General features: G+C 34.9%; 1 protein-coding gene across 1 annotated transcript; it reads right to left on the reverse strand.

Annotated features, from left to right (window-relative positions):
• Positions 1–7,609: 7,609 nt before the first annotated feature.
• LOC124973150 (ankyrin repeat, SAM and basic leucine zipper domain-containing protein 1-like) lies at positions 7,610–30,467 on the reverse strand. The gene is made up of 9 exons (XM_047537269.1): positions 30,327–30,467; positions 28,588–28,673; positions 27,763–27,797; positions 26,848–26,923; positions 25,674–25,730; positions 24,102–24,211; positions 19,916–20,021; positions 19,008–19,119; positions 7,610–7,764 (listed from the first exon to the last, which is right to left on the reverse strand). The coding sequence occupies exons 1-9, from the start codon at positions 30,400–30,402 to the stop codon at positions 7,610–7,612; spliced, it is 813 nt and encodes a 270-aa protein (XP_047393225.1). The 5' UTR covers positions 30,403–30,467.
• Between the last annotated feature and the right edge of the window lie 41,622 nt (positions 30,468–72,089).

A 72,089-nucleotide genomic window follows, 5' to 3' on the forward strand; every position in this document is an offset into this window, starting at 1 on the left:
CTCTGTAATAGATTGCTTTTTCTTTTGTTCTGTTTTGAACTGGGGCTTTATCTCAGCTGCATTTTACCACTGAGCTACATCACAGTCCTTTTTGGATTTTATTTTAAGAGGGTCTTGCTAAATTTCTGGAACTGTCTCTGAACTTGTGATCCTTCTGACTCATGCTCCTGAGTTGCTGGGATTATAGGCATGCACCACCATGCCCTGCTGATCTGTAATAGATAAGATAAATTTAAAAATTGGGGTTTTAATTCTTGCTTTAAGAAAATTATGTTGTCCTATAAAAATATTTATTTGTACTAGTATCCAAAGAAATTAGAGCTAGATGATCCACTGACCAAACAAATATGGCCTTGTAATTTTTATGTGATAAAAAAGAGAAAAAAGGGATTTTTTTCAAAATTTAAGATTGGAATTAAAAAATTTGCTCCTATTCCTTATCACAACTACTTCCAGTTCTTTGAAATTGTTATCCTCCTTTTAATTTTACTGCCTCTTTACAAAACTTAGGCAGAACTTCCTGAAATTATGCACTTTTTAAGCTTAGGACAACATACTATCTCCTGGACCTCTGAGGGTATCTTACTGTCAATTACTACAAATTTTGTTGAATCTGGTTACATACTATTTTCATTTACTTGTCTCTTAGATGGGAAAAAACAGAAACAAAAAGCAAAAGCCTTTTTATCTACAACGTAATTCTTTGGATTTGAAATCTGCAGCCCTTCTGCTACCATTTTCCATCAAAATTTCTTTCTCTCCCCCTATTTCCTCCCTTTCTCTCTGGATATCAAGTCACTTTAGGACACTGATTTGTAGGTAAGAAGCTTGTTTACTAGGCAGAAAGTCGAAGTAAAGAGACATGGATAGTCTTGGGCAAGTTTTGCACAGGCAACAGTAAAATCTGAAGTATTTTCCTTGCCCTTCAACTGTCAGCTGTCACTGATGGAAAGAGCTCTCCCTCTGAGTCAAATAGACTAATAGCGCTAGATTCCTGGACTTTGGCCTCCCTTTTCTATGTTCTATGCTATCATCTTCTGTTAATTAATTTTCACCTAGAGATAAGTAATGGAATTTTGAACTTGTAAATTTTCCATTTACTCTGATATATTAGGTTTAAATTTAATTGTTACAATTATTTACTTTCTAATACAACTAATTTATGCCTTGAGGCCCCTATCTATACTTACCATCTTCATTTTCTTATTTTCCACTCATTCTTCAACCCACAGCACAGAAATTGTTATTGCCCTGGTTTGCATGTTGCAGGATTCAGTAGTTATTTTGTGATATTTTTTCTTATTGAACTTTTCAGCAGCAATATCACAATTATCTACCATCAATGACTGCACCAGTAAATCAATGAATCAATAAATTAATGCTATTTGGAGACCACATGCTACTAACTGACAGAATTAAAAATTCTTAAAGTTCATTCTCAAATTTGCTGAGTTCAGAGAAAGCAATTTCTATGGGTAGCTAATTTGCATTCTTTACTTTTATGTTGTTTAGAATTGCACTCTCAGAAAGTCATTGATCTTACTTGTGTCTACCCCTGCACACCCATGTATCTACACTGACTAGAACCAAGAAGGCTTTCATTGCTAAGGTGATAGTTTGAAAATAGATTCTGTTTTCATTTGGATCTGATTTATTTTCTGGATATTCTAACCATTCACTTTTATGATTTTCATACTGATTTTGTTTATTTTTTATGTTTTAGTATCTTAAGCCACTATAATTTATTTAACTATGGTCTGATGCAAGGCTTCTCAAACCATTTTATCTCCATCCTTGACACATGGCTAGTGTGTTAGCAATAGTTATCTTTTGTGGTATTCACTAAATACCTCACCTTATTGTATTACAGACATTTGGTTTGTTGCTCTTCTCATTTTGATTTTAGGCACAGTCATTTGACTTCCATTGGCTAATGAGATAAAGGGGAGTGGCTGATGTCATTATTGGATAGATGCTTTAGGAGTCAAATTTCCTTCTACTTCTGCAGTGTTTGCATAGAACTAATTACTATAATTGACCTAACTACAGACTAAAGTGCTCTGAATGAACTTAGAAAGAAATCAAACTACTCTTACTGTTCATCAGCTCCTCTCCTTGCTCCTTCAAAGAGCTCCAGGGTCTTTGTACAATTTTCCATTCTTTATTCCTTCATAGTTGAAATAGAAAAACTCCTAGAAAGACACAAATCACTGAAACTGATTTAAGAAGAACTCAAGCATTGAAAAGACATAAAAAGTAAAGACAATGTTCAGTAACCATAAACATCAAAAAGGAAAGCCCAAACCCAGATGTCTCACTGGCAAAGTCTTCCAAATATTTAAACAGGAACTAATTTCCATTTTTCATACTTTCCCAAAAAACAGGAAGGAATGTGTTTCAATGAATTCTATGAGGTATTTCCCAGGTATCAATGCTAGATAAAGACATCATGAAAGCTACAGACCAATATTTTTATGAATACCAATGGAAAAATCCTCAACAAAATAGTTATGCATTGCTTAATGATAGGGAAAATTTCCAAGAGATGCACTGTTGGGCAATTTTGTCACTGTACAAACAGAGTATATTTACACAAACTAAGACTGTCAAGGCATTATGAGGCAGTATATTCTTATGGGAGCATCGTCATGCATGCAGTCAGTTATTGACTGGGATGCTGGTATGAGATGCTTGACAGTACTTGCAAATCATATCCATAAATATTATCCAGATGCATATCCAGAAATCATATCCAGAAATAATATCCAGATGGATTAAACACATGACAAGTGAAGTTTATTCCAGGAATCCAAGACCAGTAATACACCATATCAATAGAAAACAGAACAAAATTAAATGGCGTGAACAGATATAGAACAGCATATGGCAAAATTCAATACTCATTCCTGTTAAAAAGACTCAAAAGTGTAGAAAAAGAGGGAACATCCTCAATCTTATTAAACACATTTATGAAAAATTCACAAATAGCATCATACTTGATGGTAAAAGATTGAATGCTTTCCCTCTATGATCAGGTACAAGATAAGAATGTCTGATCTTGCTACTTCTATGTAGTATTGTACTGGAGGTTCTAGGTCAGGACCATTGGATAAGAAAATACAATGAGAGTCATGAAGTTTGGAAAATAAGAAGTAAATTTTCTACTTACACAGAATATGAGCTTGCATATGAAAAATTCTAAGACACAGGCTAAAACTATTTAAAAGAATAAACTCAACAGTGTCAAAGAAATCAATATATATATGAAAAAGAGATTGTAAAAGAGACTAGTAATCAACAAACTGAAAATGAAATTAAAAATTAACACATAAAGTTATGCTTGGGAATACACCTAACAAAAGAAGAGCAAACTGTATACTCTGAAAACTATAGAACATTGTGTGAAAATATAAAGAACAACTAAAAGACATGAGATCACATATTGATTTCATTGATGTGAGATGTACAGATTAGGCAAACCTGTACAGAAAAAAGGTGGACTAGTGGCTCCCCAGGGCTAGGTGGCATGGTGCGATAGATTTGTGGGTAAGAGCTAAGTGGTGAGGTGCTTCTTTTTGTAGTAAAAATATGTCCTAAAATTGGTTTTCATTATAGGTAGAAAACAAATATATCAAGAGTCACAAATTTTGTCTTCTAATTAGGGTGAAAAATCTCAGGAAAGTTATTTAGAAAAAATTAATTAACAAAATAAAATAACTCATGTCAGAATGGCAATTATCAAGAGTATATGTAGCAATACATGTTCACAAGGATATGGAAAAAAAGATTTATTCACACATTGCTAGTAGTACTGCAAATTGGTGCAACAAATATGAAAAACAGTGTGGAGATTCCTTAGAAAACTTAGAATGGAACCAACATTTGAACCAGTTATTCCAGTACTCAGTTTATACCCAAAGGACTTAAAATCAGAATATATCAGTGATGCAGTCACATCAATGTTTATAGCAGCTCAATTCACAATAGTCAAGTTATGGAAGTAACCCTGGTGCTCATTAACAGATGAATTGATAAAGGAAATGTGTTATATAGACACAAAATGGAATATTACTCAGCCATAAAGAAGAATGAAATTATGGTATCTGCCAGTACATGGAAGGAACTGGAGAATATCATGTTAAATGAAATAAAACAATCCCAAAAAATCCCCAAAGGCTTAAATGTTCTCTCTGCTTTGTGGATGCTAACCCACAACAAGGAAAAATGAGGAGGGGAAGAATAGAAGTACACTGGATTAGACAAAGTGGAACAAAGGGAAGGGAGCACAGAGGGGAATAGAAAAGACAGTAGAATTAATCAGACATAACTTTCTTATCCTTGTATATGAATACAAGACCACAATAACTCCACAACATGTACAACCACAAGAATAGAATCCTAAATAGAATAAGTTATACTCCATGTATGTACAGTATGTCAAAATACACTCTACTGTCATGTATATCTAAAGAGAATCAAACATATATTTATAATTGGTTTTATAGAATTTGCTATTTTTCAATATTAAAATCTATAAATTCTTATAATGCATTCTTTATTCATATTTTATAACTTGCATTTGCTATGTAAGAAAAATGTTATGAGCTTGCTCATATCAATTCTCTTCTAATTGTATATTTAGAATTCTAAGCAAACTACCTAGAGAAATTACCCTTGCTAATAGAACTTAAATTGTTTTACATTCCTCTTTAAAACATATTTTGTATTTTCCTTTCAATAATATCTTTATTTTAGAGAAAGATCAAACTCTTCCATACACATGTATGACTATACCATAATAAATTTCAAATTTACATACATCCATATTACAATAATTAAAAAAATAATAATAGGGAAAAGATAAGTAAAGATTAAGGAAAGGAAGGGGGAGGAGTGGGAAAGGGGAAGTAACCTGGAGAAAATTATATTATATGCTTGTATGATTGTGTAGAAATGAACCTCAATATTGCATCTATAATAAAATGATAAAAAAAGAAAAATAAGACCTAGATTTCAAAACTTGTTTTCAAATTTAAGTTGTTGTGCAGGTATTTTAATCTTTATTTTTTTTATATCCTACTTTATTTTTTCCTTTTATTGGTGCATTATAGTTGCACCTATTAGTTGGAATTATTTTAACATGGTCATATATGCAGGAATTACATTTACTCCACTTAAGTCCCAAATGGCCCCTTTTTCCCTCCCTCCTCCCTATTCCTATTTTTCTATTTTACAGATCTCCATAAATCATTTTGATAACACACCCAGTTTTTAAAAAAGCCCTTTGTCTTGGAATTTTAGATATTGTATGTATTGCTGAATTTTTATGCAAACTGCAAAGTAACTCCTAGCAAAACTGAGATGTAGAATATTTCTGGCATTCTTGCTTTGTATCCTAGTTAATATCTATCTTAAAGACATCTCTATTTTGATGTGCATGGCAATTTTATCCTTCTGGTGATTTAAGCCAAAAAAGTTATCTTAGGCTATTGGTGTTTAGTTGTAAGTAAATACTTTTGGTTCTTTAAAAGCCTGTGTTGGGCACAGCTGATTCCACTGTTTGTCTTGCTAACTCATTGTAGCAGACTCCTAGAGAGTCCCACAGCTTCCACAATAGCCTAGCCTATTTTAAAGTAGCAGTCTGAGAGATGCTTTTAAAATATGCATCAGATCTGTTCTCTATTCAAAATGTGCCAGTGATTTCTAAGTTTACTTAATTTAAAGCTAAGAGACTCTTCTTGTTTCTGAGTTAGTATTTGCTTTAGTCACTCACTGATTGTAGCCCTTTGGGGTTCCTTGCAATTTCTGGAGCACTTCAGCATAGTAGTGATATTTTTGCCTGTTTGTGTTCTTGAATGGATTCATACAGATGTCTGCATGGTTTGCTCTGTAAACTTTTTATTTGTCAATGTTCCTTTATTTCAATTTATTTAATTACAGACTTACTTATACATGGGGCTGAGAATCAAACCCAATGCCTCACATGTCAGGCAAGTGCCCCACCACTGAGCTACAACCCCAGCCCTTACTCTGTAATCTTTTTATTTCTCACAAAAGACCTGGAGTTTGTGAGGTCATTCCTCACTACTCTCTAACAAACTACCTTCATCCTGCACTTTCCTATTTCACCTTGTATAATTTTTATAAAAAGAATTTATGGTATCTTATGCTTTGTAGTTTATTTCCATTGAAATGTAAGTTCTACATTAAGGGCAGGGATCATTGATTTCCTAAAGTGGGGGACACATGGGAAGTGGTCAGTAAGTATTTGAATGAATGAATGAATGAATGAATGAATGCTGGAAAGAGCATGGTATTTAAATTTAAACAGTAAATAATGAACAAACTTCCACCTGGTATTTTTAGTGATGTGAATTTCAACAATTTACTTCAACAGTGTCTCTAAGACTCAATTTCTATAAAATAGAATTGATTCCTCATGACATTATTCTATGATGTAAAAAAAAATGTTTATGAAGGGCTTATCACAGACATTCAGATATTGACTGGTCCATATATCCCTTTCCCAAGAAAACCACTGATATTTTTTTACAGTATGATCAGTTTATATTTGAACAGTACACATTCCACATTTTCAAAGTTATGGAAAAAAGTTTAAAAACATCATGAGGGGCAGGGGATATAGCTTAGTTGGTAGAGTACTTGCCTCAGAAGCACAAGGCCCTGGGTTCAATCCCCAGCAAAACAACAACAACAAAAATACATTTTTAATTTTTTCAAAAATTCTTTCACTTTGCTTGATGTTTACTTCTCAAGAAATTTTAGATGACTGCATATGCTTTAAGCATTCAAGATTTAAATAAAATTTTGCCTGCTAAATTTGGACTGTTATTCACTTCTTTTTTTAAATCTGAATATCATTATTTTGATTATGATAAAATAAATCTTATTTTAGATGTGAGAAAATACATGTCAAATTCCACTTTCAGAATATCTCTCAGAATGTTATACCTATGTTTGGTCATATTTCAGAAATACTTTACATGAAAAATATTAATGTACTTTGTGCTTTTCATACTCTTCTGATTTTATGCTTTTGTACTTTACATTTGGAATATTTTTCCTATGTACTTAATCTACAATTAAAAAATTTTACATCCTCCCTTCGTCCTTTGCATTTTCTGAAATGTTTTCAAAATCAATAATATTCTAAATATATAACTTAAAAAATGCAGCAAGAAAGTCCTTATTTTGTAGTAACAGAAGGGGATAAATAAGGACTAAAGTAAAGCTATTGATTTATGAACTCTTTACAAAATCTCTAAGATTATCTATGACAATTGAACACAATTTAAAACAAAAGAATATTAAATAAAACTTTTTTGATTGTGATTTACTTGTGTGTTCAAACTAAATGTTTATGTATAATTTACTGCTTGATCAAAATTAACAGAATATAATAAACTGTATTTCCAACACAAATTGATAAATCACTTTCTAAAGAAAACTTCTCTCCTTTATATTATCATAATTCTTCTATGTAGTATAGGCAAAGAATAAGTGATATTTTACCACAAATGGTATTAAAAGCAATATGGGGATAATTTGAATAAGATCTGCATAAATAATTTTAAAACAAATATTGGAGTTATATTCTCTGAAATATTAGCTTGCAAGTGAAAAGAATCAGCCCAAATCCACAAATTGTAATAGTTTTCCTCTTCAAAATTCTACTCTTTCTTGTAGATACTTCTTCCATTAATGGTATACAAGTTGGATCTTTTGCCCTTTCATTTTGCAGCTAATATTTAGAATGGAAAAAAGAATTAATATACAAAAAAATGAAAATAAGACCTCTTTTAAAAATCTGAAAAATACATCCATATTAATTCACTTGATATAGAGGGAGGCAACTCAAGATTCTAATAAAGATTTAAAGTGAACACATCTTGCAATACAGTTCTTCACCATTATCCCATTAATGTAAATTATTAGTTTTACATTAAAAATAAATACTTTCATAGATTATCACATTTTAAACTGGTGTTTTTATGTCTTGAGATAAAGTTTCTTTAATTATAACTTAAATTTTGTATTTTACCTGTAAGGAATAACAACCGATACTTATTTCTTTTCATATTAAATATCAACTAATGTCTTAAAAAAGAGTGAACCATTCTTGTAACAAATCTACAATATACAAAACTGAACAAAAATTGGAAGAAAAGATGCTTATGATAGAAATGAAATACTTTATTTAAATATAATTGCAGAAACACATGTCAATAAAAACTGAAGTGGTCCTTTAACAAATAATGTGTGAAAGAAGCATCATTCAGTGTGGGGATGGGGAAATAAGGAGACAGGGATGGAGGCAGAGATAAATGAGGGTAGGAAGGAGAGAGAAGGAAAGAAGAAATAGCTACTGTGTGGGTAAACAGGAAGAGAATAAGCAAAAACCAAAAGATCATGGAAACAAAAAGAATCAGGTGGATTTATAGAGTAATATTTATTAGAAACAACCTGTGTGGGAGTGGTGATATAAATACTTTCAAATCACCAGAAGTAATAACTTCTAAATTCTGCAGTGTAAATATTTAACTTAAAAAGCCTGCAAAATTAATTTTAAACTGATAGCAGAAAAACAAACTGCAATGCCAATCTCATTAAGACTGTAATCTTGGTGTAACTTCTAAAAGGTTTCACTCAGCAAGATTCCCTTTTGACACTGATGCTCCATTTACTGAATCCTGAGACATTCCTTTTTTAAACAATTAATTATAATGATCCTTTCTGACAGGAGCTGTCACTATGCTGGTTTGAAATGTGGTGTTGATATCTAGCCTTGACTTCCCCACCATTTCTGTTACCTACACAGTTTTATCTGTGATAACTCATGTTTCTTTTTTTCTTTAAATCATCTTCAGTTATTATTGGTAAACTTTGAAACATTATAAATTTAACAAGCATAATAATATATTCCAAACCTGGAAGCCATAACAATTCCTAAGTAAATCCCATTATGATAATTACTACTTGAAAACTAATCAAAAGAAAAAAATTCAAAAGTTTGCTCAAAAATTAAGATTTTCCCACCCAAAGAACTGAACCTAATATTATTATAAACTAATAAATGTGTTCTCAACACTAGTCCTTATACAGAAATCTATAAATTCTTGATACACAAGGCCACTGAAAAAGAAGGTCTTCTACATAGCTAAATAAAGATAAAAATTCTCTTGCCAGGTGCAGTGGTTCACACCTATACTTCTAGCAGCTTCGAGGCTGAGGCAAGAGGATTGAGAGTTCAAAGCCAGCCTCAGCAATGGTGAGGCTCTAAGCAATTAGAGGCCCTGTCTCTAAATAAAATTAAAAATAGGACTGGGGATGTTGTTCAGTGCTCCAGTACCCCTGAGTTCAATCTCTGGCACAAAAAAAAAAAAAAAAAGAAAAAGAAAAGATGATATTTCTCTTTACAGATACACATTATCAAAATAAATATTATGATACCTGATTGCATTATCTATGTTTTAAAGTCAATAAGTCTCTAAAGCAATGCTTCTTAATTTTCTCATTTCAGAAAACTCTGGTTCTCTCCCAATTTTATCTCAAAGGCTCCATGTTTCCCCACTTCTCCACCCCATCTTTGTAACTTTGAACTGGAGAAACCAAATTAATAACCAACCTTGAGGAAAGTATGTCTTAGGGAATTCCCTACATTTAAAGCTGATGCTTTTGGCAGAGGTTATGGCTCAGTGGCAGAGTACTCACTTGGCACACATGAGGCCCTGGGTTTGATCCACAGCACCACATAAAATAAATAAATAAAATAATGGTATTGTGTCCATCTACAACTAAGAGGATAATTTTAAAAAGCTGATGCTTTGTAGGAAATTTCTATACAAAAACCATTCCAAATTTTCCTTCGATCACCCTGAAAAATATCACATTAAGTTAAAATAAATTCTTCTAGATAAATTAGAGATAAATGGAGTCATAATTTTTGCCGTCAGTCAGTTCAGTCTCTATCTAGCTTTTTCAGAAGAGGAGCCTGGCATACAGCAGGCAGTCCTATGTCAGGTGAATGAATAAAGTCAGAATACAACTTCTAAGATGCCTCTTTCACTGACAAGGAGTTACTTTCTCAAAGAATTATAAAATTTATTGCTCATTTCCCCATTTACAATATAATTTCCCCACGATTACTTTGTAGAATTTGCTTCACTACTTTTTTATTCTCACTTTAAAGACTCCTTCTGATTAAATAATATGTTATAGTCTGACAAATTACCAGGGACAAGTATAAAATTTATTTTGAGCAAAATACCTTATTTGATAAAATATTAGTGAACACATTGAATGAATTACAGGTTGAAGGTGTAAATTTTAATATATAACCTAACTTTCACCTAATATACATTGCAAAATCTTTTTTTCAGATTTATTTATTTATTTATTTATTTATTTTTATTGTAAACAAATGGGATACATGCTGTTTCTCTGTTTGTACATGGCATAAAGGCTTACCATTTGTGTAATCATAAATTTACATAGGGTAATGTTGTTTGATTCATTCTGTTATTTTTCCCTTCCCCCCCACCCCTCCCACCCCTCTTTTCCTTCTATACAGTCCTTCCTTCCTCCATTCTTGCCCCCTTCCTTAACCCTAACTCTAACCCCTCCCTCCCACCATTATGTGTCATTATCCATTTATCAGACGAGATCAATCGTCCTTTGGTTTTTTGAGATTGGCTTATCTCACTTAGCATGATATTCTCCAATTTCATCCATTTGCCTACAAATGCCATAATTTTATCATTCTTTATGGCTGAGTAAAATTCCATTGTATATATATACCACAGTTTCTTTATCCATTCATCAATTGAAGGACATCTAGGTTGGTTCCACAATCTGGCTATTGTGAATTGAGCAGCTATGAACATTGATGTGGCTGTATCTCTCTAGTATGCTGCTTTTAAGTCCTTTGGGTATAGGCCAAGGAGTGGGATAGCTGGGTCAAATGGTGGTTTCATTCCAAGTTTTCTAAGGAATCTCCACACTGCTTTTCAAAGTGGCTGCACTAATTGGCAGCCCCAAGAGCAATGTATGAGTGTACCTTTCTCCCCACATCCTCGACAACATCTGTTGTTGCTTGTATTCTTCATAATTGCCATTGTAATTGGGGTGAGATGGAATCTTAGGGTGGTTTTGATTTGCATTTCTCTTATTACTAGAGATGTTGAACATTTTTCCTATGTTTGTTGATTCCTTGTAGATCTTCTTCTGTGAAGTGTCTATTCATTTCCTTAGCCCATTTGTCGATTGGATTATTTGCATTCATGGTGTAGAGTTTTTTGAGTTCTTTATAGATTCTGGATATTAGTGCTCTATCAGAAGTATGATTGGCAAAGATTTACTCCCACTCTGTAGGCTCTTTCTTCGCATTGCTGATAGTTTCCTTTGCTGAGAGAAAGCTTTTTAGTTTGAATCTATCCCAGTTATTGATTCTTGCTTTTATTTCTTGTGCCATTGGAGTCCTGTTGAGGAAGTCTGGTCCTAAGCCGACATGTTGAAGATCTGGACCTACTATTTCTTCTATAAGATGCAGGGTCTCTGGTCTGATTTCGATGTCCTTAATCCATTTTGAGTTTAGTTTCGTGCATGGTGGGAGATATGGGTTTAGTTTCATTCTGTTGCATATGGATTTCCAATTCTCCCAGCACCATTTGTTGAAGAGGCTATCTTTTCTCCATTGCATATTTTTGGTCCCTTTTTCTAGTATGAGAAAATTGTATTTATTTGGGTTTGTGTCCGTGTCCTCTATTCTGTACCATTGATCTAACTTTCTATTTTGGTACCAATACCAAGCCATTTTTGTTACTATTGCTTTGTAGTAGAGTTGAAGATCTGGTATTGCAATACCCCCTGCTTCACTCTTTCTGCTAAGGATTGCTTTAGCTATTCTTGGTTTTTTATTCTTCCAGATGAATTTCATAATTTCTTTGCTCTATTTCTGTAAGGTACATCATTGGGATTTTAATTGGAATTGCATTGAATCTGTATAACACTTTTGGTGGTATGGCCATTTTGACCATATTAATATTTCCTATCCAAGAACATGGGAGATGTTTCCATCTTCTAAGGTTTTCTTTAATTTCTTTCCTTAGTGTTCTGTAGTTCTCAATTTAGAGTTCTTTCACCTCTTTTGTTAGATTGATTCCCAAGTATTTTACTTTTTTCAATGCTATTGTAAATGGGGTAGTTTTCCTAATTATTCTTTTTGAAGATTCATCATTTATGTATAAGAATGCATTAGATTTATGTGCATTGTACTTATATCCTGCTACTTTACTGAATTCACTTATGAGTTCTAAAAGTTTTCTGGTGGAATTTCCTGGTTCCTCTATGTATTCAACCATATCATCAGCAAATAGGGATAGTTTGAGTTCTTCTTTTCCTATTCGTATCCCTTTAATTTCTTTGGTCTGTGTAATTGCTCTGGCTAGAATTTCAAGGACGATATTGAATAGAAGTGGTGAAAGAGGGCATCCCTGGCTTGTTCCAGTTTTTAGGGGGAATACTTTCAGTTTTTCACCATTTAGAATGATATTGACCATGGGCTTAGTGTAGATGGCCTTTACAATGTTAAGGAATGTTCCCACTACCCCAGTTTTTTCTAGTGTCTTGAGCATGAAGGGATGTTGTATTTTATTGAATGCTTTTTCTGCATCTATCAAAATAATCATGTGATTCTTCACTTTAAGTCTGTTGATATGGTGAATTACATGTATTGATTTCCTGATGTTGAACCAAATTTGCATACCTGGGATGAAACCCACTTGATCATGGTGTACTATCTTTTTAAAATGTTTTTGTATGTGATTTGCTAAAATTTTGATGAGAATTTTTGGTTGATATTCATTAAGGATATTGGTCTGAAATTTTCTTTCTTTGATGTGTCTCTGTCTGGTTTAGGTATCAGGGTAATATTGGCTTCATAGAATGAGTTTTGGAGGGTTCCCTCCTCTTCTATTTTATGGAATACTTTGTGAAGTATTGGAATGAGCTCTTCTTTAAAGGTTTTGTTGAACATGGTTTAGAACCCATCTGGTCCTGGACTTTTCTTTGTTGGTAGGCTTTTGATGACTTCTTCTATTTCATTACTTGAAATTGGTCTATTTTAATTGTGTATGTCCTCCTTGTTCAGTTTAGGCAATTCATAAGTCTCTAGAAACCTGTTGATGTCTTTGAAATTTTCTATTTTGTTGGAGTATAGATTTTCAAAATAGCTTCTAAGTATGTTTTGTATTTCATTCATGTCTGTTGTGATATTTCCTTGTTCATTCCAAATTTTAGTGATTTGGGTTTTCTCTCATCTTCTCTTTGTTAGTGTGGCTAAAGGTTTATCAATTTTGTTTATTTTTTCGAAGAACCAACTATTTATTTTGTCAATTTTTTGTATTGCTTCTTTTGTTTCAATTTTGTTGATTTCAGCTCTGAGTTTAACTATTTCCTGTCTTCTACTACTTTTGGTGTTGGTCTGTTCTTCTTTTTCTAGGGCTTTGAACTGTAGTGTTAGGTCATTGATTTGTTGAGTTTTACTTCTTTTATTAAATGTGCTCGATGAAATAAATTTTTCTCTAGGTACTGCTTTGATAGTGTCCCAAAGATTTTGATATGATGTGTCTTTGTTCTCATTTACCTCTAGGAATTTTTTTATTTCCTTCCTAATATCTTCTGTTATCCATTCATCATATAATAGTATATTGTTTAATCTCCAGGTTTTGGAATAGTTTCTGTTTTTTACTCTTTCATTTATCTCTAACTTCAATCCTTTATGATCTGATAGAATACAAGGAAGTGTCTCTATCTTCTTGTACTTGCTAACATTAGATTTGTGGCATAATATACGGTCTATTTTAGAGAAGGATCTATGTGCTGCTGAGAAGAAAGTGCATTCGCTCTTGGTTGGATGGTATATTCTATGAATGTCTGTTAAGTCTAAATTATTGATTGTGTTATTGAGATCTTTGGTTTCTTTGTTCAATTTTTGTTTGGAAGATCTGTCCATTGGTGAGAAAGGCATGTTAAAATCACCTGGTATTATTGTGTTATGGTCTATTTGCTTTCTGAAATTGAGAAGGATTTGTTTGACATACATGGATGAGCCAGTGTTTGGGGCATAGATGTTTATGATTGTTATATCTTGCTGATTTATGCTTCCCTTAAGCATTATGAAATGTACTTCTTTATCCCTTCTGACTAACTTTGGCTTGAAGTCCACAGTTTCTGAAATGAGGATGGATACTCCAGCTTTTTTGCTGAGTCCATGTGCATGGTATGTTTTTCCCCATCCTTTCACCTTTAGTCTATGGGTATCTCTTTCTATGAGGTGAGTCTCTTGCAAGCAACATATTGTTGGATCTTTCTTTTTAATCCAATCTGCCAGTCTATGTCTTTTGATTGATGAATTAAGGCCATTAACATTCAGGGTTATTATTGAGGTATGATTTGTATTCCCAGTCATTTGGTTCATTTATTTTATTTATTTATTTCATTTTTGACACAACTTGGTTCCTCCTTTATTTGACAATTCCTTTAGGATAATTCCTCCCTTTGCTGATTTGCTTCTTTGTTTTTCATCTCTTCCTCATGGAATATTTTGCTGAGAATGTTCTGTAATGCTGGCTTTCTTTTTGTAAATTCTTTTAGCTTTTGTTTATCATGGAAGGATTTTATTTCTACATCAAATTTGAAGGTAAGTTTTGCTGGATATAAGATTCTTGGTTGGCATCCATTTTCTTTCAATGTTTGAAAAATGTTGTTCCAGGACCTTCTAGCTTTTAGGGCCTGGATTGAAAAATCTGCTGATATCCATATTGGTTTCCCCCTGAATGTATTCGGTTCTTTTCTCTCACAGTCTTTAAAATTCTGTCTTTTTTTGTCTGTTAGGTATTTTCATTATAATGTGCCTTGGTGTGGGTCTGTTGTAATTTTGTGTATTTGGAGTACTATAAGCCTCTTGAACTTGATTTTCCATTTCATTTTTCAGATTTGGGAAATTTTCTGATATTATTTCATTGAATAGATTGTTCATTCCTTTGGTTTGCTTCTCAAAGCCTTCCTCAATTCCAATAATTCTTAAATTTGACCTTTTCATGATATCCCATAGTTCCTGGAGATTCTGTTCATGATTTCTTACTATCTTCTCTGTTTGTTCAGCTTTGTTTTCAAGATTAAATATTTTCTCTTCAATATCTGAGGTTCTGTCTTCCAGGTGTTCTATCATATTGGTTATGCTTTCTATGGAGTTCTTAATTTGGTTTATTGTTTCCTTCATTTCAAGAATTTCTGTTTGTTTTTTTTTTCAATATCTTAACTCTTTATTGAAATGGTCTTTTTCTTCCTGTATTTGCTCTTTTAACTGTCAATTGGTGCAAGCATTCAATGCTTGAATTTGCTCTTTCATCTCATTGTTTGCTTCTCTGATCATTTTAATTATGTACTTTCTGAACTCCCTTTCTGTCATTTCTTCTGCCATGCTGTTTCGGGGTTTCTGGGACCCCCAGCCTTGGGCACGGTCAAGATGGCGCCTGGTGCTGAGCCAAAAGCGGCCAGCCATACAGTAAACAACCAGAGAATTCCAATGATTGGCTAGTTAACGATGTGATTAGAGCATGCCCCCCTCGTTTACCTATTCTATACCTGCAGCTGTCCGCGCGTTTACATCGTGTGCTCTCCCCTGATTGGTTGAAGTGTATATAAGCTTGGTGGGTGGGGGAGTAAGTGGCTGCTGAAGCGGAAGCTGGGAGTAAGAAGAAGCTGGGAGAAGAAGAAGCTGAGGGAAGAAGCTGGGGGAAGAAGCTGGGAGTAGGAGCAGAAGCTGAGAGCAGAAGCTGAGGGCAGAAGCTGAGAGCAGAAGCTGAGGGCAGAAGCTGAGAGTAGAGTCGCAGAAGAAGCTGAGAGCAAAGTAGCAGAAGAAGCTGAGAGTAAAGTAGCAGAAGAAGCAGAGAAGAAGAAGCTGAGAGAGGGGGGTAGAAGGGAGGAAGAAGAGTGCAGGCAGGCGTGAGCCGAGCGGGAGAAGCGGAACGACCGGAGCAGGCGAGAGTTAAGCGGAGAGAAAGAGTGCAAGAGAAAGAAAAGAGAGAAGAACCTGAGAGTAGGAGTAGAAGCTGGGAGTAGAGGCGTGCAAGCGGGTGTGAGCCGAGCGGGAGAAACAAAGCGGCCGGAGCAGGCGAGAGCCGAGCGGGAGAAGAGTGAAGTGCAGGAGGGGGAAAGAGAGCGAGAGAAAGGGATAGATAAGAAGGAAAGAAAGGAAGACTGTACGCAATGAACTTTCAAAGCTTCAGACGTTTGTCATGTCTCTCTCTGTGGGCAGAGGGAGCGCGATAATGCTGTCATTGGATTTTATTGATGTAATATCTAGATTTGTTTGGGGCATTTTCTTCCCTTGTTTTCTCATATTGTTCAGATATCAGTGGACCACTAAGATATTGCAGATTTTCTCTATTAACTTATAATGTCCCTGAAGATTTCTAGTATATACCCTAGTATCCTTCAGTAGCCTGAAGTCTTGGAGGAAGTTGATAATGCGGTTCTCCATAAGGAAGCTGCCTCTCTAGGGGTGGTGACCTTCAGATGGGGTATATTCCCTGATAGTGGGCAGAGGTGCCTCCACTTGTTGACCAATAGTCATCTAAAGGGGAACTAGGCTGCAGGCTGAGGTAAGGCCTTTTTGGGCCTGTGTCTCTGGTTTTACTGTCCTTGTGGGAAAACCTCACCCAGTCAGGAATACTCACCTGGTGTGGAGGTCTCGTTGGTCAGTTCCCCTCCTAGAGGTTCCCCTCAACCTACAACTACCACCTGAGCTGGTCTGCCTTCCTCTGCAATGTTCCCAGGGACCTGGACCTACCTCCTGGGCCTGGGAGCCTCACCCTTCACAGAAGAGTCTCCTTGGCCTGCCCCTCCTCCCAGATTTTGCCCACAGTCCTGGAAACTTTGCTCCTCCCCTAAGCATATCTCTGTGCGACTCTTCCACCAAGAAGCCACCTATGTCCTGGGACCCTGCTCTGCACCTAATCGCCTGGCTATGCAGCCCGTCCTCTGAGTCACCACCCGGAGCCCCGTACAATCCCTCTGAGTCCCAGATACCCATCACACGCCTTTTCTTCCAGACAGCGGCCTGGTGTTTTGACACGATCACTACGAGTCCAAGCAACTCACTTTGCGTCTCCTCCTCCTGCCAACCACCTGTAGCCCTAGACAGTCACTTCAAGTCCAAGTGACCCACCTTATTCCTCCTCCTCCTTGGGGTAGCCCCCCGGGTGTTCAGGAGTGGTCAATCCGAGACCAACGGACCCACCACGCTCCTCCTCTGGGCAGGCTCCCGGTGTTCAGGAGTGGTCACTTTGAGTCCAAACAACTCACCACTCACCTCCTCCTCTGAGCACCACCTGGAGCTCTGATGCAGTCACTCCTAGTCCAAGTGACCTGTCATGCTCCTCCTCTTCCTCCGGGTATTCAGAATTGGTCACTCTGAGTCTAAACAGCTCGCCATGCAGCTCCTCCTCTGGCAACTGCCTGTAGCTCTGATGCAGTCACTCCTAGTCCTAGCAAGCCGCCATGCTCCTCCTCTTCCTCTGGGCAGCCCCCTGTTGTTCAGGAGTGGTTGCTCTGAGTCCATACAGCTTGCCACACATCTCCTCCTCTAGGCAGCCGCCCAGAGCCCCAGTGGTTGCTCCGAGTCATAGCACTGTGCTGAGTGGCCTCCTCTACGATGCTCCCAGTTGTTCAAGTTCACTGCTCCAGCAGGGGGAGGGGTGTCTCACCGGGCAACTCTACTTCACAAATTTCCCTGTGTTCCTGGACTACCGTCCCATCCAGGACACCTCCCCAATGGGAGAGACTCACCCGACAGCTTTGAGTTCGTCCCAAGTCTCTCAATATCTCCTCTTTTGAATCCTGAGTCCTGGAGTAACATGAAATGCAGCCACCCTCTAGTCCGCCTTCTTGAATCCTAGGTCAGCTCGATTCCAAAGTTCCCACTTTTGCCACATTGCAAAATCTTTATAGAAATAAATATTTTTTTCATTAAATACACATGAAGAACTCAGAAGTGAGTTCCATAGATGCCTTTAAATGTTTTCCTCTTCTCTCTTTTCCTTCAACAAAGGTTCCTATTTCAGCAGTTTAGATCTTGGTATAGCCAATTTTCTTTAAATCACCTGTCCACAAAACCAAATATACACTTCTATATGAATACAAAAGCAGAAACAAAAATCACCACACTCTTTAAAAAACACAAGTTAAATTACAAATTTATATAGAGTCTGGTCAATAGAAGGAATACTTCATCCATAATTGTATTAACAGGTATATTTCATTTTGGCCTTTTACAACTACATAGCTGCACATAAATAATTTATAAATAGAAATTTCTATCTTTAACAGTCTAATAATTTGACCTTCATTAATTTTTTAACTGGCTGAACATCATTTTCTCTGTTTTTGGTGCAGAGGATTGAACCAAGAGCCTTGTGCATCCATATGGACTCTACAGTCCTAAGCTACCTACCTGATACCTGGCTGTGCACATTAAAACAAATAAGTATACCATAAATTATCAAATTATTTTCCCAGTATATGACACTTATGTTACAAACAATTTTGGAATAAATTACTACTGAAGACAGAAATGTTTTTATAGTCCTTGACACATCTTGCTAGAATGTTTTTGAAAGATGTGCCACCAGTTTCACTGAGAATATTAGCCTGGTGAACTCTAACTAGAAAGAATATCACTGGGGTAACCCCTTTTTCCTTGCTGAACAAAAACATGAAAGGTGCGTGCTTCTGTAGTATGCATTCCTTAATGACCACAAAAGTTTGTTGGTTGTGTGAATTCCTTCCTTTGGAAACTGTCCTTTTACACTTGTCTCCATGTTCCACTCACTGCTCTCATTAGAACTGCTCCACTATTTATCATCTTTTGTTGTGAAACATTTTGCATAATTACCCTCCCCCCTTTTAATTTTAAATATATATCTTCTGAATTAAGTCTTTTAGTTTGCAAACTTCTTCACTCAGATCTTCAACATTACTAACAAGTTCTTCACAAACTGAAGTAAAATTCTTGGAAGAAGTCCATTCCAGGACTATCTGCTAATAGTTTCAAAAGTCACATTTTAATTAATGGAAATAACTTTCTTCAACTTTATATACATAATGGTCACACAAAATTTCTAAACACTAAATTATATAATTGAGAAGTTGTTTTTTTTTAGGATAAATCCTGACATAAAAATAAGTCAGTAATTTTATATATATAGTAATTTTATACAAATAATTCAGTAATTTTGTATATAGAATCAGCTTGCTAAATGTATTTCCTAAATATAGGGACAGATAAAATGGAATTAATATAATATTTGAATAAATGATTCCCACATTAATATTACATAAGATCATAGGAAAACAAATCCATTTAAAAATTTTTATTCAAACAAACAGTTAAAAAAACTGGGAATAACTAACAAATAAGTTTGTTTTTTTAGGTCACTTATTTTCTCACTAAAACTTTCTTCACTAAAACAACTTTATATTGGTAATAGTTTTTAATAACACTCAACACACTGTTTTGTTTCAACTTTCATTTGGGTTTCCTGTCACTTTATATTTTAAACAATTAAATCCCCTTTAAAAACAAATGGGAAGTTCATTATAGGTATTGGTTTAATTTTGGTCTTATTCATTTTTCTTTGCTTGTGGGTGAGAACACAGTATTTTTAACTAATTAGTATGCAAAGGAATAATATTAAATTAATTTACTTAATTTGATAATACATTGAACAACTGATATTTTACCAGATCAGTATTTTTTACTGAAATATCATAAACTTATTGGGTGTGTTCTTTAGCATTCAGATTTTTTCATTTAATGATTTTAATAGAATACCTTATGAGGATTTACAGGTAATTTAGTAATGATATTCTGAGCAGCTGTTATTAAATGGCCACACTGTTTATTTAATTTCAGAAGAAAATTGAGGTACTCATCAGCACTAAAGAAATGAAGCAAATAAATAGAAATCACTTAAGAGCAATTTACTTCCTTCTACTGGGCTAGATACAAAATCTAGTTATAAAATTAATAGATCCTTTAAAAATATTTATACATTAGGTAATATGAATTAGGTACTGAATTAGACCTTGAACTATATCAATTAAAGAATGTGAAAAATAAGTTTTAAATCTTAAGGATCTCATATTTCAAGATGAATGTGAAGACACAACTATAACATTGTTACCTGAAGGAACATGAAAAAGAAAGATAAAAGAACCAATATTTGAATATCTCCTATATGAACAGACCACTAGTTATTTTTACATATATTATTTTTTCCAATCCTCACCAACAAATAATGTTAATACTAGTTTGTAAATGAGATTTATAACTGAGTTATTGAAGCATTTTAAACAAAAAAATATAAAATCAGGCTTTTGAAGAAGAAAGTTTATTAGGAGAGTGACGTGGCTTAGAGTAACACAAAAACAAAAGTAGAGAGAATCACTGGGAGACTAATAGAAAAATGCATCGAAGAGATGATGAAGCTTAAACTAAGGATCTGACAGTATCATTGGAAGAAGGAGGTTGAGGGGTAGTTTAAGAAATTTCTAGGATAAAAAACTGAAAATTCTCATGATAGATTGCATGCAAAATAATAGGAAGAATCTAGAATGATTCTCAGTTATTTACTTTCCATTAAAGTTGGCACCAAGCAGAGAACTGAATTTGAGGATGGGTGGTGAGGAGAATAGGGGATGGAGAGAAAACACTATGGCATAATAATTAAGAGCACAGACTCTTGCATCAAGACTCAAGCGGAGTTTGGAATCAACTTCCACACTTACTGGCTTTATGATCCTGCACAAGCCTAAACTTGAGCCAAATGTTTCTATATCTCTAGAATGGTGACAAAAGGACTTTCAGAAGGACTGCAGGAGGCAATATGAAGCATTTTGTCTTCCAAACAGCTGGCATTCAAGCAGACTTAATTATGATAATGACTGCAATTAGTATGAGAGGCAGGTGGCAAACACTAGTAAGCAGCAGATAATGCAGGTCTTACAAGGATATTTATTCTGATGTCTACAGACTCTTGAGTTTACATACAATTCAGAGGTTCAGTGAGTTCCAAGGGAAAAAAAGTACATTTTTTTTCACTAACCATTAACTGTAATTCAGCCTTTTTTGTGAACATAATAACAAATCACAAGAGTAATTAGAGGGTCTGGGGAGATAGATCAGTCGGTAGAGTGCTTGCGTTGCAAGTACAATTCTCTGAGTTTGATCCCCAGCACTGCAAAAAAAAGAGTTATTTTCCCTTAAAAATGAGAAGACAAGAATGCCCATTACTCACCTCTCTTAGTCAACAAAATATTGAAAGTTCTGAGCACTGTAATAAAGCAAGAAAAAGAAATAAAAGGCACAAAGATTGGAAAGAAAGAAATTATCAGATTTCTCTGCATACCACACTATTTCTATAGAAAATCTCAAAGAACCTAATGAAAAAAAAACAACTCCTAGATCTAGTAAGTGAGTTCAGCAAAGCTGAAATACTCACAGAGGATAGAAAAGAATTGCAAGTGGAAACAAATAAAAACTCAATACCACTAACAATGTTCTAAAGATAATGAAAGGCTTCAATTCTGTGTATAGTTAGATTTATGCAATAAAAATTACAAAATGCTGATTAAAAGAAAACCTTGAATTTGGATGTTCATGAATTTACTAGACTTAACATAGTCAAGATGTCAATTTTGCAAAGGATTAGTGCTATTATTCTAAAAAGTCAGAAAAAAATTTGCAGACATAGAATTGCTTAATTTAAATTATATATGAAAGAAAAATGTTCCAGGATAGCCAAGACAATTTTAGGAAAGAATAAAATGATAGGAATAATTTTTCCTAATGCTAAGTCTGTCCAGGTACATTGAGAATAATCATGACGGTATGAAAAATTGAACATCACTAATTGGAAAATCTGAAATTTCAATCAAATTTCTCAGCACTTTGGATGTTTGGATTAGGGATGCTCAACAGGTAGCATCTATGGAAATTTCCAAAATCCAAAAACGCTTCAAAAAATCTGTACTAATTCTGATCCCAAGCATTTCAGATAAGGGTAGATAGTCAATGTGTATTTACAGAGGGACAGACATCTGAAGAAACTGGAATAGAGAACCCAGAAGGCTCTACATAAATATGTCCAATTAAGTTTTTTAAAATAATGAAAACCAATTCTGCAGAAGGAATAACCTTTTTAACAAACAGTGCTGGAACAATTGGACATCCAGGGCCACCAAATACACTTCAGCATGTACCATACAGTCACAAAAATGAACTAAAAATGTACCATGGACTTGAAAAAATTTAGAATCTAATTTTTTATACTTCACACTAGAAGTAGGGTCTATAAGAGGGAAATGCTACCCCTGAAGATTAAAATTTTTGCTCTATGCAAGATCCCACTAAGATGAAAATAGAAATTACAGACTTAAAAAAACATTAGCACAAATCCAAAAAAAGACTTGAATTTAGACAAATTCCCAATATCAATGCTATAAAACAATACATACAAAATTAAATGGACAAGAGACAGAGACATTTCACCAGAAATGATGTACAGATAGCAAATAAGACATGAAAAGATATTCAACACCTTTATCCTTTAGGTAAATGCAAATAAAATCACAATGATCCATCACTACACACCTATAGAAATGTCTAAAAATATTTAGTGCTTACACCAAATGCTGATGAGTATGCAGAGAAACTAGATCACTAATATATAGTTGGGTAAACATAAGATAATACTGACATTTTGGAAAAAGGGGAACTAGTTAATAAAAACAAAACAACATAAGTGTAGCTCCCATGCAACCTTTAAAATGCTCTCCTGAATATTTTACCAAGAGAAATGAAAGCTTACTTTAGAAAAGAATCTTATTCACAGCAGTTTAATTTGGTATAATCAGATTTTAAAATCTACTTAAATATCCCTCAATCAGTAAATCATTAAAATATGGTTAAAACATACCATGGAATACTATTCATCCACAAAAAAGAATAAAGTATTTTACTGACAAATGCAACAACATTGATTGAACTTAGCAATGATTGCAAAAAGTCAATTTCTAAAAGACATTTACTGCATAATTCTATTCATATAATATTCATGAAATAATATTATAAAGATGAAGAACAAATTATTGTTTGCTAGGTGTTAAAATGGGGAAAGGGATGAGTATGGCAATAATATGGTTGGATGAGGAAGCTGGTAGTACAGGAATATTGTAAGTATTGACAGTGGTTACATAAAACTATATATGATATAATTACATACTTAAATATACACACACTAATAAATGCATGCATAACTGGTAAGAATGAAATAAGCTCTGCAGATTGTCAGGTTTGGATATTATACTACAGTTATGTAAGATATGAACACTGGATCAAACTGTGTGAAGGATGCATGGGACCTCCCTTTTTTTCTCTGAAATATGTGAATCTACAATTCTTTTAAAATAAAAAGTTAAAAAATATTCACTTCTCTATAATTTATTAATAAAATCAAATAGACTTTGGATTATTAGTAATCAGTGCTTAACAACTTTATATTATTGGAAATGAAATTTCTATCTTTATAATATAATATCTCACATAAAATGGCTAAAAATATATCCAAGATCATGTGAGAAATGCTTTCTTATTAATAGAAAATATTAGTACTGTAATTTTTTTCTGTTTGACATGTACAATAATTTAAACAGTGTAAGAACTATACTAGGAAAAGCATAGTATATCTTATATAGTCTGATTTAACATGATGCAATAAAAAATAAAACATTAATGTTTCAGCATGAGTTAAGACAGTGCACTGGTTTGCTTCTTAGTAAAATAACTATAAAAATTGACTTTACAAAGGGTATCCTATTTTTGAACAAAGAATATTTCAAAATCTCTTTCCTTGAGAAAATAATATAATAAAATCAAATGACAGACATTATCAATATTAAATTAAACAAGAATAGTTGATTATACATAATATTAAAGTAAATTGACAAGTTAACTTTACCTGACTTCCAACTTTGCCACTTCAGATAACTCTCCAAAATGTATCTCTTCTACCTCCAGTTCTTTAACAGCAGCCAGAATTTTCTGCTGATCATTATTGTTAATCCCAAACTAAGTAGAAATAATTTTAAGATGTAGTTAAGATAATTATACTAGAATAATTTAATCTTCAAAATCATTAAAAGGTTTTCTGCTGAAATCTGCATCTTGAAAAACAGACATATTAGAAAATAATTTACTAAAATATATGGTTTGCTTATAAATGTGACTGATAAAGCTATCTACACTATTAAAATATTTTTGCAATATATAATAGTTGTGATAGACACTCAAACCCAATTACTAGATTTTAAGACATAATAGTCAAAACAACAGAGTACAAGTTGATATAGTATGCTTACTTTGATTTCTGTAATAATCAAAATTAGTGATTCTAATAATAATTTCAGGTTTCAATGAAAATTAGTGATTATAATAATTTCAGTTTCTAATGTGTTCAGATAGCAAAGTTCATTGCTTTTTACACAATCTATTTATCAAAATTTCTCTAATATTTCTCACACTACTTTTTAATTGTTAGTAATCTTAATGTCAAATTTGTGACTTTTCATTTGTTCTTTTTAGATATACATGAAAGTAGACAATATTTTGACATATTGTATATACATGGAACATAACATGTGGTGGGTGATGCCCGGGGTCACACCACAAAGACCAAGCTAAGACCAAGCTAAAGTGGCAGCTGGCACAGCACCAGTGGGCATGTAGTTTGTCTCTCACTGTAAACAGGAAGATGAGCACACTGGCTATCCCTGTCAGACCATGCCTAAGCTACCAATCGTAATATTCCAAGACTTACTTCCCCTTGGCAACAAGTTTCCGACTGGTTTATTAACTGTATATAAGTGAGTGTTCTTCCTGTAATAAAAGTCTTTCCATCCAAGGAAGTAGAGTTGTGCATGTTTCACTTTGTGTCCCGCTGCTTGGGGACATTTGGTGGCCCCTAAGGGGATGGGGAATGTACGGGAAAAGAGACCCTTGGGATTGTTGCTGCAGGCGGTAACAAATATCCGCAGGATTGTTGCTGCAGGTGGCAACATAACTTATCCTAATTAGGATCCCATTCTTGTGGTTGTATATAATTTGGATTCCACTGGTTGTGTATTCATATGTGAACAAAATAATATCTTGGCAGTTTTGAGAAAATAACAATAGTGGTACTATTTGGAAGACACATACTTATATCCACATACATTTAAAAGAGCACTTCTTTTTTCTAAGAAGTCTGTTTTGCAAATCTATTTCACATTTGGAAATGAAGTACTGGCTTTAACTGAGATATCATGACCACCTTAAAAAAAAAAAAAAACTCAACTTCATGTCTTTAAATGCTTTTAAAGTAACTTTATACTATAATCAGATTTTTGAATGAATTTTTCATAATCATATTTAATCAAGAACTTAATAAAATATCAATCAGTTTGTAACCCTAGGATTACTGAAATAGAAAATAAAAGAAGGTCCAATTTAAAAAAAAAATAGTATAACTAGAGTTTTTGAAAATGATACTAACCTTTGCAAATTCATCTTTTTTCATGGTCAAAAGGTGTCTTAAAGTTATATCCCTTTCCTGTAGAAAATGTTAAAAAAAAAACTCTATTACCTTTCAATATAAATAGTGTAAAGGGAAGTAGTTAAGTGTACATAAGATAATGAACTGCTGCACTCTTAAACAACTTCCAACTTTCCAGAGTTGGATAGATAGAGCACTCTAGTACTGGGTAGATAATATATACTCACCTCAAAAAGTATAAATATAATTAGTTTTCCAGATTCAAATAACATGATGACTTTCAAACTACAATTTTCCTTACATGGCATGAAAACATTTCTATAAAATTGGATAGAAATTACATTTATGCTGAAGATTACTCCAAATAGAAAAATAGTTTCAAAATTTTGAAATAGTTTCAAAATTGTACTACAAAACCCAACTCTAGTCGGGCATGGTGGCATATGCCTCTAAACCCAGCAGCTCAGGAGACTGAGGCAGGAAGAGTTCAAAGCCAACCTCAGCAAAAGTGAGGTAATAAGCAACTCAGTGAGACCCTGTCTCTAAATAAAATACAAAATAGGGTCAGGGATATGGCTCAGTGGCTGAGTGTCCCTGAGTTTAATCCCTGATGCCCCCCCAAAAAAACCCAACTCTAAAACACCTGAACAAAATGTCCATAATCCTAAGGGGGGTCTGTTTTAAGTACTAATTTATTGTTTCAGTATTCTTATAATTTTCGTCTACTCAAATCCAAAATGTTTGCTTAAAGTACCTAGGTAAATCTTGGCATATGGGTATAATTTAATATTCAAGACAACCTTACAATACCTATTATTGTCTTTAAGGGGAAAAAATGTTTAAGTAACATATTTTGGTCAAAAATCAGAGGAAGAATCTTATGTTATGTTTGTTTGGTTTAAAATCATGCTTCTAGTATTATATACAAGAAGATCAGCAAGTGCAAAAACAAATGGCTTTATTTACAGAGGCATTGGACTGTTGGCAAAAGTTGTTAAATTCAACAAGTTTATACTTTATGTAAATATAATAATTCAATCTGGGGATATTTATTACAATTTTCAGATGGGATGTATTACAAATTATACAGAAAAGTACAGCATTCATTCATAGGCATCTTTATGAATTAATTTAATGTTATGTTAACCAACAAATAAAAATATATAAATCTCACCTTTAGTACATCTGTTATATGTTCCAGTCCAAGACCATGTAAAAATATTTCCAGATCTCCAAATGCTGTGTATGAACTATACATATTTATAGCAATGTCAATTTCAGAAGAGACTATCGATGTACAAATAATAAACATATACTTATATTTCAAGAAAAAAATTAGAATAGTAAGAATGAATTCATATAGAATTTATTTCTAAATGTACACTCCAGTTTTGATGCTGTATCAAGGATTGAGCAAGTGTTAATTATTTTTTCATCCACCTGGGTTGGAACAGAAGCTAGGGCTTTGTAAATGCTAAGCAAAGCAAACCACTGAGCAGTCCTCTCAACTCAAAGCAGGCTTTCCTAAGCAATCATATCACAGGAAATGAATGATGGCAAAGTGTAGCTCATCGTTCCTAAGAATGAAAATACTCATTAACATATATAACTTGTAAAATATCTGCATGTAAAATTTTCTTTAATTGTGATAAGTAAGAATTAACAAACAACTTTATATGGGGTAGAGAATGGTTTATAATTGTATACTGAACAATAGTGCTCAGGAAAAATACTTTTAGTTTTCACTTAAACAATGAGAAATGTGCTTAAAATACTCAGAAAGCAAGGGATAATACAGTTTGAATAGTAATTCAGATGCTGACTCTCTTCAAATATATTTTACTGGTATTTTACCAAGTTCACATTTAAAGTCAAAGTTGTTATGATTAATATTGGTACACATAAATAACACCCTCTAAAATTATGGAGACCAATGCACATAAAACCCAGATATTTCTAAGTGATATTTAAAAATGTTTGTCGAATTATAAAATATCATATATCTTAAACACATCATATTTGGAATAAGTAGTAAAAGCATGCATTTTTAACTTATTTACAGGAATTCTTTTGAACTAAAATTTGTTACCCAAATATGTGATCTTTTTCTTTATCAGAATCCATCTCACCCCAATTAGAATGGCAATTATCAAGAATACGAGCAACAATAGGTGTTGGCGAGGATGTGGGGAGAAAGGTACACTCATACATTCCTGGTGGGATTGCAAGTTAGTGCAGCCACTCTGGAAAGCAGTGTGGAGATTCCTTAGAAAACATGGAATGGAACCACTATTTGACCCAGCTATCCCACTCCTTGGCCTATACCCAAAGGACTTAAAATCAGCATACTACAGAGATACAGCCACATCAATGTTCATTGCTGCTCAATTCACCATAGCCAGATTGTTGAACCAACCTAGATGTCCTTCAATTGATGAATGGATAAAGAAACTGTGGTATATATATATAATGGAATATTACTCAGCCATAAAGAATGATAAAATTATGGCATTTGCAGGCAAATGGATGAAATTGGAGAATATCATGCTAAGTGAGATAAGCCAATCTCAAAGACCAAAGGACGAATGATCTCGCTGATAATTGGATGATGATACATAATGGGGGGTGGGAGGGGTTAGAGTTAGGTTTAGAGTTAGGGTTAGGGAGGGGGGCAAGAATGGAGGAAGGAAGGACTGTATAGAGGGAAAAGAGTGGTGGGAGGGGTGGGGGGAAGGGAAAAAATCACAGAATGAATCAAACAATATTACCCTATGTAAATTTATGGTTACACAAATGGTATGCCTTTATGCCATGTACAAACAGAGAAGCAACATGTATCCCATTTGTTTACAATAAAAAATAAAAATAAAATAAATAATGAAATAAAATAAAATAAAATTAAAAAATAATCTGCTATCAAGTGTTTACAAATAGCCTCTTCTTTAGTTATCTCTTGATGCTTTCCTTCCAATGGTTTTAAAGTCAAAGAAAGTTGAAGACCTGAAAAGTTTCAGAAATTAGCCAAATATAGTAAATATTTTATATGCTGTTAAGTGCACTTAAAAAGAAATAATGTGATTATTTTTCACCTGGAAAATAAAATTTTAGCAAGGTATAAGGGACAAAACATTCATGACCGATTACCTGAGAATGACTTTTATAAACCCAAGTAAATTGTTCCTTGATACAAAATAAGCAGAAGAGTATAACTAATTCAAAAGAGTAAAATTACAGTAGCATTTTTAGTAATATATAATACAAAATTAAAATTTCATTTTGATAAATGACTCAGATCAAGATAAAGGTAGCAACTGAAATACATTGCTAAGAGGGAAGGATGCAAAAAACTTGCTTAAATGTATATAAATCTCAACTATATAACTCAAAGCAATATGGAAAAATTTGTTAGTTTTACAATCTAACTTCTTACAAAGTCAAGGCTATGTCATGTAATCATTCAAAATATAAGATCAAATTTCATTATAAGAAATTATGATTCAATACAACCATTGATGCTCATAAATTTATTATATCAAATTCAGTGTCATCTATCCAAATTTTAATAATGTACTAATTTTTAGTTTCCAAATTTTCAATGATTAGAAAAAAAATGCAAAAAAATGTTTTTGTTGTTCTAGGGATTGAACCCATGGGTGTATAACCACTGAGCCACATCCCCAGTAGGTTTTTATATTTTATTTAGAGACAAGGTCTCTCTGAATTGCTAAGTGCCTTGCTAATCTCCTGGGGCTGGCTTTCACTGGAGATTCTCCTGTCTCAGCCTCTGGAGCTGCTGGGATTACAGGCATGCACCACCACACCCAGATTTCTTTTTGAAATTTTACAAGACTTTAGTGATTAGTCTCTATTATAGAATAATTTTGGAAATGTACATATTATTTGGAAATTATATCATGTTTATTAGATTGCTCAAAATTTAGTGAAGCTATTTTATATGCAGTATAAGTGGCATGGTCTGACAGTTGTATGACAGAACTTGTGGAATTTTACAAACTTTAAAATTCAGAACCTCAGTGTTATGAACTCTTGAGCCTAATAATTTTACAATGGTACCATACTTGACTCATGCTTAGAAAGTACAGGCCACTGACTAAAAGTTTAGTATTCACACCAAAAGTTTGAATTCATAAAATAATTTGATATATGGCAAATATTTATCATTCAGCTTTAAAATCTGAATGACAGCAGATTATATACCCAATTATATTATCACTTTACCACATACCTTGTCATACATATACGAATAGTTGTTGCTTAAAGGATTTAACTTTTAAATTTTCTAACATCTAAAACTTAAAATTATACAACAATGTTTTAGGTATATATTCAAATGTTGACATTTTACTGTCTCAATACAAAAGTTAATTTTTAAAAATCTAAACCAGTTTATAATATCAGTGTATCTACTTTCATTATCAGCAACATAATAAGACTTTTATCCTTTTATATAACTTATCACACTATAAATGTCTATGATTTAGTAGATGAAAAATTACTAGACAAATATTAGGTGGAGAAAAAAATGTACATTTAAAAGCTAAAAAAACTATTATTACACTTGTGAATTCCAACAAAATAACATAAAAGTTCTATATAAGATAATATGCTATACCACAGAAAAATTAGTTTAACATATAGATGATACCTCAAGATGTTTGTTTCTTTTTGCAATCTCACTTGGTGTCTTCCCATCTTTGGTTTGTAGCATTTTATTAGCTCCAAGTTCAAGCAACTTCAAAACTACATTTTATGACCTTGATGTGCTGCCCATGTTAAAGCCTATGAGGGGAGGAAAAGAGGATTGCTTAAAGAGAAGGAGTGCACATGAGAGAGATAGGAATTGTTTTCAACAGTATTAATGGCACATTAAAAAAGAGAGAATGGTTAATTTACAGAATGATGTAACTTCTTCATTTAACAATATGAACATATTTTCCATATTGTAATGTAACATACTTCCCATGCTACAATTGTCTGCTCATTTCCTTAGCCCTATTATTGATTTCCTTATTTGTATTCTTGGTGTAAAGTTTTTTGAGTTCTTTGAATGAGGAAGGAAACATTGTATAGAAGAAAAAGATGGGTGGGGGTAGGAAAAATAACAGACTGAGACAAACATCATTATCCTATGTACATGTATGATTACACAAATGGTGAGACTCTACTTTGTGTACAACCAGAGAAACAACAGTTGTACCCCATTTGTGTACAATGAATCAAAACAAATAAATTTAAAAAACAGAAAACAAGTTAGTATTGAAAGCCAATACTGTAAATCTACCAAACTGCTGAAGTGACATTTGCAACCAAATTTATATCTAAGAAAGCAAGGAACACTTTCCCCAAGGCATCTTCTGTTTCTTAAAACAGGCAATAACATTCAACAAGGTAACAACCAAACAGTTATTAGGTCAAAACCTTGGGCATCAGTTTAATATGTGCTACCTTATCAATGATAATAAAAGTTATTGAAATTAAAATGTCATAATGATTTACAAACCCCTTATGTCATGACTGAACAATCTGAAAATAAACTCTTATGCTAGAAAAACTGCCTTCTAAATGTAAAAAAATCTATTCTTTTTTTAAGACACAAAAAGGTTTCAGTGAGCAAGAAAAAAAAACCCTCACAAAAAACAAATGTTAATTACACACAATATTTCCAATTTTATTATTACTCTTAACAAGAAGAATGCCAACTTCATTCAATATGTGTTTCAAACTATTTTGTGTATTCAATAATTAACATAGGCCTGCTTGATTTTAACTTATAATACCATTTTTATTGCATTATCAATATAAAAAGAAAATAAATAGTAAGTTCACACAACATCATAAATGCCAAGTCCCAAATAACTTAATCAAGGCCACTTTCTTTTTAGGCCTAAATATAATTAAGCTAAATTAAGCGAAAACATTTTTCTGTGCAATACTTCCCTATACAGTTTGTGGACTTTTAAATACTCAACCACCTACTACAATTTACAAATATTTAAATTTGAATATTTACAAATACTCAAGTTTACAAAATATTCCAGTATATACTATAATTTACAGAAAAAGACAGTAAAAACAAAATACTCAGATATAGGCAATTTGACACAAATATGTGTTTTGCAACAATTAGAAAAGTCATGCTATTTTAACTGGTTTGTGTTGAAATCTCCTAAATATAGGTAAAAATGATGGAAAATATGAGTACATTCTACTGCCAGATGCTGTTTGGATTAAATTATTGTAAATATCCTTATCACATTTCTGCTACATTCAAAGGCACTTACATATTTTAGCCCACAGTTTCTGTTCTGTACAAATAACTTCTACCCCTGAGTTATAAGAATTATTTAGACAATATTTAAAAACAATTAACATGGGGCTTGGTATACAGAAAATATTCAACTAAAATTTAATTTAAAAACAAAAAACATAACCCACTCAAAGAAAAATTCTAAAGCCAAAATAAATAAACCAGTAAATTGCCATATTGACTTGATACAGTATACTGTGAAAAGTATCTTCTACAGAAAGATCTAAGAAAAACAAAAGATATGATTTGTGTTCTAGAGAGTTATACATAAAAATAGATTTTGAGTTGCCAGCTCTTTACTATTAGTCTGAAAGTAGGGAAAAGAAAAATAATAAAAGAAAATACAATTAAAAGAACTAGCTAGATTCCTATGTACTAATTATGGAAAGTCTATCATGAAATACTAAATTAATGTTATTTCCAATGAGATTTTAAGTAAAATTTGAAAAACAAAAAACTCCATGAAAAACAAACAACAGTGCTGACATAGACAAAATAATTATAAACAAATAAATAATTCAAAAAGATCCAAAATACTGAATTTTTTTGTAGTAATAAATAGCAAGTAAAAAAAAAATTCAGACCAAAATTGTAAAGCATATAAAACAGCTGAATGAAAACATATTTCAATTTCTTAAAAACTGTATATCTAATATGCCAAGGAAGTGAAATCTAGAGAGCAAAAAACCTGAGACATAAAATGTGCATTCACATTTGTTTTTTCCCTAACAGCATGTACCAGTTCAGATGGGAAAGTGAGCCACAGCTGATTTTGGTGGCCTGTATATCATGGGGAACAAAACTGACTATCCTGGGTCTATACAAGGTATAGAGCTTGATAAGCTATACTTAAGACAAATTCAGCTGAGACTCAAAGGGCTATATCTTCAGGTTAAGGATAAACCAGAAAAAAAACCCAGCTCTTCATTTTGTATACTCCAAAATGGCCGAGAACCACAATCCCTAATGTAAGTTTACATGAGTCATGGACCCACAGTACTCAAAGCATGTTTTTAAAATATATAAAATTCTCTCTAATTGAACCTCCTAGAACTCATAATTAGTCCTCCATTCTGATTTTAAACCTAATGACTAGCACCTAGGCATGAATGAGAAGCATCATACACATTACTAACAGAAATAAAATTACAGAAATTGGAAATTCTCCATCTAGATGATATGTTTATCATATTAAAGAAAAATTGGGGCATACTGGGGAATTGAATGAAGGGGCACTCCACCACTGAGTCACATCCCAGTCCTAGTTTGAAATTTATTTAGGAGACAGGGTCTCACTGAGTTATTTAGTGCCTTGCCATTGCTGAGGGTGACTTGACGTGATCCTCCTGTCCCAGCCTACTGTCTCAGCTGTTGGATGCTCACCATCCAACCTGGCTAAAGAAATTTTAAACTAAACCTTAAAATATTTTCAGGGAAAAATGAGTTATAAAGTGATACCACAATTTTAAAAAGAAGCAAACAAGTTGTAGAAATTAAAAAGTAACTCAAATTATTGATTCAATTGGTGAACTTAATAAATTAGGTGTGAGTTACAAAACTAAATGCATTATTCAATACTGATATAACTGAATAAATTATAAGTATTTCATGTATTTAAGTTATACCCAATTTTGAAAACTATTATAGAATTTTTTCAGTACCATTTCAGAAAGATTTCTAATAAATTAAGTATAGGAAATTCATCAGTTTCCTCTTAATTAATTTTAATTTTTCTAATTGCTCTATTTACTGACTTTTAGTACAAATGGAACCAACTGATTTGAATCAAGTAATTTACTTTCACTATAAGATCTACAAACCCCTAGAATTGTCCTTTTGTTCCAAACACAAGTAAATCCTTTTCTTTTATTTCCCCCATTTTATCTACAAAATAAGGCCCTGTCTTTTGAACTTTTTCCACAGAATGAGTACTTTCCATGCTCCTTTTACATATCAGAGCTGGGACTTCATTCCCTAGTTTAGAGATTGACCACTAAGACTGCTATTACTTTCACTTTATGAGAAAAAACTATGGGTCTCATTTTAATTTGAAAAAAGTTAGTGTTCAATGACTTTTACAACTAGTAAGTATGTGGCCAAGCAGCTTTCATGAAAAATATGAGCTGTATGGTCAAATCTTCACATGTGCTATTTTTCTGGAAAGGTTATTTTTCTCAGTAAAAGAGTTGCTCAACAGAAGGGAATGTCAACAGAATGAAAGGAAAATCATCTAAAGATGTATTTTTCTCCCTGATATCTGAATAGTGGTTCCCTAATGCATCTTTTGGCACATTTTACATGAAACTTAGTAATAATATAATTTGTCTATACAATTCCCCTAAGTTCACTGTATTCTTGAGCCCTGAGATGTATTTGTCCCCTTTCATATTGATGTATGTTATCCGTACCCCACTGTATATTCACTTAATGCTATCCTCATAAAATCTGCAGATTAAAAATCACTATTGCCATGAGGTATTTTCTTTTCAGGACTATAAAGAAAACATAATTCAGTAACTGTATTGGTTCAAGCTCTGAACATTAAAGAAGACAAAGTAGCTGAAAGTTTATTTCTGAAGTTATTTCTCATATCTGTTAATTAAATAGACAGCTTTCTTTAATGATGCTGTAAAATTATGTATTTTATTTGATGACATACCAGTCTAAATCTTGTGCTTCTTCAAATTCACTAGCTTTTCTTGGGTTTTCAGCTTTAAAATTGCCTTACGGTATGATTGCTTTATAGATTTTATCATGAGATAATAATCATGTTATTTTAATTCAAATGAAATCTTTTTCCAGATATATCCTATGTATCTGAAAGATCCCATATACTTCTTGAGAGGAAAAATAATCTAATGCCTATGATAATGGCTTGCTTAACTTCTCATTCAGAATTTAGAAGATGGTAAGTGAGTGAGATGGTAAAGACTTGACTACCTATAATATCTTGGAGAAGTAGCAAAAGAAATTTTAAAAACTGAGGTACATCAATAAAAACTAATTTTCCATTGAACCCAGAGACACACGTCTTATCTTATGCTACTTTGAAACACATAAATCAAAATCACAATACATCTGGAAGTGTACTTTAGCTAGTATCATGAAGTACATGCCCCAATTTTAAGGTGCAACTGGATTCAAAAGTTACACCTCATTAGGGATATCATAAATGACAGAATTAAAATTCCTGTGAATTTATGTGCTAACATTATATATAGAGAATTTTTTCCAGTTAATGTTAATCTTTAGTTGTTTAAATATTGATTGTCTACTGTATAAATCTTGGCCTTTTTCATACTAAATCAGGATTTCTCAACTTTGTCATTTTGGGTTTTGTATTCTTTGGAGGGCTGTCCCACACACTATAGAAGATTTAACAGCCCCTTTGACCTAATCCACTAAATGCTAATAATGTCTTAAAGGTGTGACAATCAAAAATCCATTTTGACATTACCAAATTGCCCCTGGGCAGCAGAACAGACTACCCTTGAAATCATTCCAATTAGAGCAAAGTCTTTTTCATCTGGGAATTATCTAAAGACATATAAAGTATTCATTTTTATTATTATAGATATTTCAACAGATGCAAGGTATATTTTTTGTTTGTTTTCTATGTATAATTAATTGCTAAAGTGTTAGGCAAATAGAAACCTTTAAATATGTTTTCATACTATTTGTGTAAAACTTCTTACATAGAGAAAGTACTTAATAGGGTTTACTTTTCTATCTCGATCATCATATTCTTTTGAGTGTATTCACAGAAAATCATTGTTTGATATACTCTTCCTTTTCTGTCCAAATGTGTATAATATTCCTCTTAAAAGTAAAAGTTGAAAGGTCAACTTCTCTTGGTACTCCTATATAATTGGAACTAGGAACTTATGACCTAATTTCATCCATCAAGTATTTGGCCAAGTAAACAAACATTGTTTATGATTTTTAAAAACTCATATTATGAAGTGTTTAACAGGATGATAAAAGTATCTTCAACATGTTGAACCAACAGTAAGGCTCTTACCTACAAGTTACATTTGGATCAGGGTTTCTTGAAAGTAGCAGCTCTACAAACTTAAAGATCTGTTCTTCAGAGCCACAAGCAGAACATGCAGTCATCAAAACAGTCTGTTTATGTAAAATAACCAAGCCAGAAAAAGTCCTTGTACTTTAGAAATTATATCTAATTGACTTCCTTACCTTTAAAATATTCTGTATATTTTTTGTACTCTCAAATTCTACAAAATCTCCTGAAATCTCACTCATAAGATTAAGTCACCAAAACATGAGATCAGGGATGGATTCCTTTCCTCTTCATATTATATGTAAAATGCACTTCTTAACTTACTTCCCCTATTCCCTTTCATCAAGACAATGAAGTGGTGAAGCACATGACTCTGCTATATTGCCTGAATATGAACAGTTTTTGGTAGATTAAAATTTTCCTTGTTCAACTTATGATTGGAAAATGAGCTGTACTCTCTGGTTCACTTCTTTACTTCTCACCCATCTGACAGCTCTTGAAATCTATTTTATAACCTCCCTAATAAAACTGATACAACAGCCATATTCATTATTTCCTTTTCAATCCTGGTCTACTTAATCTCTCTAAACTCACACTGTTCCCTGAAACTATTCTTCCCTTAGTTCCTATGATATCAATGGGGAAATGGGTAGACAGAAAAAAAGCAAAACCAATTTCTCAAGTAAGAACCCAGAAATTCAAAAGGTCACTATAGCCATAGTATATATTAGTGGTTCACTACAGACCATAAAATTCTACTCCCAGCTCTGTGACTAAAAACTGTGAGTTCAGTGATGTCTTAATATCTCATTAGATCTAAATTAAAAGTATGAAATTAATACCTACCCACTTTACCTGACTTGGGCTATCAGAAACATAAAAGCATTTATGTGTACAGTCTAAGAAATATGAAAGGTTTTAAAACTGTGAGTATTCCTCCAATTACAAGGAGAAGCAGAAAAAGAAGTTTTTGTGCAGAATATTTTCTATCCTTTCAAAAGTGCCATTCTTACATATATATTTCATTGAGTGATATTCTTAAACAACAAAATGAAAAACCTTTTTAAAAGTGAAACTAAGAGAAATTTTTAAAAATATATAAAAAAAAACAGGGAGGGTTTTACAAATACCTAATGTACATACAAAAAAAATGTGAAAGTTAACTCTAAAATAACACCTATACATTAATCATGAAGTGAATTCAACTACCTATTAAAAACAAGTTAAACCAGGTACACATGTGTATAATCCCAGTGACTTGCAGGTTGAGGCAAGAGGATCTCAAGTTTGAGGTCAACCTTGGAACCTAGGTGACACTTTGTCACAAAATAAAACAATATAAAGGAACAAGGATGTAGCTTAGTGGTAGAGCACTCTGGCTTTAATTTCCAGGACTGCAAAAAAAATAAAAAGTGATTTGCTAAATCAATAAAACAAGCTGGATTTGAAAATATATACTTTTTTTCTTTAAGAACATTCAAAGTACTATTGAGTGGAAATCATTTACTAACAAAAGTAGAAATAAATATATTAAATAAACTACTTTTGAAACAACTTTACATGATATAATTCAATGTTGAGTTTACAATTTCATAAACTGATTTTCAAGTACTTTTTCCAAAAATTCTCAGTCTTTTGATTTTTCAACACATTTTTCTTTAAAAATAGCCAAATCTACTGTAGAAGTTACAAGTACATAACTATATGCTATAAAGAAAACATATCTAGAATCTACCTTTGTGCAAGGAGTTTTTGAATTAGGTTTCTAATTTGATTATGCAGATTATTTATACAATTCAACTAATAGGTTATTTTCCAAACTGCTTTCACTTTTTTCTCCTTGCCTAATTGCTATTTGGGATTAAAAGAATCACAGCAGACATAACCAGTTAAGTTTTCTCAAACATCTTACCCTTGTCAAAGCTTGCATTAGCACCTCTGTCCAAAAGGAGCTGAACCATCTCTACATTGGCAATGCTAGCAGCATACATCAGAGGGGTCCATCCATATCAAAAGCTGGAATGTACACTAATGCCCGTCAACACAAAAACAATCTTTTAAAAGTCCCACCATCAAAAACAAAACAATAACAAAAAAAAATCCCTCACTGCAGTGTGTGTAACATATATACACATAGAGACATACAAAATATAGTTTATTCTATAAGAGGTTTTCTTGGTAATAATGGCCTTAGAAAAATAGTAATATTGTGACTGATAAGCTTGCTAACTTAAGTTTCACTATATGTGTTATGTTCTGAGACTTGATCTGAATATATCAATATAAGTATAAAATACTTTATAGTATAACAGGTTTTTCTATGCCACTTCTTTCTCTTAGGGAACAATTTTTCCTTCTTTGAAACAAAAATATTTTCCTTATTGAGATTAGCAAACTCTACTTAGGTTGAAGAGAGAGGTTGCCATTTAAATCTCTATCTCCTTGTAGAAAAGTTTTTGCCTAAATGTAATGGGTTGTGTTCATTGCCTTACTGTATCCTTAGCAAAAAATTTTGGCAGGCAGAACACAAAGTCAACTAAGATATTTAGAAAGACGGATATATCAACATTGATTGTGTTTTCATTAGAAAAGCAGCACAAGTCTCTTGAAACATGGAGTGCTTGTGAACTCAGAAGACAGTGTTCAGTTGACATTACCCCTTAACTCTCACCAGAATTCAGGAGCTCCTCCACTGAGGAAGTATTTCCAGTGGTCAATGCCTTCTTAAATGTTGCATTCTTTTCTTCTGTAAGCAATGGACTTTTTAATTTCTAAAGAAAGGCAGAAAGTTAACCCCGTGTTAATCCTGTTTCCGTTCCCAGGTTAGGAAACAGTGGCATCTGATGAGGACACAGCTGTCAGGGTCTGGTCCACAGGCACAACTTGTGCAGTGTCCATACCGAAAAGGAGGGGCAAGGACAGGTCTGAACCTGGGCGAGGAGTTGCCTGAGAGACATAGCAGTGCACCGTGAAAACCATATCTGGGGAATGGAAGGAAAAATGAGGGGTTTGCTTCAGCCCAAAAACCTGAACTTGGAAACCCTGGTGAAAAGAGAAACACCCCAAGGAGGTAAGAAGTTTCTGGGTGAGACCACGCCTTGGAAAACCGTACACACAAGACCCCGGCCCTACCTGGGAGAAACGGTGGAGTTACCCGATCTGCCAGCTGTCATACTAGCTCTAGCTACTTTCCTCTCCACCAGACACCACCACACCCTGAGCGGGCCCACTACAGCGTCTGCCACCATGCCCGCACAGCCGCTCTCCCCACACCCTGCACAGTGAGCGTAAGAGGTGCGTGTGCTCAGTGTGCAAGCACAGGGCTGCCCCCTAAGCGTGGCACGGGAACGCTGGGACCTAGGCCTCTGTGCAGGTGCATGGCTGAGTGCATACCTACTTCTCCAAGGCTCCTACTAACCTGAGAGAGCTTGAGGGGTGGCAACCCTGCGTGTCCTCCAGGCTAACAGGCTCCTGACCGGAACTTTTCATTCATTTTAGGTACTCTCCCGCCATCCTTATAGTGTATTTGTGAAGTATTTACTGGGGCAGAAATGCCCGGTTGTGGCAGAAACCGAAAAGACCAGGCTCTCCTGGTGGTCCACCATCCCCTCCATCACCCGTGGCCAGTCGTGCTGCTAACCGTGTGTCCTGGAGTCAGGACTCGCAGTGGTGGAGCAGCATGCATGCTCAAGATGCCATCAGACAGTGTGAGCCAAGAGGAGTCAGGAGGAGGACCCTCAAGGAATTCTTTACACTTGGAGTGATGTCAGAGTTAGACACTTTAGACCATGGGGACACTTGCCTGCTGTGAAATATAGATGTCCCAGAGGAAAACTCAGCCAAGAACTGGGGGTGCAGGGAGCAGTGGGTTCAAGGTGCTAGAAAGACTGCAAAGATTTAACCAAGCCAAGAGGAAGTAAATGATTCAAACCCCAGGATAATGCAGTATGATGGGCTGACTGATCTGGTTCCATGAGAATATTATAGGCCAGACTCTAAGGGAAATGACTAAACAGAATTCATTTTGCTCTGAGACTCTATGTTATGAAAGAAATAAGTTTCTCCCATGGGAACATCCCACCTCTGTACCCATCATCAGTTACTTAGCGTGACATGTTTAATAATATACAATGACAACTCCTATGTAGTAAAAAATTGCTCTCCTTTGATCTCTATTGCTCTTAACCAATGTACCATGTCAACGGTAATTGTGTGGATGTTAGCAACCATTCTTTAGTTTGTACCTAGGCAAGGGTCAGTTTGAACCTCTTCCCCCTCTGTCAATGATCTCATGATGTTAGTTTGTATCATAGCAACAGACACTTATGATTAATGTGATTTTTGGTGTAAGAACCCCTACAACCCTGTGGTCGGGACTGTTCTCCCAATAGCCATTTTTTTGGGGTATTGCATGAGACAGTCAGCCAGCTGGCTTAATAAAGACTCTCAAATTTGGACTTCTCAGTGGTGATCGGTCTGTTCTTAAGTTGTGCCCCATAACAGCAGTCCAAGGACAAGCTCAATTTTCAACATCTGACTTCTAGATGGAATGTTGGTAGCACATTACCTTTGCCACCACAGAAAAGTCGATTCATCAAGAAACAGAGCACATTCATATACCAAGATTATTTAAAAGGGAAGTAGCCATGCACCATTCTTCAAAAAGTGCTGAGCAGAAAATTTTTCCTTGAATATTCTTGGTTACTTATTTACTTCAGAGACTTTCAAAGGTAAGTACTTTTAAGTAAGTTATTTTGGGATCACATTTGTCTTTCTAAATGCATTTATTCAGTGCATGTTATGGATCAGTAGGTATAGCTAGGCCCAGCTAGGTTTGATAAGACAACATTAAAGACAAACCAAGTGGCCTCATGGAGCTCATATTTTAATGAGTAAAAGTATGCAAATAAATGAGACTTTCAGATAGTAAGGGCCCTGAAGGAAATAAATTAGTGTTGCTCAGGTTTTGAAATCAAATCACTTAGGTTGTTTCTGGTGGAATCATTAGTTGCAGCTGTAAGCCCCTGAGCAATTTACTTAGCTTCTATCTCTGTACCAGTTAACTTTTCTGTAAAATGGAGATGCCCATAATGTTCAACAAAAAGAGTTGTCAGGATTAAATTTAAGTAATGGGCTTGAACTATGGCCCATCTCAATGTGAGGTAAATAAATCTTAACTATTATATTGTAAGTTTAGATAAGGTACTTAAAGCCTGAACAGGGTCCAATATGACAAAAAGTTGTTAGTCATAAAACATGGGAGAGTAAAGCTTGACTGACAGTGGAGATGTCTAGGCAAGGCTGTAAGGCAGGAAAAAGTTGAGACCCAGGTACAGAACCATGGTGGATAAATGAGACCCCAAAAGGGCAAAGTTTAAGGATGTATTCACTAACAAATGAAATGAGGGCCCCCTTAAATCTCAGGCACTTTAATCCCTTTCATTGCTTGTAGAATCATTGAGAGGAGAATGGAAAATAAAAGGACTTTTCAGACATTAAGTAAGGAGTTTAGGTTTTACTGTTAAGAGCTTTTTAAAAATGAAATGTTTTTAAATTAAGGAAAGATGTATTCTGAAAAGTGTGTGTGTGTGTGTGTGTATGTATGTGTGTGTTTGTGTGAATTTAAAGATACTCATTTTGGAGATAAGTCTTTTAGTTTGAACAACTGGATAAGTAGTGATATCATTTATTATGATGAGGGAAGACTACAGAATAAATTTGAAGACATAATGAGCATCTCAAAATTAATTCAAAACCAAACAGAGAAGTGTAATTTTCAGGTGGGTGGTTAGAGGTAAGGAGCTTAGGAGAGCCTGTCTTGGAGAGCTGCATTTGGTAGTTATCCACATACAAGTAGTTTTATTAAACCTTGTGGCTTATCCAGCAAGAGCTTTTGTAAATAATGATTAGATTATTCTAGAATTTATATGGAAAATTGAAGGAACTAGAACATTTAAACAGTTCCAAAAAAGAAGAATGAAGTAAGTGGAATCGCTGCACTTGATTTCAAGATTTTCAGGACTTTGCGATATAGATCAATGGAACAGAATGGAGAACCTAGAAATGGCAACATGCAAGTACAGTGTAGCTAATTGGACAAAGATGTGAGATCAAGTTAATGCAGGAATGGTATAGTCATTTCAAAAAGTGGTGCTGGAGCAATTGAATATGCATATGTTAAAAATAAAAAAGAACCTCAACCTAACCTTTTACAATATTAACTTAAATGGGTCATAGATCTACATGAATGTTAATAACTACATTTTTCATAATTGCCAAAAGTAGAAAACAAATCAAATTTTCATCAACCGATGAATGGATAAACAAAATTGTTATAGCCATACCATCTGTATTAGTCTCCTAGAGCCACTGATACATATTATCACAAAATAATGTGGCTTATAAGTCAGATTTTTTTCTCTCATTGTTCTGGAAAGTTGAAGGGAGGGGTTGTCTACAAAATTTATATTGAATTATAATCAATAGGATTTTGTAATTAAATGTGAAGGCTGATGAGGTGAGAAGTTAAAGTAGATAATAAAATAACAAATAATAAAGAGAATAAAGAGGAGGAAACAGCATGAAGGTTTAAGGAACATTGATGTCCACATAAGTCTGGAGTTCCTCAGAGAGTCCTGGGCTATTGGTTAAACTTAAGAAATCATCTTCCTAAAAGGAAATGGCAAATTAAGGTAATAATTACCGAGAAAGAACAAAGATAAGGTTGGGGTCTGGGAATATATCCTTGGGTACCACCAAAGGAAAAGGAGCAAAACAAGGGACTTAAGAAATAGTAATCAAATTAGCAGAAGATAAGGGAAAGATCAGTTGTTCAAAAATTGCTCCAAATTATTACCCAAATAATAACAATAATGATGTTGGTATTTATTTGATAGTGCTTCCTATATTCCAGTTAGTGTTCTAATGATTTACTTATATTGTTAGTGAACTTCACAAAATTCTATGGAAGTAAATGCTATTTCAATTTAACAGAGGGAAATAAAGGCACACAGGGTTTAGTACTTCCATGTGTTCTGACACTTCTCTAAGTACTTTATATCCACAATTCATATAATTCTCACTATAGTTTTTAATATGCCATTGTCTCACCACTTTACTGATAAGGAAACTGAAGTACAGAAAGTTATATAAACTGTCCAAGAACACATAAGTAGGATAAACTGAATTCATACCAGGCTCTTTGCTCTCACATTGTGCTCAGATTTAACTAGGGAAATGGAATACCCACAAAGCACTTTCTCATTTGGGGATACTTGTGTCATTTGAATGATTCCTGCACTGTAAAGGGAAACACTCTTTTCCAAAGAAGTTTTAATCTTCTTACTAGAAAACCAGACTCAGAATAAACTATGATTCATTTACAGGTAAATCACAAGTTTATTTCTGGACAGATAAGTCATGGGTGATTTGGTTTTGTCTGAAAACATTTGGGAATTTCCCACTGGAATGGTTGGAAAACCACCTGCCCACTACAGGAAAGACTGCAGTATTCTATGTGGTTCTCTGATGACAGGAGCCTGGTAAAACAAAGGGGACAGGAAACCAGTGACACACCAGGAGTAACTGTTACTCAAATTTAGGCTTTTCCAGTTCTTGTGTTTTTTTACAACTTTTAAGCTTTGACTAAGACATTAATGATGATTAGCCAATACAGTTTATTTTGCCATAATAAATGATGATGCTATATTTCATGAGAACTTGTCTTGCTGTCAGTATTATCACATTTTCATAATTCTTATTTTTTTATGGGACTATGTGTGGTATTATTTGTAAAAATTTGAAAATATTCTATTGAGATCCTAAAATCTTAATCTGGTCTGAGTTCCAGTTGGGTTAACTCTCTCATTGGAGATAATTTTGCATGCATAAAATGGCAAAAAAATTTTCAATTTATGTTCACAAGACAATTAAGGTGAAAGATAAACTGTATCTTTTTATTATACAGCATTAGTTGAGGCCGTGAATACTTACTGTGGGCCTACTGTATTTTCTAGGCATCAGGGGAGAAGTTGTAAGATAGGCAGACAAGATCTTTGACCTCAGAATATTTATAGTCTAGCCAGAATCAAATGAATAAGTATATTTAATATCAGGGGAAATTTTCTATTAAGAAAAATTAGCCAGGTAAAGAGGATAAAAGGTAATCGAGGCAAATGGAAGTTTAAAATAGGAATTTCAGGGAAGTCCTCTCTGAAGTGTTATTCTTAGTGTGATGGGAAGTGGCAGGGATCTTGTCGCGTCCCCTCTGCCCGCAGAGAGAGACACGGCAAACGTCTGAAGCTTTGGAAGTTTATTGTGCACAATTTCTTTCCTACGCTTCTCTTACCCCTAGCTTCTGCGCACTCTCAGCTTCCCTTTTCCCAGCTCCTTCCACTCCCGCGTACTCCCTCCTTCCAGCTCCGCTCCCGCTGCTGCCGCGGCCGCCGTCTCCGCCGTCGCCGCCGCCGTCGCCGCAGCTTCTTCCGTCCCTTCCTCAGCTTCTCCCCCTACTCTCCCACCCACCAGGCTTATATACACTTCAGTCAATCAGGGGAGAGTACACAAGATAAACGCGGACAGCTGCAGGCACAGGACAGGTGCACGAGGGGGGGGCATGCTCTAGTCACATCGTTAACTAGCCAATTATTGGAATTCGCTGGTTGTTTACTGTATAGCTGGCCGCCTCTGGCTCAGCGTCAGGCGCCATCTTGACCACGCCCGAGGCTGGGGTTCCCGGGAAACCCCACAGATCCCCCTTCTTTAATATTAAACTAAGGCTCGGGACCGTGTCTGTCTTAGGCTGAGTGGTCAGCATATGTCCTTACCCGTCATCAGAGCCTGCAGAGCATGCTGCAGCTCCTGTCTTAGGTTGGTACACAGCCACCTCCTTCATTACCCGTCCTTGACTACCGATCCAGCATCAAGAGCCATACTAATGGGGGGCTGTCAGCTTTTAGGGCGGTCATGGCCTGATGAAAAATAATTTGATCTCTCTATTGGCTAGCTTGCAGATGCATGCCAAAACGAATGAAGAGAAGAAGGCCAAGGCAGAGGAGTACCACCATAGCTCCTAAGCTTGCCCACTGTTTGACAAATCTATAAGCAGAAGAGGAACCTTATAGCCATATCAAATACAGAAACAATATACATCCCAATAGAGTTACAATATGGGTAACACAAAGCAGCTCTCAGGGAATAAACGCATCCCAGCCCCAAAAGTTCTTGCAAAGCATCCACTTGTTCTTATAATGAGTCCATTCTCTGATAGAGTCTCTATGATCTGTAAAGCTGCAACTGCATTCTCGGCCGAATGATCGTTGTTGTGGTTGTGTCAATGCTGCTACTGCAAGGACTGTGGTGGCAGTGATCACGGCTGTTGCAGTGTCAAAGCCTCTCCTGCTTCTTGATAATAGCACTGGCAATTCTATATCTGCAACAGAAACTAGGACTGGTAGGAAGATAGAAATGTGCAAATTGCACAGATGGCAAAAGAACCATTCCAGTACTGTGAGAGATAGGACACAGTCAATGAACAGTTAAGAGGTGTTATTAGAAATGTTAGTTGGTAGAAACATAAAAAAGAGAAAATACACAAGCTGACGTAGGAGGAAAAGCAATATCACAGCTAGGGTCAGCAGAACAAGTTGCTCTACTCTGGATCTGATTTGTAGCATGATTCCAACGGCAAAGTGCAGAAATTTCTCCTGTTAAAGCAAAGAAGGGCTAGAAATATCCTTGTCACCAAAAACAGCACGACCTGAAAAATCATCAGTAGAATTGACAGACTTGTAGAGAAATTGGTGAAAAACAAGAAAAGGAAGGATAAAAAATATGTTAGTCAGAAATGAAAAATATGGCCAGGCTAACAATGGCCCATAGGTTCCGGGTTTGCCTTTCCGTCTGAGTTTCTGTTATTGGAGGAAGGCTCAGACTTGCCATTGTGAGGAGGAGCAGCATCATTTGCATGCTGTAAAACTCTGATTAGCCTTTCTGGAATCCAGACTGGAGTCAGTTGATCCTGTGGGAAAATACAAACAGACCCTCGGACCCAACGAAGGACTGGATCCGGTCCTTTCCAACAACCTGTCAGGATATCTTTCCATTTTGCCCATACTTGAGGAGTATTATGGGGATTATAATGTCGACCAGCTGCAGAATGGCCGTCCCTATCCAGAGTTAAGAAATTTAGAATGAAAAGAACTAAATTAAGTTTATCTTTAGGAGACTTGTAGGAGGCTCCTATTCCCCCTTTTTGTTTATTTAGACAATTTTTTAAAGTAAGATGTGCTCTTTCCACAATGCCCTGTCCCTGAGGATTATAGGGGATGCCAGTGACTGATTGGATGTTAAATGTTTGTAAAAACAACCGAAAGCTTTTGGAAGTATAAGCAGGACCATTATCTGTTTTAATGACTTTAGGTATGCCCCAGTCAGCAAACGCTTGTAGGCAATGTTGAATGACATCTTTTACCTTTTCTCCAGAATGAGCGGAAGCCATAATGACCCCTGAAGCAGTGTCTACTGACACATGTACATACTTAACAGTACCAAATTCAGGAATATGGGTTACATCCATCTGCCAAATATGGCCAGGCAGCAGTCCCCTGGGGTTAATTCCAAAGGATTGTACTGGGATTAAAGGAGCACAATGTTGACAATTTTTTACTATTTGTCGAGCCATACATTTAGATATAGGAAATTTTCTGCTCAAAGTAGTGGAATTTACATGAAATTTTTCATGAAAGAGTTTTGCCTGTTCCTCCATGGAAAAAACAAAAATTGATTTGGTGGCCATATCTACCAAGTCATTAGCATTGGCCAAAGGTCCTGGTAAATTAGAATGAGCTCTAATATGTCCTACATAGAATAGATGTTTACGCTGTAGGATAAGGTTTTGTAGCGTAGTAAAGTAAGAAGCTACCGTGGACATGGAAGAAATATGGGGTACCGTTTCAAGAACCTGTAAAGCGTTAACGATATATAAGCTATCAGATAGAAGATTGAATGGCTGATTATCTGCCAATTTAAAGGCTAATATTACAGCTGCAAGTTCAGTAACCTGTGCGAAGTTGGGTGGAACTATTATGGTGTGAAGTTGTTTACCGATAAGTACTGCACCTACTCCATTTTTGGAGCCATCAGTAAAAATGGTTACACAGTCTTTAAGAGGCTGGACACTAGTCACTTTTGGAAAAACTATGGGAGTATTTTTACAGAATTGAATCCAGGGATGTTGGGGATAATGGTTATCGAACTGAGCTGAAGTGGTACAATATAATACTGACCAATCATCATCATTATTAATTAACCATTTAATTTGCTGAGTGGAATAAGGAGTTATAATAATAGACGGATGATTCCAAAAACAGTAATGCAAGATTCTATTCCCTTGAATATTACCTGAGCAATAGCTTGGGGATATGATTGCAATGTTTTAGCCGGAGAGCTAGGGAGATTTATACTTTGCAGAGGTCCTCCTTGCCAAACTATGCCAAAAGGGGTATGTTTCTCCGAGATTATGATTAAACTTAATGGTTGAGTAGGATCACAACGATCAACGTAACACTGCTGAAGTCTATTCTCTACTAGCTGTAAGGATATCCGTGCTTCAGGAGTAAGTTTCCTAGGGGAGTTCAAGTCAGGATTACCTTTTAATATATCAAATAAAGGTTTTAATTCCCCTGTGGATAATTTTAAATAGGATCTGATCCAGTCAATGTCACCTAAGAGTTTCTGAAAATCGTTTAAGGTATTCAATTGATCTGTTCTGATGGTCAACCTTATTGGTCTGACTGTAGTAGCAGTGAGCCTTGTACCCAGATATTCTTGGATCTCCTCTAATTGTAATTTTTCAGGGGCTATCGTTAATCCTCTCTTTTCTAATGCTTGAGTCATAAATTGTAATGCTTCTAACAAAACTTCTTTTTCTGGATGGCAAATAAGTATGTCGTCCATATAGTGATAAATCAACAATCTCTTAAACTTTTGTCTAGTAGTTGTTAACGCTTTATCTACGTATATTTGACATATAGTAGGACTGTTAGCCATACCTTGAGGCAACACAGTCCATTCGAATCTCTGGTCAGGCTGAGTATGATTAAGAGAGGGCAAAGTAAAGGCAAATCTCCAACAATCATTTTTGTGTAAGGGTATAGAGAAAAAGCAATCTTTTAAATCCAGAATAATAGTAGGCCAATTTTTTGGTAGTGCAGTGACAAGAGGGAGTCCACATTGGACGGGTCCCATAGGGTACATTTGTTCGTTTATGGCTCTTAAATCATGTAATAACCTCCATTTTCCTGATTTTTTCTTTGTTAAGAATATTGGAGTATTCCAAGGAGAGGTAGAATGTTGTAAATGACCTGCTTGTACCTGCTCTTGTACTAACTTATGAGCTGCCTCTAGCTTTTCTTTTGTTAGGGGCCACTGTGGAATCCAGCGAGGCTTATCATCTTTCCATATTATAGGGATTGATGGTTTATCAGTGGCCCCTAGGAAAAACCCAATCCATGAGAATCATTTTTTGGTGGGGGTAAAGGCAGTGGTTGGGTAGATCCTTGGCTATGTCTTCCTAATCCTTTTTTATCATCATAATCCATATTTTGTAACATATTTCTTACAGGAGTCCCTTGGTAAATCTGATCAGTGGTGAGTTTCATATCCATTTGCTGCAGGACATCTCGTCCCCATAGGCTAATAGGAACATTACAGACATATGGTTGAAAGATTCCTGTGTGTCCCTCTGTATCTTTCCATGATAATGAGGAAGCACTTTGATTGGGGCTCTCTGCTACTCCTAAGCCTCTCAAGCTCTGAGCTGCTGTGATCAATGGCCAGTGCTTTGGCCAGACCATTGCGCTGATAATACTTTTGTCTGCTCCCGTATCTAATAAACCTGTAAATTCCATATTTCCCACTTTTAATTTTAGGAGGGGCCTCTGTTCCATATCCATAGTAAGGTTTATTAAAGTGGTTCCTGTTGATCCAAACCCTCCTTGTCTTTTATTTGTATTTTCACTGGGCCACAAGGAATGTCGACTGGGCAATATAAGCATTTGTGCAATGCGATCCCCTGGAGAGATGACCGTAATTCCTTTTGGTGAAGAGACTAAGGCTTTTATTTGTCCAGTGAAATCAGGATCAATAACCCCTGGGTGTACTATAAGTCGTTTTAGTGTTGAGGAACCTCTACCTAGTAATAGCCCTACACTGTTCTGTGGGATTTTTCCATGCCAGTCGGTATCAACCATCTGCACCCCCATATCTGGGGTTAGTATGAGTCTGGAGGTGGCACAGATGTACAATCCTGCACTCCCTGAGGTGGCCCTGCGCTCCCCTTCTCTGTGGGAGGATACCACCGTCGGGGAACTTGTTGAATTACCCCGTATATTTGTTGCGGGCCCCGGGGAGGGCCCTGTCTCCCGTTTTTTTGAAGTTTAGGATTTAAACCTAAAAAATTACCTTCCCTATCTCTAATAGGCTGACAGGCACTGCTCCAATGATTTCCCTTTCTGCATCTTGGACATAGCCCTGGGGCATAAGGTGTAACAGATTTTACTATAGTTATTTCTTATCTTTTGTTAGGGCATTATCTCCTTGCTGCTGATTTTGTACATCTATTGAAACGTATTGGTCTTCTCCTATTAACATTTCTATCGGGAAACCTTGCCACTATGTTTCTGCAAGCAGTTTCAACAGCTGAACTCTCCAATTAGCCATTGTTCTCCAAATAACACTGCTCTGCATAGCTGTCTCCAAGTCTTAACTGCCTCTTTAAAGTCTTTCTAATGATTGATGGTATCTCCATTTGCTTCTCAAATATGGGCAGGTTTTACAAATTTTGAAGCTCTTTCTATCAGGCTTAGGTTTCTCCTACCTTTTCCCCTTGTTCTTAAGTTTTCACTACCACTTGGTTATTTCTTTTGGGGGTTCTTTGTGTTAGACTTAGTTCCCTTTTTTCCCTTGTTCTTAGATTTTTTGAGCAATTATTTTCTAGGTCACCACCACTCAATCTTTCCTCACTTTATTCTCTTTAAGCGTTCTTTTCTGTTACTATTAGACCCTGTTCATGAAGATCCCCCTTGTGGCACACTAAGCGGCTTTTCTTTACTTTAGCTGTTTTTTTTTTTTTTTCTCAATGGCGTCCCATTATTTTTCAATGGTTCCCTGAGGGGTTGCCGCACCCAGACCCCATTGCTACTAATCTGAATAGCTTTAGTTATGGCAATTACAATAACAGTGACCTAGCTGCCAGGAGCAAGGAGATTGCTGAAGGGAAAACTATCAAGTGCGCATTAAAATTTTTATAGCGGCTTTTCACGTAGGACCGCTTCAAACGTGTTTCTACTTTCACTTTAATTAGACCGCGTTCCACGCGCCAGGACCGCTAATGGCGTGTCCCGATACCGGACCACCTTCCGTGTGTCCTTATTTTTATTTTAATTGGACCGCATTCCGCGTGCCCCCAGGACCGCTGATAGCGTGTCCTGATACCCTTTAACTGGACCGCATTCCGCGTATCCGGATAGTCGCTATACCGCGAACGTCGAGGCGCCTCTCCTTTACCTGTTTACCTTTTTTGACTTCTTTACCTGTTTACCTTTTTTGACTTCTTTACCTGTTTACCTTTTTTGACTTCTTTATAACCGGTTTAGCTTGTTAAAAAAAAAATTTTAAGGTATCTTACCTTGTCCCTTTTATAGTCCCGGGTTTCGGCACCAGCTGTCGCGTCCCCTCTGCCCGCAGAGAGAGACACGGCAAACGTCTGAAGCTTTGGAAGTTTATTGTGCACAATTTCTTTCCTACGCTTCTCTTACCCCTAGCTTCTGCGCACTCTCAGCTTCCCTTTTCCCAGCTCCTTCCACTCCCGCGTACTCCCTCCTTCCAGCTCCGCTCCCGCTGCTGCCGCGGCCGCCGTCTCCGCCGTCGCCGCCGTCGCCGCCGCCGTCGCCGCAGCTTCTTCCATCCCTTCCTCAGCTTCTCCCCCTACTCTCCCACCCACCAGGCTTATATACACTTCAGTCAATCAGGGGAGAGTACACAAGATAAACGCAGACAGCTGCAGGCACAGGACGGGTGCACGAGGGGGGGGCATGCTCTAGTCACATCGTTAACTAGCCAATTATTGGAATTCGCTGGTTGTTTACTGTATAGCTGGCCGCCTCTGGCTCAGCGTCAGGCGCCATCTTGACCGCCCGAGGCTGGGGTTCCCGGGAAACCCCACAGATCTGATTTACCATTATAAAAAAATCACTGGCTCCAAGGAGGAAAGGGTATACATATAGAAGCATACCAGTCACATGAATTAGTGAATATAAAGAAAGATTTCAGGAGTTGGATGTAGGGCAGTTCCAAGTTTTTATTAAGTTTTATTAAATTTTATTTAAAAATATAAAAAATACTTAGAATTTTGAAGTTAAGGTACTAATACAGGAGTGAATTCTTTTATGAATTCTTATATGTTTCTTTCAGGAAAAAGATGAGAATATAACCCAAATCCTTAAAGTAGAAAATATTCACCTGGAAATTATGAAAATGGATGTTGGTTAAGAAGAATCAAGTAGTTCCAGTATGAAGAATCAAATTAATAAAAATGTTTGTTATATGTTTGTTTCTTCAACAGCACATAAGAATGTCTAATAAGTTAGAAGTAAGATGATAGAGAAAGAGAGGTCAGAATGACATCAAAATTATAGACCTGGATAATTTGGAGAATGATGGTGTTTACCTCAATGGTGAAAAATGAATATAATGGCAGATTTGAATGTGTGTGCACAGGATAAGTTGGGCATTGAAATTAAGAGTACCAATTGAGATCTGGGTGCAGTGGCACATGCCTGTAATCCCAGTGACTCAGGAGGCTGAGGCAGGAGAATCTCGTATTCAAAGCCAGTTTCAGGAAAAGTGAGGGGCTAAGCAATTCAGTGAGACTATGTCTCTAAATAGCACAAAATAGGGCTGGGGATATGGACTCAGTGGTCAAGTGCCCCTGAATTTAATCCCTGGTCACCCCTCCATAAAAACAGAGTGTTAATTAAACTAAAATGAATATTAAATAGAAAGGTAGATACAGATTCACAATTTGAATGAATCATTTCCTGGGATGTTTCTTTGATTTTTGTTTTTTTAATTAACTAGGAAATTTACTTTTTTTTAATTAACTAGAAAATTTACTTATGTATTTCACTTCTGAAGGCAATCTTCTTACACATTTACTGTCTGTAGAACTTTATTTCATGTTATCTATTATTTTCTTTCTAGATTTTAATGTATCCCCTGCTGCTTTGTAGACAGATATTATAGAAGACAGTTCTTAAGAGTATATTAACCTTCATTCAAACACAATATTATTAATTGTAGACACTGAGAAATATAAATGGCTTATAAAAACAGAGGCATTCTTGTATTGAAAAACATTGCAAAAATTTGCAAGTTTAAAAACTGGATTAAAAAGCAACTAATGATAAAATCCTATAACATTATTTCCAGAACTTTCTTGAATACAGGACACTTGAAAATTAGTAATATATTGATGAACACCAAGGAGAACTCAACAGATATATTTGGCTCTTGAATCAGGGTAGGTACCAAAATATGGGCTTTTAGATAAATTATTTGCTACAATAAATCAATCATGTGTTTACAATGTATTCTAAATAATATAGCTGTTGGAAATTATAAGACAAGATACCAAACAAATATATATCACAGATTAATGAATAAAATTACTACCTTACAATATTTTATTAACTGAAAAATGCAATTGTTCCTCTGTATCTCTGGATTCTGTATGTGCAGATTCAACCAATTGAAGATAGAAATTTAAATTGTAAAAATTGCTTCTGTGCTTAATATTTATAGTCTTTTCTCCTTGTCATTTTTCCCCCAAAAATATGATATAGCACTTATTTGTATGGTATTATTATTGTACTAGATGCTATAAGTAATTTAGAGAAGATATAAAGTATAGGGGAGGGTGCTCATTGGTTTTATGCAAACATTCTGCCATTTTTTTTTCATGAAGGACTTGAGCATTCACAAATATTGGATCCAGGAAATCTTGTAACCTATTCTCCTTATATACCAAGAGACAGCTACAATACTTAGAGCTGAAACTCATTTAGCATTTACAATGGCTAGAGACTATTCCAAGCATTTTATATATACTAACCTTGTATCAGTTAGGAATACTTTTAGCTGCAGGTGAAAATATGCATTAATATTCACTTAAATGATTTATTTTTTCATGTTAAAATAGTCTGATAGCTCATATTCATTCAGTTTACAAAAATTTCTCACTGCATCTCCTCCATTCTTTTTGCCTTATCCTTTTTGTTGAAAGATGTATCTCTCAATCTCAAGTCATATGTTTGTGTTAAAGATAAGAAAAAGGAATAAAAGAGGGTCCCAGCTACATCTGTCCCCTCTTATCAGGGAAACCAAACCTCTCTTATAAACTTCAATAGGTGTCTGTGTTGGTCTCCTTCACTGGCATTATTACCTAGTACCCAAATAGTGAGAGGGGTTGTGAAACCATTAATCACACTATTTGAGCTTTTATAGTGGAATAGACTGGGAATGGGTCTTGGATTTGACAGCCAACAGTGACTGCCCTGAGTCCATGCAGTCCTTTTGAAAAGCCTATCAGATGGGTAATTTTATCACCATTTTATAAATGATAAACTAAGAAAGATAAATTTAAATATTAGATCCAATTCACAAAACTAAATAATATAGAGTTGGAAATCAACTCAGATAGTCTGCCTCCAGAATCTACCTTGTTCTTAGCCAATCTACTATGGAGTGGAAAAAAATCCATAGACATAACATTGTATCTTCTTCTGTGAGTGATCTTACATATTGTTTCTTAATATTCTCATGAATGTTTTTTATAACAGACAATATATCACCTAAGGGTAAAATTAAATAAATGTGTGCTATTACTCTTATGATATCTAAAACAATAAATGACTTAACTAACTCAAATTTGTAAAATCACTCTTTCCATGAATTGTAAGAATTTTCACACCTCATATCTGAGATTTTCTTATAAATCCTGTGAGAAACAGAGAGGTAGATGTGATTGCAATGGATAATTGGGAATACTAGGTCAAGGTTGTGTCAAAGAGATCTGGGAATTCAATTCAGATTTACACAGAGGCAGGCCCTTCTTACTTGATTAGATATCTGCCAAGGTAGAAGTCTTTTCATGAGAATGATTTTTACAAATTCATTTTTAGCTGGTACATAAAAACAGGAAAATTTAACATGTGAATGTGTATCCTTGTAATTTTTGATACACATGCACATTGTATAATGTTTAAATCAGGTTAAACATTTCTAACTCCTCACATGCCTGTGATTTCTTTATAGTGAAATCTTTAAAAATTCTATGCTTTTGAAATGTACAGTACAATATTGTGATCTACAATCACCGTACTGTGCAATGTAGTGTACCAAAACTTCTTATTGATATCTAACTGTAATACCCACTGATTTAGCTCTTTTCATTGACACAAACTCCCCAACCTCTGGTAAACATTTTACTCCAAACTTCTATGAGATCAATTATTTTTAGGTTCCATGTATGAATGAGATTATGCAGTGCTTGCCTTTCTGTACCCAGTTATTTCATTTAATATAATAAAAAATAATATTTCATGTTTGAAAATGACAGGATTTATTATTTTTATGGTCAAACAGTATTCCATTGAGTATATGTCCTGCATTTTCCTTATCTATTCACCAGCTGATGATGAACACTTAGATTGTTTCCATCTCTTGGATACTGTGAATAACATTAGCAATGAAAGTGAGACTATTGAGGTCTCTTTTGCATAATAATTTCCTTTCCTTTGGGTACATACCCAGTAGTGGGATTGCTGAATCTTATGGTAGTTCTGTTTTAAATTTTTCAAGGAACTTCTAGACTAATTTACATCACCACCAATAGTGTGCAAGGGTTCTCTCTATATCCTTTATTATGATTTTAAGAAAAATTGAAACCAGTGTCACATTTTAAAATTTCCTTACATCTATAACAGAAGATTAAAAATTTTTTAAAGTAAGCATTTAAATGTTTCTCAACAATTTCTTAATGGTAGTCTTTGAGATACCACATTTGATGAGAATGAATTTCATTAAATCCTTAAAATTTTGTAACACAATGGGAAGAGGTGGTGAGGCAAGACACAGCATTTCCATACCTTTACTTTAGAAAATAAAACTGAGTAATTGTATATTCTGTGTTGAAAATAAGCTATAGACTCTGTTGTTATTGCCTGAAAGAAATCAAAACCTTACTGACATAATTCATGTCAATTATTTTGAATATTCAAATGAATCTTTTGTTTCTTGTAATAAAATTAAGTTTATATTACTCTTCACATTGTAATAGGCAACATCAATTTTTTGTTTCTACAATGTTTTGTAAATACACAAATTTAAGATAATTTTTTCTGTCTCAATGAATTCTCATGTATGTATACCATAATATCAAAATAACTCTAGAGCTCTCAGTTTTCAGTGTTCCAAGGATATGGAAGATATCAATTTCACTGCCAGGAAATGTTTATAATACATTTGTTTTGGATTTGGGAGTAACTGAGGATTGAATCCAGGGACATTTAACCACTGAGCTATATTTGCAACTCTTTTTTGTATCTTTATAGAGACAGGGAATCTCTGAGTTGCTTAGGGCTTCATAAGTTGCTGAGACTGGCTTTGAACTTGTGAGTCATTTGTGTTTCACTCCCTGATAGATCTTAGTACCCTTGAGTAGAGCTTCAGGAATTTGACTGAAGTTGATTTCAATTATAAATGTCTCTTCTGAGCCTTTACTTATTCTTTTAAGCTAGTCAAACATGTAGCATTAATATGAATGAGTAAGCAGTAGTTCCTAAGGAACTAGCGTTATTCTCTTTTAGCTCACTCTTACCATCACTCCTCCTTAATATTACTGGGCTTGTGTCTTGTGCATCAACTGCCTTGCCCACACCCTGGCTCAATCACCTCATGTATACCACCATTTTTTTCTTCCCATTCTATTACTTATGTTAAGTAATGGAACTTCAGCCAGTAATTCTCTACTTTCGAGACCAGGCTACTGCTCCCATAGGAATTGTGGCACTTTTCCAACCACTTGGGCTTAGTCACTGAAGTTCATCCCTGTGTTTCTAGAGACTTAGCAATTGCATTGATATCTAAAGTGGGCAAGAATGTCTTTACTGTGTAATAGTTTGTTGGTCAGGGTCCCAAAAATATTTACTTACTTGTGAAACTTTGCCAAGCATTATGTCTTATTGAAAGAAAACATACCATTCTTTTTATCATTCCTTCCTTCTTGTCCACTTTGGATAATTTAAAGCAGCTACTGATTGAACACTTTATCATCAGCTCAAGTGCTATATATGCATTATTACCTTTTATACACTTGAAAGAACTTTAAGCAATGAGGGTAATTCTCAGTTTTATGGATAAGTCACCCAAGAGAGAACAGCTTAAATATTTGCCAAGTGTCTCATGACTAATAGCTACAGGGTGGGATTCAAAACCAGGGCAATTGGACCCTGTAGTAGATGTTGATGTGCAACTAGCTCCATTTTATTCTGCTGGCAATTCCATCCTCCAGGTGACATGACTGTTGGGTGATAACTCAGAGAATTTCTCTACTCTGAGACTATGATTTCTCCTGTTTTTCCCAATTGTCTTACCAATGATTGAACAATAGGGGCTTGCAAAGGGATGACCACTTGACTCAGGTGGGGATGATCCTGTGGTGCAATTTGTGCTCAAGGGCTTTACTTTGGGATCAAATTAAAACCAATATCTAACTGAGCAACTTACTTGCTTCTGCTGACCTGTCCTACTTATCTTCTTTTGGGAGAGCAGAAAATAAAACTCTTGGACAAAAAAATCATCTCAGGTTTTCCTATGGAATATGACCTATGTAGACTCCCAATTTCATTTTTTAACCACTTGAATACTTTGCCTTCTTTTTTCATTGAACCAAGGTTTACTCTATTCACTCTTTACTTATGCTACATTTCCTCAATTGTTCATGTCAGTGAACAGTATGATAAGGTGAATCCTAATGATGACTGCATCTCCTGATCAGCATCATTTGACCTTATGCTACACTCTTTTCACTGAGAGATTTTTAACATTGAGCATGTATAAATTTTTGTAATCAATGATAGAATCTGCTGGTCCAAGGATATTCAGTGAAAATTTAATAATATATTCCTCTGAAAATAATTAGGTTTAATATTTAGCATTTTTGATAATAAAATTATATCACTAGAAACAAAATTCAAATACTTTTTGGTGATAGAAAACTAGGTTCCATGCAATACTATATATTTTCTCTATTACAGAGTACTAAGGGTCTTGCCTCTAGTATATAGATTTGTTAAGCAAATTACTTGTACATTCAGAATTTTAAAAGTATATAGAAATAAGAATATAATATAGAATGCCTGTCCAGGAATTGGAAACACCAAAATTAAGAAAAAAATTGATCTGCCTAGGTGGTGTTCACAAAGGATTTAATTTTTTCAAGCACAGATCAATATACTACCATTGACTGAAAATGGTACACCTTATCATGACAAATAACTTCTGTGTAATCGATTCAATAAGCATTTTGGTGCAGGTCCTTGTTCACTGCAGATTGTACATTTTTACTTCAAAATCAGGGAAGCAGGTAGAATTTGTAATGAAAGGGGTAATTGTTGAATATTTAAGCACACATAATCTACATGGGAATAAACAGTATGATTTCTATAATGGGAAATCATGGCAACTAATCAACAGGAATTCAAGAAATGATAAATAACTATCTGAAAGAGAGGAACAAGTAGATGTAACTTGTTAACATTAGCAAAAATACCTTTGATAAAGTTTTCCTTTCCTCTGCTGTGCTCCACCAACCCCACATGCAACCCCAAACACATGTGCATGTGTGTGCATAAAGCACACACATACACACACATACACACACACACACACAGACATGCACACAAGAAGTTATACCTTAGAAAGATAAATTAACTACAGGATGGGGAAAAGGGGAAAAGTTTTGTTTTATTGAGGAATTGACTTATAAACCACACAGAGTTGGAACAGTTACTTATTAAAAAGAAGGTTGTACTTGACTTCCACAGCAAAAAGTACTTATCTGAACCAGAATTTTTATAGACTGAGTACTTACATTAGATCTCTGAGTTTTCAATCATATTATACAAATAATTTTTGTCTATGAAAAAAGTTATCAAAAAGGTTTTTAATGTCTGAAATGCTGCAAGTGAGAATTGAGAGTTGAACTTTGGTATGGCTAAGCATAAGATAGATTATATGACTACAAAAAATCAAAAAATGATGACTTACATTTAAATTATTTTAAATTTTTTTGAGGTAAGAATACATAACACAAAATTTTCCATTTTAACTCTTTCAGGGACATTAAGTACATTGCAGTGGCATTGAGTACCTTCACAATGTTGTTCCATCATCCCCATCATGAATTTCCAAAAATTTTTTAGTTTTCCAAACAGAAACTCTGAATCCACTTAAAAATATCACCCCACTCCTCTGCCTGCAAGCTCTTGGTGACCTTTATTATTTCCTATTTTAATTACCTCCTAAAAATAAAATTATGAAACAGTTGTCCTTTTGTATCTGGCTTATTTCATTTACCAAAGTTTTATAAGTTAATTCATGTTATAGCATGTATTGGAACTTTATTCCTTGTCATGGGTAAATAATATTTTATTATATGTAATTGTAAAAAAAAAAGGAAGCATATACCATCAGACATGCACTATGCTGAGTATTTGGTGGGCAATATCTCATAATCTTCATAGAAACTAATATAGGAGATATTATTATCTCCAGTTTATAGATTAGAACACTGAGGTCTAGAAAGTTTACGTAGCATGCTTGAGTAAGTGGTATAATTGGAATTTGAACTAGGTCTATCTTTAGTGTCCACTTGTTTAGGCATCACAGTATAATTTCACATTAGTGATCATGTCCTCTTTTGAAACACTAATATAGTTTTGAAACCTGAACTTGATAAAGTACACAAAACTAGAATAGAAGGTGTAGAGAATGGCATGTTAGAGTAAACAAGAATTGAAGGATTTTGCTGCTGTCATGTTATCAATAAATATTTTTTTCTTTTGAATAAATGAAGGAACAAAGGAACAAAGATTGGATTTAAATCTTGAAGGCTATGTTTAGGATAAACAAAACCATATTTGACAAATCTTGGCCTATGAAATGTAGAGATCTTTCCATAAAGAGTTTCAATCAGAAAACTTATGACAAAAGGAATTGTTATATTATTCTAAAAGTAGAGATCATATGGAGTCCAAATAGAAAGTTATAAATAAGAGTTTATTCATGTATTTTATTAAGAGACAAATAATCATATTATGGGAGTTCATCCCTGAAAGTTTAGTTGCCAAGACTAATAGGCAACTAGACATTTCATGAGCTATAACCACACCTTTAAATTCAGATAAACTGGCATAAAGGTTACACAAAAGGCTATCAGTCTGCACTTTCACACTTCCAGTGAGAGGAAGAACACATAATCTCTGTTTTTATTTGGTAATACAGACATCCACTTTTGTGTTGAGACTAGTTCTTCCTCCATTCACTTTTCAGCCTAGGGTCTTATGCCTTTCACAAGACTATGCAGACAAGCCAAATGTTTTCAACCCTATGATAAACTTTCAAATATTTGAAGACAACACCATGTTATTACCAACCTTCTTTCTCTATGTTCAAGAATATTAGCAGCCAGGACTTGAGAGACCAAGATGCTAGAGAAGTTAAGCCCAATATACACCTGAAGATACTTGCAGATTTCCAACAGGCTACAAGAACTTTATATAGGAAAAGATTAATCACATGGAATTCATTAAGATGAAGAAATTTTACATAATTAATACCATTAATAATGTGAAAATCCAACCCACAGAGTTGAAGAAGATATTTGTAGTATATTTTATCTGACAAATTACTTATATCTATAGTATGTGAAAAATTCCTAAAATCAATAAATAAAAAAACCACACCATAACAGAAGATGAGAAGATGAACTGAAAAGTGCTTTGTAAGTAAACATACTTGGTGACCAATAAACATAAAAATGTACATAAAATCATCAGCCATCAGAAAATACAGTTTAAAACTAGGAGATACTATTACTTACCACAATGACTAAAATGAAAACAAATCAGAACATAAGTTTTGATAATTCTAAGTATTATCTTGGATGTGGAACAACTAGAACTCCCATATGTTCTTGGTAAAATGTAAATTATGAACTAAAGCTAACATATTTGAAAACTGTAAGAATATTTAATAAAACTCAACATGTGCAAATTTCATGCCCAAGATTTTTTACTTCTAGATAATACTAAAATATGCAAAAACTGAACAACCCAAATATTGACCAAGTGGAATGGATGAATGTTTTCATTATATACATACAATGCATTACTATGTAGAAATGAAATGACTACTATTACATACACCACCATGGATGAATTTCACAAAAATAAATTAAGTAAAATAAACCAGACACTAAAGAATTCATACTGTGATTCCACTTACATGAAATCTAAAACCCAGCAAAATGAATGTATGGTTTTAGAAGTCAGAATAGTCTTATGGGGGTAAGTTAATGACCAAAAAGTGACAGAAGGAAGGTTTGTGATTAACCTGGTAATTGTTATTTCAGTGCATTCAACCTGCAAAAGTTCATCTATAGGAAGTAGGCAATTTTCTATTTGTATAGCTTGTTTCAAAAGTGAACTGTAACTGGACTTGAATGTTCACTTTTTGAAAGATAATATACATACAAAAAGTAATATATAGCATGTAAAATATTACACTCTTATAATCCCAGTGTTTTGGGAGACTGAGGCAAAAGATTGAAAGTTCAAATTCAGCCTCAGCAGTTTAGCAAGGCCCTAAAGCAATTTGGGGAGACCATCTTAAAATAAAATATAAAAAGGACTGGGAATGTGACTCAGTGGGTAATGTAAACTTGGGTTCAATGCCTGGTATCAAAAAAAGTGAACTTTAAAATGAAAAATAATTCCCATAATTAGGTTTAAAAATCAGTTACTTAAATATGTTGCATTACAATGCTGTGAAATTAATAAGTCTGTATGTTCATAGTAAACACAATATAAAGATTTTGAAACTTATACTGCACTCAAGAATTTCAATTTTGTAGTGAGAGACTGAAAATATCGAGACTGTCATTTTCTCATCCTCTTCCCCTAAAAAAGAATTCTAGCTCAGCATTTTTGATAATGAGAGCTGGGTAATAAATGAGCAAATTACTGATCCTAATTTGCATTTTTCTGGGGTTTTATGATATATGCAAAGTGCTCAATGTATATTTGACACATATGGAGTGCTCAAGACAGTTACTTGTTAAACTATTTGTAACTTGCATTGCATTATAGATTTGAGTTTGTTAATGACTTAAACATCAAAGTCTCTTTCAAAACTGAATCTCATGCTTGTACAAATTTTGAACCTGTGTAGTAATTACTTTATTTTATTGTGGTAGAATTTGATACTAATCTAACAGGATATTTATGGATTGTGATTTATTTTCAATTTAAGCATTTTAAGCATTTATGTTGTTCAGGGAGGACTCAAACTAGAACCTTATTTACCATACTTACTAACTTCTTTTTTGACTCACAGTTATTTAGAAGTCAGATTCTTCTAGATGGTCATTCAAACATTTATGAATACTACTAATGGGACTCACATTTGGTCCATGTTTATTTTGTCACTAAGGATGTGAAAATAAAAATGACATAAAATATCTCTCATTATGACATTTTTAGATGCTGTATCCTTATTTTAACTTGGTCATTTGTCTGAAGAGCAAAATATTTCCAACTCCCATTTTTAAAAATTCAATACTAACTCACAAACAGTATGCTTCATGTATGAATATTTCATCTAATATGAGTGGTGCTATGATGTAATGGCAAGTTAATGTGGTCTAAGGAAAAAGGTTTATGACACTAAATACATCTTGTTCAGAAATGTGCTTTCACAATATGCTGCATCTAAAGCTTATTTACTTTTCATTTTTTCTTTTTTGCCACCAGAAGGCAAAAAATGAAGAGACAACAAATAAAAGGCTTTTTTTCTGGTCTTGATTTATAAACTTCTCTGATTTTTTTATTCTTCCAGATGAATTTCATAATTGCTTGCTCTATTTCTGTAAGGTACATCATTGGGATTTTAATTGGAATTGCATTGAATCTGTATAACACTTTAGGTAGTATGGCCATTTTGACAATATTAATTCTGCCTATCCAAGAACATGGGAGTTCTTTCCATTTTCTAAGGTTTTCTTTAATTTCTTTCTTTAGTGTTCTGTAGTTCTCATTGTAGAGATCTTTCACCTCTTTTGTGAGATTGATACCCAAGTATTTTATTTATTTCGATGCTATTGTGAATGGGGTAGTTTTCCTAATTTCTCTTTCTGAAGATTCATCACTTATGTATAAAAATGCATTGGATTTCTGGGCATTGATCTTGTTACCTGCTACTTTACTGAAATCACTTGTGAGTTATAAAGTTTTCTGGTGGAATTTCCAGGGTTCCTCTAAATATATAATCATGTCATCAACAAACAGGGATAGTTTGTGTTCTTCTTTTCCAATTTATATCCCTTTAATTTCTTTGGTTTGTCTAATTGCTATGGCTAGAGTCTCAAGGATGATGTTAAATAGAAGTGGTGAGAGAGAGCATCCCTGCCTTGTTCCAGTTTTTAGGGGGAATGCTTTCAGTTTTTCAACATTTAGAATGATATTGGCCATGGGCTTTGCGTAGATGGCCTTTACAATGTTAAGGAATGTTCCCACTACCCCAATTTTTTCTAGTGTTTTGAGCATGAAGGGATGCTGTATTTTATCGATTGCTTTTTCTGCATCTATTGAAATAATCATGTGATTCTTAACTTTAAGTCTGTTGATATGGTGAATGACATTTAATGATTTCCACATGTTGAACCAACCTTGCATACCTGGGATAAAAACCACTTGATCATGGTGCACTATCATTTTAATATATTTTTGTATGCGATTTGCTAAAATTTTGTTGAAAATTTTTGTGTAGCATGGAGTATGGCAATACCAGATCTTCAACTCTATTACAAAGCAATAGTAATAAAAATGGCATGGTATTGGTACCAAAATAGACAGGTAGATCAATGGTACAGAATAGAGGACATGGACACAAACCCAAATAAATACAATTTTCTCATACTAGACAAAGGGGCCAGAAATATGCAATGGAGAAAAGATAGCCTCTTCAACATATGGTGCTGGGAAAACTGGAAAACCATATGCAACAGAATGAAATTAAACCCCTATCTCTCACCCTGCACAAAACTCAACTCAAAATGGATCAAGGACCTTGGAATCAGTCCAGAGAAACTGCATCTTATAGAAGAAAAAGTAGATACAAACCTTCAACTTGTTGGCTTAGGGTCAGACTTCCTTAACAGGACTCCCATAGCACAAGAAATAAAAGCAAGAATCAACAACTGGGATAGATTCAAACTAAAAAACTTTCTCTCAGCAAAGGAAACTATCAGTAATGTGAAGAGAGAGCCTACAGAGTGGGCAAAAATCTTTGCCACTCATACTTCAGATAGAGCGCTAATTTCCATAATCTAAAAAGAACTCAAAAAACTCTACACCAAGAATACAAATAATCCAATCGACAAATGGGCTAATGAAATAAACAGACACTTCACAGAAGAAGATGTACAACCAATCAACAGACATATGAAAAAATGTTCAACATCTCTAGTAATAAGAGAAATGCAAATCAAAACTACCCTAAGATTTCATCTCACCCCAATTAGAATGTTGATTATCAAGAATACAAGCAACAATAGGTGTTGCTGAGGACGTGGGGAAAAAGGTACACCCATATATTGCTGGTGGGGTTGCAAGTTAGTGCAGCCACTCTGGAAAGCAGTATGGAGATTCCTCAGAAAACTTTGAATTAAACCACTATTTGACCCAGCTATCCCACTCCTTGGCCTATACCCAAAGGACTTAAAATCAGCATACTACAGAGATACAGCCACATCAATGTTCATTGCTGCTCAATTCACCATAGCCAGATTGTGGAACCAACCTAGATGCCCTTCAGTTGATGAATGGATAAAGAAACTGTGACATATATATACAATGGAATATTATTCTGCCATGAAGAATGATATAATTGTGGCATTTGCAGGCAAATGGATGAAATTGGAGAATATCATGCTAAGTGAGATAAGCCAATCTCAAAAAACTAATGGACCAATGATCTCGCTGATAAGCAGATGATGACATATAATGGGGGCTGGGAGGGTTTAGCATTAGGGTTAAGGTTAGGTTTAGGGTTAGGGATAAGGAGGGTGGTAAGAATGGAGGAAGGAAGGACTGTATAGAGGGAGAGGAGTGGTGGTAGGGGTGGGGGGATGGGAAAAATAGCAGAATGAATCAAACAACATTGCCCTATGTAAATTTATGATTACACAAATGGTATGCCTTGACTACATGTACAAATAGAGAAACAACATGTATCCTATTTGTTTACAATAATAAAAAATTAAAAATTAAAAAAACAAAAAACTTCTCTGAGGGTTGGGGAGATAGCTCAGTTGGTAAAGTGATTGTCTTGCAAGCACAGGGCCCTGGGTTTGATCCCCAGTACCACAGAAAAATAAAAATAAAAAAATAAAAGCTTCTCTGAAACATTTACAAAGTACTTATTTTGTTTTATCTTTAATGATTTTGGGAATAATTGACCTAAGTGTAAATTTTAATTTCTTACATATAAACTTGGCTTAATTACTGAATGCCCCTCAAAATTAACACTTAGACTTTTTTTTCTTTTTTCTTTTCCCATTCTGGGGATTAAACCCAGGTCTTTGTGCATACTAGGTTATCACTTTATCACTTCATTTTATTTCCAGAACTTGTTTTTTTTTAAGTTTATAAATATTTGATTACATTTTTTAGAAATAAGACTATTTTTTATAACTTTAAGTGATGTCTAAAATATCACATTTGAGGTAATGTCCATTTAATAGACACCTTTTATATTTTCTAGGTCAATTATGTTTAAGATTATATGAATATTTCCTATATACTTTTTTTGTGCTAGAGACTGAACCCAGAGGCTCTTGCCCACTGATTCACATCCTTGTTCTTTATATTTATTTTTATTTTGAAACAGGGTCTCACTAAGTTGTTGAGGGCTTCATTAAATTGCTGAGGCTCACTTTGAACTTGTAATCTTTGTGCTTCAGCCTCCTGAGCTGCCAGGATTACAGGCATACACCAACATGTCCAGCCCATATATATATTTAATATAGTCATTTGCTCATCTATTTAATCATGGAAAGTTATTAGGCATGGTTTGAGGTTTTAATTAACCAAGTAATGTGTCTTTTAAAAAACTGAAGAAGACTCAAATATATGTGATCAATTTTTTTCTATTTTGCATTAGTTTATTCCACATGGATGTTTAAATACAGAGAAGTGTATATGTTAACATGTTTTCACCTAAAAGTTTAAATTTGTTTAATCAATAATAAAATGTCCTTTCAAAACACTAGATAGTATAGTATGATAAATTCTGAAATTCAACACTTCAGGTCAGTTTTCATATAATCCCTGTAAAATCAAAAGTAAAGTGGCAACTTGGATCTTGACATTTCTTCTTGAATAATGCCATCTTTGTAGAAATAGATGAGAAGGGAGAAACGGAATAGTTTCCCTAACTGTAAAGATTGATCACCCTACTATTTTCTCCAAGTACTAGAAATTCCTTCTTTCCTCTTGTTATTGAAAACCTCATCTTTAGGAATCCTTTGTTTTATTTTTAAGGCCAAGAAAGGGCACTTATGGTAATAAGAACACTGTCAGCACATAGTGTCTCACAAGTATTAGTTATTATTATAAAGACATATACCTTTTTTAGCTTTGTCCACTTTGTTGGGTTACCGGGGATTGAACCCTGGTTGCTTTATCACAGAGCTACACCCCCATCCATTTTAAATCCTATTCTGAGGTGAAGTCTCAGTAAGTTCCCTAGACTGGCCTCAGACTTTCTCTCTTCCTGCCTCAGACTCCCACATCACTGAGATAAGAGGCATGAGCTGCCACACCTGGATAGTTTAGTCCATTTATTGAATTAAACAGGAGGATCATATAAAGTTGAAAAAATGGATTCTTCAATAAAAGGAAAACAGAAAAACCATCTCAGTCTGGGAAGTGCTAATTCTCTTTTATTATTCCTTTTTAGTCATATATAACATTAGGATTCATTTTGATATAATTTAAAAATCATGGAATGCGATTTGCTCAAATTCAGTCCCTAGCATTTCCCATTCCCTTTCCTCTACTTTACTGATCTTTCTGCTATTTACTTATAGATTTTTTTGTTAGAATCTTATGAATATAGATGATGTTGAGATTCATTGTGTTATGCTCATATATGTACATAGGAAATTGTGGTTTGATTCATTCCTCTGTTCTTCTCTTATCCCATCCCTTCTGCCTCCCTCTCTTCCCTTACCTCTAGTGAACAAATCTTCCTTATATTTTGAAGGAATCCCTCCTCTCCCTTTTCCCTTTCTATTTTTTGCTCTTTATTTTGAACTAGCTTCCACATATCCAAGAAAACATCTGACATTTGGCTTTCTGGGTCTGACTACACTTAGCATGAGGGTCTCCATTTCCATCCATTTACCAGCAAATGTCATCATTTCATTCTTTTTATGTCTAAGTAATACTCCATTGTGTATACAGACTACATTTTCTTTATCCATTCTTCTGTTTAAATGCATGAAGGTTGAATCCATAGCTTGTCTATTGTGAATTTTGCTGCTATAAACATCAATGTGGCTGTATCACTATAGTATGCTGATTGTAGATCTTTTGGATATATTGCAGGGAGTGGAATTTCTGGATCATATGGTGTGAGAAATCTCCATACTGCATTATAGAGTGGTTGCACTAATTTGCAGTCTCACCAAAAAGGTGTGAGTGTACCTTTTATTAACCTCCTGGCCAACAATTAATATTATTTGTTTTCTTGATAATTCCCATTCTGACTGTAGTGAGATGAAATCTCAGTAGTTTTCACATGAATTTCCATGATTACTAGAGATGTTGAATGGTTTTTAATATGTTGGTTGGCCAATTGTATCTCTTCTTTTGAATAGCATCTGTTTAGTTCTTTTGTCCTTTAATTAATTGAGTTATTTGTTTTTGGTGTCAATTTTTTTTTTGGTATTCTTTATATAATCTGCATATTAAAGTCCTATCTGAGGAGTACGTGGTAAAGATCTTTTCCTATTCTATAGGCACTCCCTTCATGTTCTTAACTGTTTCCTTTGTTGTGAAGGAGCTTTTTAATTAAGATAGAATTTAAACAAATAGTCTGTTTTTCCCACCATAGTTTAGACCTGATGAATAATTTCCAGTAGTCATTTGCTTTGTTATTTGAAAGATAATGAGCAAAATAAATTCCTAAAGACAATTAGAATTATGACCAAACTGGGTCTTGAAAAATAGAGCAGTGCAAATGTGCTCCCACTAGAGGATTGATATCTCTCTTAAAAAAAAAAAAAGAAAACCTAAATTATTTTTATCTGGTACATAAAAATAAACTACACATATCAATGAGGATCTATGTGATGAGTTCAGTACATGTATATATCATGTAGTGTTTAAATCAGGGTAAACACATCTCCTCAAAGAGTTGTCATTTCTTTGTAGTGAAAATGTGCAAAAATCTTTCTTCAAGCTTTTTCAAACATAGGGCAGAGTTTGACTTGTTGCTTGCCATCAAACTTGCCGAGCCCTCCTACAGACCCTGCCTCTCTGACCACCCTTCTGCTCTCAACTTCTACGTGAGCAGATTTTAATATTCCACATAAAAAAAGTGAAATTTAGGGGTTATAGACAGAAAAACACATTCCACAAAATCAATAACAATATGGAGTCCTCTGAGCCACAAGTATGACACCTCTGCATTCAACTTGATCTATTCTAGTATCTCTGTTTTCAGGGTAAGGGTCTTGTGTCTTTGATAAAATTTATTTCAGTGCCTTTTCTGTTTTGCAGGCTATTGTAAAGTTATTTTTTACTTTCATTTTATTTTTATTTGCTGCTGAAATATAGAAACACCATCACATTTTCATGTACTGACTTTGTATTTGGACATTCCAGATCAACTCATTAGTTCTTGAAGAAATTTTGCAGATCCATCAGGATTTCTGCATAAATATCCTGTCAGCCCTAATAGCAGTGGCTTTGCCTCTTTCCTTCCAGGTCACACATGTACATTTTTTTCTTTCTCCCTCATTGCAGTATGTGAGAGGGAGTGGTGAGAATGGTGGCCTCACTGCTCTCCTGGGTAGAGGCTCAGTGTTCCATTTTTTCTCATGAAGCATGCAGTTAGTTAGGAGTCCCTATCTGGTGTGGGGGTGTCCAGAATTCCATCCAGTGCTTGACAAAGATCCTCTGGAGGATGATTAAAAAGGCTCATCCTAAAATAAATTGCCGGATGTTTTGCTCCGGAGCATGGTGTTTTCTCTGCTGTTTTTCTGATAATATATTACTCATTTCAGTCTAAATGGATTGCTTAAGGGGACAGGGGAATACCACAAAAATTCCAGAAAATATTACCTACAAACTGAAAAACAATGGGTCTTTACCACTAACAAAATTAAAAATAATTTTACAACCATGCAATGAGTCCCTGAAAGCCTCTGGAGAAAATAGTTATAGATCTGCCTTTGTCTCCAATGGACTGGTTAAATTTTAACAATGGTTTTGCTTATGTGTGGTGGTGAGGTAAGAGAATAAGGTTCCACAACATTCCTTCCTCTCTACAAAGAATATGTCACCCCTAAAATAAATGTTGGCACACAATAACCATTGGGACTGGTGCCCTCCTGTACCCCTTAACTCAGCAATTTAGATATTAACCAGAGGGACTTAGTAGAAATGGTCACATGAGATTACTTGTCTATCACTTTAACCATGAGAATAATAAGAATAGTCTTAGGTCACATAGAGTTTAGATATTAAAGAAATAAACATTGTATTAGCTCATCGACATAGTTAGATATTCTTAAAACAATTGTGATTAGGTAAGGATGATCTGTAAGTTTGTTTTCTGCCTATGCTTTGGAAACTTCTTTAATATTAACCACAAGACTGCCATTATAGCCTGAAGAAAAATGTATATAAACTCAGCCTTCCCCAGAATAAAGTTGGAATGATTGCACCAGAAATACAGTCTGTGTCTTTCATTCTCCATCCATCACCAACGCTGTCTCCCTGTGCCCCGTTTACCGGTGTGGAACCCATGGACTTCTGCTAGGGCTGGACCCCGGCAATCTGGCTTGCATCAAATCCACATGTCCTGTATCAAATCAAGGAAATGAATAAAATAGAAATGATTCTTTTCTTAGTGCAGAAGAAGTTTTCATTCGTTAAATTTGCATTTTTTCAAGCTTTAATTTTAGCGACACTGATTTTTCAGATGATGAAGCACTTGCATTTCCTTTAGTGTAGTGTGTATATTATTGTATTTGTATTACTTCTCTTTCATAAAAGGAATCTTATATCTATGTTCATGAAATATATTGTCTATAATTTTATTTTCTAGTAATGTTGGGTTATTTTCAGTTCTTGGCTCCTTCATTCCTGCTGTAAGTGAGCTTGAGTGCTTCTTTCAGTGCAGCATGTACACTTTCCAGTTGGGTGTGTGTGCTTCAGTGATGTTCTGGGTGGGAGGGTGTATGTGTGTGTTGGACTTGAGTACATGCTGACAAAGTGGTCCTGCCATGTGCACACAACGCCTGGTGCAGTGGTGTTGCCCCGAGTGTGGACCATATGCACATATGTTTGTTCATATGCAAAAAGGCAGGTCCAGAAATTGCACATGTTCAGGCTGGTTCAGATGCTGTGAGACTTGTGTAAGGAGACACACGTGGAACATGCATCATCCTGGGCAAGCTCAGTAAAACTGAGCAATGAATTGGACATTTAAAAAGAAAAGGAGAAAGCTGGCCCCTGCAACACATGGAGTTTGAGAAGCACCAGTGTGTGGAAATTCTTTTTTTTTTTTTTCATGTCCCTGCTAAGGGTTGGCAGTTTTTACTTCAGCTTTTCTGGAGGGCATGCTGTTGGATGGTACTGATGCCCCAGGGACTAAGGAAGTTGTATGTCTTTTCCCCCTTGAGCTGACAGTCTGAATATCGCTTTGCATGAAGTACTTATCAAATATTTGCCCATTTTCAAAGTATGTGTTAAGTTGTCCTGAGAGATTTCACTTGGACCCTTTCTAAGAGCTCACAGTTACTACAAACTGCTGAGTGCTGAGAGAGCAAGGTCACAGCCAGGAAGGCAAACCAGAGCCCAGCCAACCCCAGGGTAAGGAAGTGGTAGGTGCCCAGGCAGCCACCAGCTGAGAAAGACAGAGTGCATGCAGAGCTCTTGCTCTTAAGTTAAGAGGGCTTGCTAGGAGGATCCTTTCTGAATGCTCAGATGGGTGCCTGAGGGTCTGATTTCTCAGAGTGCACACTGCACATTTTTAACTCTGTGTTGCAAAGTTTCTCTGCTGATTCATGTCTTCGCCTCTCACTACAGAAAGTACAGGGCATTGGTTCAAGGCAATTTCCACGTGCATTTGTTGAACTGAGGAATCTGGTGTTTATTTGTTGCTGTGGGTACTTAAGCTCTGGTAGGCAAGGACTTTTTTTTTTCTTTTTGGGGGTTCTGGGTATTGAACTCAGGGCCTTGTGCTTACAAGGCAAGCACTCTACCGACTAAGCTATCTCCCCAGACCCTTGCAAGGACTTTTGTGTAAAGGCACACCATCCATTCTGCTTACCCAGAGTTGGCATAGGGATTAGCTTGGCACCACTGTTAACTTTTTTGCCTGTTATACCAAGTGGAAACTAGTATTGGCTGCAAATCCATAATTAAGAGGAACACTTTAAGAAGCAACCTTAAGTGAACCAGAAAGCTGGGTTGAGAATCTTCATGAATCCAGAATGTGTTTGATCTCAATGCTTTGGGAGATTACCAGATCCTGTAGTATGGAAGCTATAAATGTTAATGTTAAGTACAACTCTGGTCTTCCTATCTCTTGATTATATCTTTGCTAATCTAAGTATTTATTATTCTCTTAGACAGTTTTAAGTCTAACTGTAATCAGAAAAAAAAGAAAGCACCACAGAAAAGTCTAGTATTTGATAATTTACATATGTTATTTGGGCAAAAGTAAATTTTATTCTATTTTGATAACATGCATGTGGATTTCTGGGGTGGCTGAGGGTAATTACTGTGAGGTGAAGTAAGGAATGAATGGTTAGTCAAGACTTGTAACTTCCAGGGAGATTGAGAAGTTGTAAATGTCAGACTGGCTGTCTCTCCAACTCTCTCCCCTTTTCCTTCCTCTCTTTCTCTCTCTCTCTCCTCTCTCTTGCCATTCATTTGCTCACAACAGGATTAATTAGTTTCTCAAAGTGGGAGTGGGCTCTGTAAATGGTTTACAGTACCCTTCAAGGTATTTGGGGCAGTGACATCCTCTGAAACTTTAGCCTGCAGTCTCAGTGTGACAGCTCTCTTCTTTCTTCTAAAAGAAAGATGCTGCTTTTGTGTCCCTTTATTTATTCCAGGACAATGTGGAGATCAAAAAGTCATGCCTGGCATGGGCAGTGGAGACAGCAGTTTCTTATTTCTGTGCTTGCACTTTTGGTGGACTTGAAATGATGAACTGCTGGTCTTCCTCCCTTGGTATCAGGAGCTCAGCCCAGATGCAAAGTTTTCTCTAAGGTGGAGCTGCACATTGGAAACAATTTGCTCTTTTTCCACTTTCTCTTCCATAAACACATAAATGTGAGCACAACTGCTGAGCTTGAGCGACAGCCTCCAGGCACCTGGGTGGGGGAGGGGATGCCAAAGCCATGGAAATTGAGGAATGTCTACATGTT

Source organism: Sciurus carolinensis, assembly GCF_902686445.1.
Source record: "Sciurus carolinensis chromosome 14 unlocalized genomic scaffold, mSciCar1.2 SUPER_6_x, whole genome shotgun sequence".
Classification (NCBI taxonomy): Eukaryota; Metazoa; Chordata; class Mammalia; order Rodentia; family Sciuridae; genus Sciurus; species Sciurus carolinensis.

Excerpts from the sequence above, each read along its gene's own strand:
- LOC124973150 (XM_047537269.1), bottom strand. The coding sequence starts at position 30,402 with ATGCTACAAACCAAAGATGGGAAGACACCAAGTGAGATTGCAAAAAGA. Across the intron at positions 26,924-27,762 it reads GAAAAAGATCACATATTTGG|TTCATACACAGCATTTGGAG; the intron begins GTAACAAATTTT and ends AAATATGTATAG. Across the intron at positions 25,731-26,847 it reads ATATAACAGATGTACTAAAG|GAAAGGGATATAACTTTAAG; the intron begins GTGAGATTTATA and ends CATTTTCTACAG.